Genomic DNA, 72,089 nt, shown 5'->3' with positions numbered 1-72,089 from the left:
TGACCTGGTCCGTGCCCAGGGTGGTCAAATCAGAGGCAGGGTTATTGGTATGATGATGGTCCGACTACACCACCCGTGGAATGCGGTCAGTGCGAACCGCCGCTGCAAGGCAGACCGCTGGGGCAGATGGTGTATGCAGCTTAGGTAGTGTGACTCCCCGCGGGAAGAGTACAGCCCCAGGGCAGTGTCGTGGATGGTGGGGGTGATAGTGCAGATAGCCCCAATACCAATAGTGCCGGAGGAGCAAGAAGTCACAGACAACGTGTTGCAATCCAATGTCCTTTACTCACAGTTTGTATTCTCCAGGTCACTCTCGCGAAGCAGTGACCACCCAAGCCGTGCTGCGTCCACCAGGCAGGGGACTCGGTCAACTCCCAGGTCTTTCTGGAGTACGTCTCAAAGCTCCCTTCCGTCCTTTCTCTGGCTCGTGCCCCACCAGTGACCAAGCTTATGTCCAGCTCCCGCGGGCCTTCTCTTGGGAGGGCTATGTGCCCACGTCCCTGACCCTCTATGCTATGCCTTCCTAGCAAGGTGTAGCGAGGGGTCGCACCAAGGGCTGGTCACGACCTCCGGTTCTTGGCTGAAGATGATTCGCTTCCACCAATTTGGGATCCGGTACCCTGTTCTGCCAACCCGTCACCCGCAGTCTCCTGGGTCCTTAGGGTTCTCTCTTCCTTCTCGTTCCTGAGCCTTTCTGTTTCACTTGTTACTTCTGTTCTGGTCTTGTTCCCTTTTCCTTTCTGTTCCTTCTCCTCTTTCTCTCTCTCTCTCTGGCCCCGGCCTCTGTGCTAGGCCTGCCCAGGGAGCAGAGCCCATGCAGCAGCCCTGCTCCCTGCCTTCTCCACACAGACTGAACTTCTTCTTCTTTCTCCCAGAGCTAAGATGGTGCCCACCTTTTATACCTCCCTCTGACCATGAGCCCAGGTGACTAGCAACCAATGGGCTCCTACCTTTGCCCAGAGTCCCTCCCCTATCTGCTCCTACACCACTGGGTTTTCCTCCCCCTCTCCACTCCAGCCAGGAACAGAAGCTGTCGTGCCTGCACTTCTGTCTAGTGGGAGCACCGTTGAGCTGTACCTCTGAAATGGGGTGTGTGTGGTGCATGCAGCCTACCGAGTCCTGGTCCACAATCCATCCTTACCCGGGAGTGGGATATCACACCTCTGGATGAGGTGCAATACCTCTGTAGCGACCAAGTCCTCTGGGCGCTACATTTGCCTCTTGCAATTTCTCCGTGATGCAGATGTTGCAGCTCTGAGCTTGTAGGTGTTGCAGTCAGATGTTGCAGAACTGAGGTTGTCAGATGTTTCGCTGTTAAACTTGTCAGAAGTTGCAGAGCTGTGTTTGTGAGATGCAGAATAACTGAGTTTGTTAGTTGCAGCAGTGCTGAGTTATCTGGTAAGTTGCACTTAGATATTGGAGAGCTGAGTTTGTCACATGTTCCACTCTGTTGATGTAGAACTGAGTTTTCAGGTGTTGCAGAAATATGTCAGATACTACAGTGCTAAATTTGTTACATGCTGCAAAGCTGTGTTTGCCAGATGAAGCGCAGCTGTGTTTGCCAGATGAAGCGCAGCTGAATTTGTCATGTGCAGCAGAGCTGAGTTTGCAAGACGCGGCAGAGCCGAGTTTGCAAGACGCGGCAGAGCCGAGTTTGCAAGACGCGGCAGAGCCGAGTTTGCAAGGCGCGGCAGAGCCGAGTTTGCAAGGCGCGGCAGAGCCGCGTTATCCTAATGAAGCATATCTAAGTTTGTTACATGCAGCATAGCTGAGTTTGCCAGGCGAAGTAAAGCTGAGTTTGCTACGTGCAGCAGAGCTGTTTGTCAACGTGCAGGGCTGGATTTGCCAGATATGGCCAACTTTGTCATTTTGAGCAATCTAGGAGCGGACACAGATAAGATGGCCCCTGTGCAAGAACAATGTATGGGCCCCCTGCAGTCTAATAGCTCATCATAATGCACAATTCCACCTGCTGTGGAGGTGGTAGTGGCCCCCTGACCTCTTGGGCCCCTATCCCGCTTCTGGCACAATTTATAGATTTACAAGATTGCAGATAAACTTACTGCACATCCTAACCTAACAATTCCCCCTCTGCTACATCTGTACTTTTTTATACTGATTTCACAATTGACAATTCCAAATTGAAGCTGTGCCGTCACCAGAACTAAGCAACGAAGGCTCAGACGCAATGTGAACAGACCCCTAAAGTGTCTCCTGAAGGGTTAAACGGCGGTTATCCTAGTGCGCTGGGCAGCGGTGGAATTAGCCGGCTCTTTAATCAACAGAATTTCACTTAGTATCCGTCCCGCTTCCACAGAACAGCTGTTTCCCAGTTCGGCTGTCCGTGGACAGTCCTCGTCTCTGGAGCTCACCAAAAGCTGCTCTTTCCATCGCCGCATTCAGGATCTGCTCACAGGGGAATAAAGGACTTGGTCGTGTGACCCCCTTCATACACTCGGCCGCTATAGCTTAAGGCTAGGAACCTGAGACTGCTGCCAATCCAAGCCTCTCAGATGACAGCACAAAATGTGCAATTGCAGCTCCATTAGGCACACGACTCTCAGGACACAGACTGCGCTCTCCGGGAAAGGCTGACATTTTATGTTACTGCTGACACCTTTTTTCTTCCGTACTACGGGGGAGCGAGTTTTGCTTATTTATTACCCTTTTGAAGTTGTCATTTTCTTAAATCATTCGTCGTGGAAAAAAAATTAACGTTTCTACAGGATTTTACATGCTTATGAATAAGTTACAAACTCGGCTCTGCTGCGTCTGTTCAAAGGGTAAAAAACACACCATCATGCCCGTCTGGTCCCTATCTAGGGCCCACCTCTGTTATCCAGAATCAGTGACATGACATAGTTGGTGCAAGTAGTATATCAATTATGCCTCTCCAAGGGCAAAAGCTTACAAATTTAAAGGGAATCTGTCAACAGGTTTTTGCTATGTAATCTGAGAGCAATATGGGGTAGGGGCTGAGATCCTGATTCCAGCGATGTGTCACTTACTGGGCTGCTTATTGCAGTTTCCATATAAGCAGTGTTTTCTCAGCAGGAGATTATCACTACAGGACTACATGTCTGGTGCCTCCTAGTCCTCCTGCTCTGTGTAACCCCGCCCACACTACTAGCAGCTTTCTGCCAATCAGCAGTGTGGGCGGGGTTACACACAGCTCAGTATTCTGAGCTTTGCTAGATCTGCAGCAGAGAAAACAGGGATTGTTTTTCAAAATGATAGCAAGCAGCCCAGTAAGTGACACATCACTGGAATCAGGGTCTGATCCCCTACGTGATGCTGCTCTCAGAATCTGGTGAAAAGTTTTCAACAGATTAATTAAGGTCCAAATTTTATTAAAAATAACCTTAGGCTATATTAAAAAAAAAAAAAAAAAAAACAATAAACTTATCAGCATCACCTAACAGAATAAGACAAGGGGGAACAGGTGAATGCTGCTATGACTGCATAATATACAAAACAAAGAATACAGCAGCCTCTACGACATATGCAAAGACTGAATTTATGAAGTCTGGACTATATTACAGCTATATAGAATATACTTATAAGATGAAGGTACAAATTGGCCAATTTGTGTGAGCCCACCAGCCATGACTAAGCAAATGTTACTTTTGAAGGGATCTGAACCATTTCTACCAGATATGAATCTCTTGGCAAAATCTAACAAATGTAAAGGGCAGGTCAGATTCAATGCTAAACTACAAAGAAACAAAAACTGTCATGGCTGGTGGGCTCACACAAATTGGCCATTTTGTATCTTTATTTGATAGGTATAGCCTATATAGCAGTAATGCAGTTCACATTTCATATATTCCATGTTTGCCTATATCTGAGCTCACACAGTGACTGCTGTATTCTTTAGTTAGGTTGTGTATAATGCAGTCATAGGAGATTGCACCTGTTCACACTCGCTTCCCTCTGTTAGAAATACAGATAAGCGGATCGATCTGCTGAAAATCGATTTTGATTTGATGTTCTTGAAATTCGCAGGTCACCACAAATTTCAGTTTGTGAGGATCGCAAAAAAATATGCCCGAAGCCATTTCAAACACTGATGAAGATTGCTGTAACCAGACAGTGGGCTCATGACATTAGGCATCGCCTCAAGGATTTCTCCATAATGTGTTGCACTTATCACATCACATGGTCTAGAGCAGCCAATCAAGGAGGATATCACAGCCACTATAAAAGATAAGAGCAAGGCAAGCAGCGGCCATTATAGAATTTTACAGTGTAGAGATAGGAGGTCAGAGCACCCAGCTCATTACAGCTAGAGATAAAAAAAAGGCCTAAATCTGATTGTCGTACACTACTGCAGATTGAAAATGGGAGTGGTAGTCTTAGTCTGTGAAGGCTAATCCAAAAATTCAAGTGATATAGGGAGGTGCTGAACCTGCAGAGTCTGTGTGACTGTGAATTGAATGATGTGAGCTATACTGCAGTAACAAAATCCTAATAACAGCATTTTCTTTATTCTCTACCCACTGTAAATAAGGAGGGAAGATTAATACTCCTCTGTCCTAATTCTATACTAAAGAAAAATCCTGAAACTAAGGCTTGTGTGTCACAGAATGTGTGCTCCCTTCTTTGTGAGACAGGCAAGCCATATATGTGTGCGTGTGTAAATAAATATAAATAAATATATATATATATATATATATATATATATATATATATATATATATATATATATATATATATATATTATTTTTTTTAAGACAAAAGATTTGCTGTTGGTAGACTTCACAGTGCCTGAAAGATCCAGTAAATCTCATGCTGGTTGGATCCCCATCAACTGCTGCTGAGTATTACGATCGGTCAAGAGCAGCTAACATCTTGGATTGAATTGTACAACATTTCTTTCAGAAATCTACCCGCTTGATCAAGGTGGTGGCTATGTCTTATTTTAACAGTTGCAAAGCTCACCCTTCTGGCTTTGCAAAAACACAAGGATCTGCTAAAGCCCTGACCTGATTTGCGACATTACAACTCACTGGAATTCGACACTGAATATGTTGGAGCATTTTTACGAGCGGTGTAAAGCAGCGATGGACTCTATCTTTCAGAAGCCAAACTGAAGCGTGGGTTATTTTGAGATCCGCCATTGGCGGGGGACACGTGTCCTCTACTGAAGCCCTTCGAAGAGGTGACAAAGCTACAGTATGTTTGACATGATGGACCAGATGTATATAGATGGAATGAGAAGGGGACAGCATTTTGTCTATCTATCTATCTGTCTTCATAGCTGCCATTCATATTCTGCACTCCACATTCTGCTGCTCCTGGAAACCTCGGTGGTGATTGCAGTAGAGATGAAACGCATGCCCTCATAAATTGTCAATCATTAATGACATCATTCAATGTGATATTTGGAAGATTAGCAACATCTGCTTTTATTAAATATGGTTCCTGGCTAGGCCTCCAGGTTACCGCTGCCATATGCTTAACTTGCAAAGCAAAGTGCCATTAAAACAAATCGCACATCTAGAAGAGCTCAGCGCAGACTACAACCTATCGAAGCAACACCGAGGATTTTGTTTCAATTTTATGAACATGAAAACCTATATAGAAAAGGAGCAAACAAATATATATATAGATGGAGATAAACAGGGATTGAGAGGTATGAGATAAGGTGATAGATATCATACATAAGGAACACATTTGTGAAAAAGCAGGTTTCCACTCATCTTTACTGATTTAGTATCACACTTTTAGATATCAGAATGTTAAAATGATGGTATATACCTTCTTTGTTTGTTAGTGAGCAAATGTAACAATTGTATACAATGTATGTGAAAGATAGATGAATAGATGTAGATGCATAGATGAGAAGTTCGTGCTCTGTGCGGCCGTAATGTCCCCCCCATGTCTGTATGGAGCTTGTGCACTGGGCACAGTCATAGGGAACAGAAAATGGTCTTCCCCAAACTGTTCCCAACAAAACTGGAAGCTACAATTGTCCACAATGTCTTGAGCATGTTCAATGGAACTAAGGGCCCAATGCCGACCCCTGATAAAGAGCCAATGGCATTATCCTCCTCCACCATCTGTACAGCGGCACAATGCAAACCGGGGGTGAAGTTCTCCTGAAATCACCAAACCCAGACTCCTCTATCAGACGCAGATAGAGAAGTGCGATCTGTCACTGCACAGAACACTTCTCCTCCAGAGACCAGTGGTGACGGCTTTACACCACTCCATCCGACGCTCGGCATTGTGCTTGGTTATGTACGGCTGCATGCAGCTGCTTGGCCATGAAGCTCCTGGCGGGGGCGCAGTGTTTGTGCCGATACCAGAGGAGGTCTGGACTCTGCAGTTATGGGGTCAGCAGAGCAGTGGTGGCTTTTCTGCTCCTCAGCAACCACCCCTCAGCTCTGTAACATTACGGGGTCTCCGCTTCGTGGCTGCGGTTCCTTCCACTCCTCAATAATATCCCTCACAGGTGATGGGGAAGATTCAGGAGGAAGAAAGGTTATGACCGGACTTGTTACCTCGGTGGCTCCTATTATAGGACTGCGCTGGTATCAGTGAGCTCTGCACCACCGGCCGCTCTGTCACATGGTAGTAAAGGCAGACGGCATGGTGGGGGGTGAAGGCTATACACCGGGGGGATTAAGGGCCAGATGTAATACACCTGGGGGATGAGGGGCTGGATGTTATACACCGGGGGGATGAGGGGCTGGATGTTATACACTGGGGGGATGAGGGGCCGAATGTTATACACCGGGGGGATGAGGGGCCGAATGTTATACACCGGGGGTGAAGAGGGGCAGAATGTTATACACCGGGGGGATGAGGGGCCGAATGTTATACACCGGGGGGATGAGGGGCCGAATGTTATACACTGGGGGGATGAGGGGCCGGATGTTATACACCGGGGGGATGAGGGGCCGAATGTTATACACCAGGGGTGAAGAGGGGCCGAATGTTATACACAGGGTGAGATGAGGGGCCGAATGTTATACACCAGGGGTGAAAAGGGGCCGAATGTTATACACCAGGGGTGAAGAGGGGCCGAATGTTATACACCAGGGGTGAAGAGGGGCCGAATGTTATACACCAGGGGTGAAGAGGGTCCGGATGTTATACACCGGGGGGATGAGGGTCCGGATGTTATACACCAGGGGGATGAGGGGCCGAATGTTATACACCAGGGGTGAAGAGGGGCCGAATGTTATACACCAGGGGTGAAGAGGGGCCGAATGTTATACACCGGGGGGATGAGGGGCCGAATGTTATACACCGGGGGGATGAGGGGCCGAATGTTATACACTGGGGGGATGAGGGGCCGGATGTTATACACCGGGGGGATGAGGGGCCGAATGTTATACACCAGGGGTGAAGAGGGGCCGAATGTTATACACAGGGTGAGATGAGGGGCCGAATGTTATACACCGGGGGGATGAGGGGCCGAATGTTATACACCAGGGGTGAAGAGGGGCCGAATGTTATACACCAGGGGTGAAGAGGGGCCGAATGTTATACACCAGGGGTGAAGAGGGGCCGAATGTTATACACCGGGGGGATGAGGGTCCGGATGTTATACACCGGGGGGATGAGGGTCCGGATGTTATACACCGGGGGGATGAGACTGAATGAAAAACCTGAATTCAATGATTAAGAGGTGCAGCCCAATACTGTTCTCCATATAGTGTCCATAGGAGAAAGATAACAGTAGAAAATCGATCCAGTGCTTGTTCAGCTATGTCGGACCCAGGCTTCCACACAATTACTGGGTGTTTTCCCAAAAGAAAGCCCCACTCCAGATATTTCTTGTGAAAAAAAAACGACTGTTTATTTGTAATGTGAGATACTGTGGGGAAAAGATCCAGTGTCTTATAACTGAGCAAAAAAATCGTCATTGTCCCTGCAGTTTCTTGTAGATATAACTGGACAAATACTTTTTGGGAAATCTGGAGGAACAAGGGTTACATTTTTAGAGAGCGCGATGAACGGCGAGGGCTGGGTGAACTTGGTATAATGGGATTCTCCTCTTAATGAATTATCTTGGAGACTCGCCGCACCGTGTTATGATCCTAGGGGATAGGGTGAATAAAATGACGCTCTCGGAGTCAGCCTCCCCATTCTGCAGTCTTATATGGCCATAAAAAGTGTACTTGGGAATGAAATGTGAGCCCTCCGCACGACGGCCGCCATCAAGCCCAATCATTTCACTTCTTTTCATTATAACAATCATTTCAATGACTCCGCTTCTCGTTTGAGTGGCAGAACATGCATATATGGAACAGTTTCATCACCCGCACGGGTTCAAAAGGCACTTTAGTCATAATGATTTAGGAATGGGTGCACGGAAGACTGATTGCAGAGCCAAGGCGTTGTGAGCGGCCATTGCCTGGCACATGCTGCTCTTGGAATAATGCCGCCAAGGAAAAATTCCAAAGAAATATCGCCTTACCTGTGCACAGGTCGGATCTGCTTCTGCAGCTTGGCCACATTCACTTTTATAGAGCTGCAATACCAAAAACAGCCTATGGACAAGTTGTGGCGCCGTTTATTTCCGGTTAATAATGATAATAAAAATTCTGTGCAACTCTTTGCAAGTAGAGAATCGATAAGGTGCCGAGGATGCAATATATTCCCCTAAACAGCTCTTGACATGCCAATGAGGAGCAGTAAAGGTCTGCTCGCTGGGTACAGATGAACGAGGCACCTTCCGGTATCTTGATATTGTACCCAAGGATGAGCCAGACTTGTGCAAGTCCACAATTCTCTTCCTGATATCTTGGCTGATTTCTTTAGACTTTCCCACAATGCTACACAAAGAAGCAGTGTGTTTCAGGTGTGCATTAAAATTCATCCACAGGTGTGTCTCTAATTAACTCAGATGTTGCCAAAAAAACTATCAGAAGCTTCCAAACACATGACATAATCATATGGGCAGTCCAGAATTGTTTAAAGGCATAGCAATCTTAGAGTATGTAAACGTTTGACTTTGCAGTAAGTAATAAAAATGCCTTAAACCATTCTCTCTCTCATTATTCTGGCATTTGGGAAATAATAAAAAATTATGGTAATCCTAACTGACCTAAAACGATTTCATGTCAGATATTGAGGAAAACGTGAATGTGTCTTTTTATATAGTGTATGTAAACTTCTGGTATCAACTGTATATAGCGGCCGCTATGCTGTTTGCAGGGCTATGTGGGGGGCATTATACTGTTTGCAGGGCTATGTGGGGGGGGTACTATTCTGCTTGCAGGGCTATGTAAGGGCCATTATACGGTTTGCAGGTCTATGTGGGGGGCACTATACTGTTTGCAGGGCTATGTGGGGGGCACTATACTGTTTGCAGGGCTATGTGGGGGCCATTATACTGTTTGCAGGGCTATGTGGGGGCCATTATACTGTTTGCAGGGCTATGTGGGGGGGGCATTAAACTGTTTGCAGGTATATGTGGGGGGCACTATTCTTCTTGCAGGGCTATGTAGGGGCCATTATACTCTTTTCAGGGTTATGTGGGAGCCATAATATTGTTTGGCTATGTGGGGGCCATTATTCTGTATGCAAGCAATTGTACAGTGTGAAAGTTTTTGTGGGGTCCAGCATACTGTATAGAGGGCTGTGTAGGGGCCAGTATGCCATTTGGAGGGCTGGGTGTGGGCCATTATACAGTGTGTATGGTAGTGTTGGGGCCATCACGCTGAGTAGATGGGTGTGGGGGCCATTATACTGTATGGAGGGCTGTTTTGGGGTCACAGTTGGGACATCGTTCTGTGTTGGTGTGGCACCCCAGGGGTCTGGTTTCCACAGTAATAGCTATATTACGTCTGTGAGCAGGTGGGAGGTCTCCTGGACAGGAATCCTAAGCATACCACACCTCCTGCCCAGTCCTGGGAGGGGAAGAACTTCCCCTATATAAAGCTGGGGCTGAGGCAGGGTTAGTGTGTAGAGAAGAAGAGGAGTCCCAGACAGAGACACAGTCTGGTCTGGAGTGTAGCAAAAGCAAGGAAAGAAAGATCAGGAGCTCAGTGGGAGCAGTGCTAAAAGGAGTCAGGGGCTGGAAGCTGTAGAGCTCGCCCTGATTGAAGAGTTCTCACCGGACCCGGAGTCCGAGGCTGTGGGGACTAATCCTTACCCAGCAGCAGAAACCGACCGGCAGGGGATTTCAGGTCCTCTGGCCCAGAAACCCGAAGGCACGGTCACACGCGTGGGACCAGCACCGCCGTCGTGGAGCGGAAGCTACCAGAAGGCCCCGAGTCACCGGCCATACGGGTGAGCACCACACGGTACACTCAGGGACGTGGGCTACTTTTACCCGCCTCTAGCAAGGTAGCCAGAAGAGTACAATTAGTTGGGGAGGCCTACAACTCCGCCTGGCCAGGGGAGATCCTATCTGCTCACAGACTGACCAGGCCCCGATCGCTAGCCAGTACTCCGGGAGGGTCTACCGTTGCCACCAGTAAAGACCCTGAACTACACCGCACCGTCTCTGAGTGGTTCCTGGTGCCTGCGTGCAACTCTGCTAACCCCATCATTCACGTCGGCTGCCCTGAGGCCATACCCCTCCCGTTGGGGGTTATACCATCCACGCTGCACATCAGTACCACCGGCCTCAGTGGTCTGCCCTGCAGCGGCGGCTTCATAGCCGCATTCAACGGGTGGCGTAGTCGAACACTCTAACATCTACTGCTAAAGACTGCCACTCAGCTTGACTCCCTGGGCACGGACCGGGTAACCGCCACGAGACTACTACCCCTATCAGATCCGGCTCCGGGTAGGCTCCCGTGTGCGCAACGCTGCGCGACTCAGGCCCAGGGGCGCGTCATTGGGGTCCCCATACTTTGCCGGGGAGGGTTGATTGGGAGGGGGGTAGAGTAGGGTCATCATACTGTATGTGTGGAGGTATCATACTGCGTTTCGGCGGGGGGACACTATAGTTGTCATCATACTTTATGGGTGCAATGAAAGGGCAATCTAGGGGCTTCAATAGGAGGAAAATTACTTTGTAAGGACTGCAAAATCGTGAGATATGCTCTTCTGTGACCCCACTGAATATTACATTTTGTTTTAGTTCTGGTGGGGGGGTGGCAATTAGAACTTCTGCTATGGGGCCCCATGATTTCTATGTGTTCCTGTATAACTGGTGACTCATTGTTACAATACTGGCGTAGTACTGCTGGAAACCAGTGACCGAAGGAGTATGAACAGGAACAGCAAGCGGTAGTAAAAGTTCTTGGAGTTAGCAAAGGAGTTGTAGGAAATAATCCGTAGATAGGTGAGAACAGTCTGGGTAAAAATGTTCAGGAGCTGGAGACTGGAACTAGGCTAACAGCTAGACACAATACTCAAGCAATGAGTGAGAGGTCCATGTGGCTTTAAGTAGGCCTAAACAGGAAAGAAGATGGATCCCACAGGTTCAGGATCTGCCATCTTAGTAAAGGGCAACTGCAAAACACAACAGCAGCCTCCAGTGGTAAGGAGTGGGATTGCAGCTCAATTATTAAGGTGAACAATAGCAGCCACTAGTGGTCAAACTGTAGAAGGACAATAGGAATTCTGACACTCATACAGGGAAAATTTACCTCCTGTTTCTACATAGAGCTTAGAAGGATTCAGCTAGTCAGTTTTTAATTATGTGATCTCATAAACTTAATGAAAAAGAGAATAATTATCTGGGTAGAAAGGTAAAATGAGCAATTGTAAGTACACAGTGCCATATATTATGATTGCAATATTTTAAGAGGATGCAAATTTTGATGGGGGGAGGAGGAGGATGAGGGCTTCTTTAATTATTTACAGGGGACAACCCACACTTCCAGTATAGGAACATGCAAATCCCAACCACAACAATGGGGAGCCCCTTTAAACCTGATCTCAACTTGGCAATTTTGCCATTTGGCAATTCTGAATAATTTTGCAGCTCCTTCACATGAATTACTTATTTATTCTCAGGTCGTAAAGTGTCAGATGTTAGGAAAAGGCAAAAATGTAACTAAATTTCAAAAAGTTCTTTGTAGCACTTAGTGAAAAAATCTTTTTTTTTTTTTCCTCCGCTGCCTTCCTTTGTCACACTGGTCCGGGGCTTCAGAATTCACAGTCACATTGTAAATTGCTAGTTAAAGCTGAATATGGCTGAAAAGCACTTACAGTTTCATTTGACAAATCGCAGGAAACTTGCGGACTCATCAGATCCGGGGTACTTGGCCGTGCGCTGTAACGCAAGCCTCAGCCATTGCTCAAAATAAGAACATCAACAAACAATGAAAGATCAGCGCTGTTTAATTTTGCAGCACTAACACGGGGAGATTTTCATCTTTGGGTGGTGCCATGCCGAACGATGAACGAGACAGATGATGAGGCAGAAGCCAGCACTCACCAATCCCACTGTTTTGCAATAGGTGGAGGTCAATACGCGACATGTTTGGTGTGAATGTTGAGTTATTCGTCTTACAGGGAAAACACGTCGGATCCTAAATATCGAGATGCATTTTGTGAACAAAACTGTTGGGAGAAGACTTCATCATTCAATACAGGTTTTTCCTTTGGCCCCCGCCATGTATAACCTCCGCACCCCCAGTGTATAACCTCCATCCCCCCCAGTGTATAACCTCCGCACCCCCAGTGTATAGCCTCCACCCCCCCAGTGTATAACCTCCGCACCCCCAGTGTATAACCTCCATCCCCCCCAGTGTATAACCTCCGCACCCCCAGTGTATAGCCTCCACCCCCCCAGTGTATAACCTCCGCACCCCCAGTGTATAACCTCCATCCCCCCCAGTGTATAACCTCCGCACCCCCAGTGTATAGCCTCCACCCCCCCAGTGTATAACCTCCGCACCCCCAGTGTATAACCTCCATCCCCCCCAGTGTATAACCTCCGCACCCCCAGTGTATAGCCTCCACCCCCCCAGTGTATAACCTCCGCACCCCCAGTGTATAACCTCCACCCCCCCAGTGTATAACCTCCGCACCCCCAGTGTATAACCTCCATCCCCCCCAGTGTATAACCTCCGCACCCCCAGTGTATAACCTCCATCCCCCCCATTGTATAACCTCCACCCCCCCAGTGTATAACCTCCGCACCCCCAGTGTATAACCTCCATCCCCCCATTGTATAACCTCCGCACCCCCAGTGTATAACTTCCGCACCCCCAGTGTATAACCTCCACCCCCCCAGTGTATAACCTCCACCCCCCCAGTGTATAACCTCCACCCCCCCAGTGTATAACCTCTGCCCCCCGCCATGTCATCTGCCTTTACTAGCATGTGACAGACTGGCCGGTGGTGCGGATCTCACTGATACCAGCGCGGTCCTGTAATAGGAGCCACCGGGGTAACAAGTCAGTCCATGACATTTATTCTAAATATTCCTCTATCACCTGTGAGTGATATTATTGAGAAGTGGAAGAAACCGCAGCCATGAAGTGGAGACCCCGTAATGTTATAGAGCGGCGGGCTGAGTGCTGAGGACAGAAAAGTCACCACCGCTCTGCTGACTCCATAACTGCAGAGTCCAGACCTCCTCTGGTATAACATCAGCACAAACACTGCGCCCCCGCCAGGAGCTTCATGGCCTATCAGCTGCATGCAGCCGTACATCACCAAGCACAATGCCGAAAGTCGGATGGAGTGGTGTAAAGCCGTCACCACTGGACTCTGGAGGAGAGGTATTCTGTGCAGTAATGGATCACACTTCTCTATCTGCGTCTGATGCAGGAGTCTGGGTTTGGCGATTCCAGGGGCATGTTACCCCTTGACTGCATTGTGCCCCCTATACAGATGGTGGAGGAGGATAATGGGCTGTTATCAGGGATCGGCCTCGGGTCCTTATCTCCAGGTAAGGGTAATCTGAATCTTCAGCACAAAACATTGTGGACAATTGTAGCTTCAGCTTTGTGGGAACAGTTTGGGGAAGACCCTTTTCTGTGCCCCATGACTGTGCCCAGTGCACAAGATCCATACAGACATGGAGGGGAGAAGATGAGCTTCTGCACAGAGCCTGGGCCTCAGCCAAGAATGGAGATTGTGAGCCCGGACCCCCAACATCAGGGTTTGATCCCAAAATTGCTCTTTTGGATATAAGCAAAAATTCCCACAGACGCCTCCAAAATCTAGTAGAAATCCTTTGCATAAGGCCACGGCTCCACTATCAGTATTCGGTCAGTATTTTTTCTCAGGAGTGGGAGCCAAAACCAGGAGTGGGTGATAAATGCAGAATTGGGGACTTGTTTCTATTATACTTTTTCTCTGATTGTTCCACTCCTGGTTTTGGCTCCCACTCCTGAGAAAAAATACTGATCAAATACTGACCAAATACTGATAGTGGGGCCGTGGCCTTAGAGTGAGAGCCGTTATTTCTGCAGAGGGGCGGCTCCATATTAAAGTGTTTGGAATTAGAATGGGAGATCATAAAAGCTTCTGTCGGTGAAAGTTGGGGGGGCACATAGTTTTGTTGATAGAGTATAGATGAAGGTCCCATTTGGAGTCTCCCCTGCATTACACTTGGATGAAATTTTAAGGATTTTTTTTTTTTTTTTTTCTATTTTCTTCTATTGTCTATGTCCTTCCAGAGACTATTATTACTGAAAAAAAATCTAGTATTCCGGATATCACACTATCGCATTTCTATATGGCATGTGGTATTGCAACTTAACTCTATGCACTTCAATAGAGCGGAGCTGCAGTACTAGACGCAACCTATTGAAAGCTACGGTGCTTTTCTAATTCTGTACAACCCCTTTAAGAAACTTGGACTCCATTACATTGATGATTGATGATGTCAACTCTTATCCTTTCCCCATCAGTGGGTATGTAACATCACAAATAAATGGCTGCTTGTGCATTAATGTGGGGGTCTGTCAATGTGTTATTTGCTCTTAGTCCATTGAGGGGATTTCGCAGAGAAGACCCCAACTTTATAAAGTCCATAAGTTTAAAAGAGGTTTTCCTTCAAACAACATCTATCACTAATCCATAGGATAGGTAATAAATATGTCATTGGTGGTTGCCCGACCATTGGGATCTCAACGGATTCTGAGAACGAAGCCGTAATGCACAGGCATGATCACTGCTCCATTCACTTCTATGGGAGCGGTAGTGCGCATGCTCAATCATAACTCCCATAGATAGTCAATGGATTGGTGGTAATGCATGCGCACTACCGCCTCATTATCCCTGGGGTCACAGGACCCCCCCAATTTCTAGATATTAGGATATCCTAATGCTAGACCCTTCTTTACTGATCATACAATAACCACTGATTCTGTGCCGATAATCAGAAATTTTTTTTTTTAGTTCTTTTAAAAAGAAAAATAGAATTTAATTTTATTAATATATTTCCCCAAAAAATCCTTGAATAAGTCCATATAGCATTGTCTACAAAATCACTTCCATGTAGAAAATAATTAAAAAAAAAACGTAATAAATAAACCTAATATATATTCTTAATTAAAACAGAAAAATTATAAAAAAAATTAGTTGCTAAAAAAAAAGTTGCTGAATATTTGAAATACTTGAGATCATTCCCGCTGACAATGTAATTTTTGTTCTTTTTTTTTTTTTTCTTTTTTTTACCACTTAATCAGCTCAGAGATAAAAGAATTGGTGCAGGCTGTAAGAGAAAGCAAAAAAAGAATAATAAAAAAATTTTGGAATATATACATTTTGTTTGAGAAATTGTTCACGGCGAGACAGAAAAAAGAAAAAGGCTGATGGGAAACAATGTTTTTTTTTTATTTTTTATCTCGATGTCAAATAATCATCAATTTTTAATAAGGTTTTGAGGAAAAAAAATGAGAATATTGTGCAGTTTCATTTTGTTATTGTGTTTGTCCAGTGCGTTAAGTAAAATAACTTATCAGGAGTAAGATCTCTCTTCCCGTACAGTGATCTCCTCCTCGCAGGTTATCGCCCAGGCAATTCAAATATCCCGAGCCTCTATGTTTTATTAATCAAAAGAGTTAAAAAGCCAATCCAATCTGGCGATATACTTCTTGAGGTTTTCAAATCCATACATAATTAATGATGTCATCACTTCCCGGTGGATGACAAGCGAGTTGAATGTCTAAAACTGGAATTGTATTAGATGAGGAGAAAAATAAAATAAAATGAAAAGTCGTCGTTTTTTTAATGACAGGAAGTAGAACCCCTTTTAGCAATTTTTATTTTTTTTTTTTGCACCCTCCAGGGAACTGAAAGAACTATTTTAGGAACGTCACCGACTGGAAGAAGAGAAAAAAAAAGGCTGAAGTTTCACGCTCAATTATTGAAACTTTTTTTTTGATTGTTTAACTTTATTCTTATGGAAAATACATCATAAAAACGAATCAATACAATGTTTAGAGAAATACAAAAGGATCAAAAGGATCGTCAAAATAAATATAAAGAGATAAATAAATTGAATAAAACTTAAGAATTAATTACAATGACAGCTTTTAGTGGGGCATGAAATGGGGACTTATAGGGTCAAAATAAACATTAAGATATTTTTACTGATGACTTCATCTTCAATAACGAACTAAATGAATTGATGCAAGGGTTGACCCGATCTTGAACCAAGATCATAGAGGGGGTCTCTGCACGGAGCATCATTACACTATGGGGTCCATATGCTCTAAAACAGGGGTCTCAAACTCAGCTGGGCATATGGGCCGCACACAGAAAAACATTTAATTTGGGGGGCCGCATTATTTGCATGACAAAGTGACATTTTTAGTGATACCATTTTATTTTCTATACACCTTTTGAACTTGTACTCATCTTGAAGACATGGTCTCCCCTCCAGGTCCCCCATATTGCAGACATGGTCTCCCCTCCAGGTCCCCCATATTGTAGACATGGTCTCCCCTCCAGGTCCCCCATATTGCAGACATGGTCTCCCATCCAGGTCCCCCATATTTGCAGACATGGTCTCCCATCCAGGTCCCCCATATTTGCAGACATGGTCTCCCATTCAGGTCCCCTATATTTGCAGACATGGTCTCCCATCCAGGTCCCCCATATTTGCAGACATGGTCTCCCCTCCAGGTCCCCCATATTGCAGACATGGTCTCCACTCCAGGTCCCCCATATTGCAGACATGTCCCCCATCCAGGTCCCCCATATTGCAGACATGGTCTCCCCTCCAGGTCCCCCATATTGCAGACATGGTCTCCCCTCCAGGTCCCCCATATTACAGACATGTCCCCCATCCAGGTCCCGCATATTGCAGACATGGTCTCCCCTCCAGGTCCCCCATATTGCAGACATGGTCTCCCCTCCAAGTCCCCCATATTGTAGACATGGTCTCCCCTCCAGGTCCCCCATATTGCAGACATGGTCTCCCATTCAGGTCCCCTATATTTGCAGACATGGTCTCCCATCCAGGTCCCCCATATTTGCAGACATGGTCCTGACGCGCCCCCTGGGCCTGTGCTGTGCAGGGGGATACCCGGAGCCGGATCGCTGGGGGTTGTAGTCTCCGTGTGGCGGTGACCCGGTCCGTGCCCAGGGTGGTCAAACCAGTGGCAGTCTTAATGTATAGCAAATGTCCGACTACGCCACCCGTGGATTGCGGTCAGTGGGGACCGCCGCCGCGCTGCAGACCTCTGAGGCTGATGTTGTTTGCGCAGCTGAGTATGGGATAACTCCCCACGGGAGAAGTATTGCCTCAGGGCAGCTAATGTGAGAGATGATGGGAGTGATGGTGTGAGCGTCCCAGTGCTAATGGTGCTGGTGCGGCGAGGAACCACAGAGACATGCGGTTGCAGTTTTCAATGCTTTACTCACAGTTGCTGTTCATGTCAATGCTGCAGGCGATGACTGCCCGAGCCGTGCTGCGTCCACCAGGCAAGGGACTCGGTCAACTCCCAGGTAATTCCAGAGTGTGGTTCAGAGCTCCCTTCTCTACCTTTCTCTGGCCGTCCCCACCAGTGACCCACCTTTGTCCAGCTTCCTCGGGCCTTCTGTTGGCGAAACCTCTCCCGGTTTCCCTGACCCTATACGGTATGCCTTTCTGGTGGATGTAGTGAGGGGTCGCACCAAGATGTGGTAACAACCTCCGGTCTTTGGCTGAGGAATCTGTTGCCTCCACCAATTTGGGTTCCGGTACCCTGTTCTGCCAACCCTTCACCCTGTATCTCCTCTGGGCATATGGGTTTCCTTTGGTCCTCGTGTCTCTGGGCCTTTCTCTGTGTTCCTTGCTTCCTTTCTCCTCTGTTCCAGTTCCTTTCTTACTTTCCTTTCCGCTCCTTCTCCTCTCTCTTTCTGCTGTTTCTGGCCTCCACTCCAGGCCTGCCTCTGGAGCTGGGCCCAGACTGAGCCACAGCTCCCTATCAGCCCTCTCTGGCTGAACTCCTGTTTTCTTCTCCTCCTCTCTGAACTGGCTGGACTGAACTCTCTCCTAAGACGGTGCCCACCTTATATACCTCCTTCTAACACCCGAACCCAGGTGACTTGCAACCAATGGGCTCCTACCTATGCCCAGAAACCCACCCCTATCTGCTCCTACACCACTGGGTATTCCACCCCCTCCCCACTCCAGCCAGAAACAGATGCTGTCGTGCCTGCACTTCTGTCTAGTGGGAGCACCGTTGAGCTGTCCCTCGGAAATGGGGTGTGTGTGGTGCATGCAGCTTACTGAGCCCTAGTCCACACTCCATCCTTACCCGGGAGTGGAATATCACACCTCTGGTTTGAGGTGCAATACCCCTGTAGCAGCCGAGCCCTCGGGGTGCTACATTCCCCCCTGGTAAATCACAGCACGTCCTTGGGCTGGAAAAGAATAAAACTATTTAAAACATATAAATTTTAAAGTGCACTCACATATAAGATATTAACCAGAAACTCATCCCTTTATGGGAGGTACTCTTTTCTTTTTAACATTACTGGTACTCCTTTCCATAAAACATCTTGCTAATGCCACTGGAACTCTTTTAGTATATAAAACATCACATAAAACATTTGCAGTATTATTCTAGCAGCATATAAAACTTTCCAATATAAGACATTTTCAAATAAAACATTTTCTTCAAAAACACATTCTGGAGCTCTGGCCGCTGTGCAACTTGTGACCAGGTAAAGGTGCAACAGTCCATTTAATTCTGAGGTAGACGTTGCAGTTCTTTTATAAAACCAGTAGGGGGCGCTTTAAGAAGCGCAACTATTTACAAGGGATTGGCCGCTCTCAGTCCTCGACCAGTGGGGATAGGGGAATGGCTGCTCACAGTCCTCAGCCTGGTTAGGGATTGAGGGGGTTAACTTGCACACGGGTAACAGTCCTTTAACTATTCCACACTAGTCCCAACGGGGACCACACTTCAATCAGCAGCAGTTCTCATAACAGTTCTTGTAACAGTTCTGGTACCCTGACGGGTAACTATATACAGTTCCACTTTACTGTTTACTGGTAACGGTGTCCTCCTGATGCTCCTTGCTCTTCCGGGTAATTTTCTGGTCCGTCCGGACCCTCAGTGTACTCCGTGTCTGGGCGGTACTGCAGTTCCTCCTCCGTGAGCCGGTGAACGTGGAGGGCATACAGTCCCTTTGCGCCCTTGTGCCGGGTGTAGGTGACCACGTCACCGGGGTACAGGTCACGGCCGTGATGTCCATCTGGCAGGTGGCTTTCAACGTCCCTTCTAGTGACGAAGACGTCGGTGTCAGCCTCCGGGTCTCTGATGAAGCCCCAGCCATGCTCTAGCTGGAACTTGACTACGGTCCCGGTGGCTCTGGGACCGCGGATGGCGTGGGTGTCTTGTCGGGCCCTCCTCTTCTGTTCCGCGCTCCTGGCCTGGAGTCGCTCCTCCCTGATGCGCCTCTGCCGCCGCTCTCTTTCATAGGTGGCCAGCAACTGACGGCAGCAATCCAGGCGCTGGGCTGCTTCTGCCCGGGTCTCCTGGGTGAACCCCATGAGACTCTCGCCGGTGGGGTTTCATGCAAACTGGGCATCCTCCAGCGGGGGTGGAGCGATGTTGGCGGGCTCCGGGGCCGGGATCAGAGGCTCGCTCAGGGGTTGTTCTCCCCGGAGACGGGGGTTGTCAAACTCTGGTGGCCATTCAAAGGGCAGCCCGTCCGGGCTGGTATGTTGGGCGTACAGGTCCGCACCCAGGGGCGGCACCGCGGGCTTCGGACGTGTGGCAGCACCCGGGGGCACTCGGCCTTGCGACCAGGCCGGTGGTCGCTTGTTGGTCGCGCCCGGGGGTGACACCGCCAAGGTAGGGGGCGCTGGTGAGGCAGCGGCGCCCCGGTGTGCTGGGCCTTGCGTCCTGGCCTGTGACTTCTCCCGCATTACGGCGCCGGGGTTCAGAGGGCACAGCGCGGGGCGGGGCGTGATGACGGTTCTCGCTGCCTGAGGCCTAGCTGGCGGCGGTGGAGACGTGGTGTCAGGTACGGTCCCCGGGGCTTTGGGTCCCACAACGGAGGGTGAGGGCAGGCTGGTGTTCCCAGGGCTTGGGGTGGTGGCGTCCCCATTACCTGCCTCAGTCTCCATGGCCTCCTCCGCGGCGTCGTCTGCAGCTGCCGGTCCCGGTGGGGTCCTCCGCTGGCTGCCTTCGTGCTGCCGGGTCATCTCCTCCTTCCACCCGGCAAACACATCCCGCTGCACCCGGACCATTCTTCTGTTTAGGTCTTCCAGCGCTGCGCGCGCACTGCCCGGGTCTCTAGGCAGCTGGGCCAGCAACTCTGTCAGGCTGCAGGGTGGCTCAGCTTGCAGCAGGCTGCGGGCCAGGGTGCTGGTGGAGTTCTCTGCTCCTTCCATCTCCGGGTGCAGCAGGTCCAGACTCATCAAGGCCGCACCCAGCCCCTCAGTTTTCTTTCACGTTGATGGACATCTCCACTGCTGCACTCATGGCTGGTGGGGGCGGGCTCCTTCTTTGGCGCCATTCTGGGACCTGACCCACGATGGGAGGTGGCTTCCTGCTGTCCTTTGGTGCGCACATAATGGCGTCCGCTCTGCCAGGGCGGGAAAAACGGATGAAGATGGCGGGAAACGGTCCAAGATGGCGTCCGATGGTGGGAAAGGACTCCGGACGGCGGGAAACTTCTGGAAATGGCGGGAGACTTCTTTTTAAGGTACATGTGCAGTTTTCTCCAGGCACGCAATACCCGCTTGTGGCGGGTTGGTAATGATCCTGCCGACTACGCCAAAGTTGACGCGCCCCCTGGGCCTGTGCTGTGCAGGGGGATACCCGGAGCCGGATCGCTGGGGGTTGTAGTCTCCGTGTGGCGGTGACCCGGTCCGTGCCCAGGGTGGTCAAACCAGTGGCAGTCTTAATGTATAGCAAATGTCCGACTACGCCACCCGTGGATTGCGGTCAGTGGGGACCGCCGCCGCGCTGCACACCGCTGAGGCTGATGTTGTTTGCGCAGCTGAGTATGGGATAACTCCCCACGGGAGAAGTATTGCCTCAGGGCAGCTAATGTGAGAGATGATGGGAGTGATGGTGTGAGCGTCCCAGTGCTAATGGTGCTGGTGCGGCGAGGAACCACAGAGACGTGCGGTTGCAGTTTTCAATGCTTTACTCACAGTTGCTGTTCATGTCAATGCTGCAGGCGATGACTGCCCGAGCCGTGCTGCGTCCACCAGGTGAGGGACTCGGTCAACTCCCAGGTAATTCCAGAGTGTGGTTCAGAGCTCCCTTCTCTACCTTTCTCTGGCCGTCCCCACCAGTGACCCACCTTTGTCCAGCTTCCTCGGGCCTTCTGTTGGCGAAACCTCTCCCGGTTTCCCTGACCCTATACGGTATGCCTTTCTGGTGGATGTAGTGAGGGGTCGCACCAAGATGTGGTAACAACCTCCGGTCTTTGACTGAGGAATCTGTTGCCTCCACCAATTTGGGTTCCGGTACCCTATTCTGCCAACCCTTCACCCAGTATCTCCTCTGGGCATATGGGTTTCCTTCGGTCCTCGTGTCTCTGGGCCTTTCTCTGTGTTCCTTGCTTCCTTTCTCCTCTGTTCCAGTTCCTTTCTTACTTTCCTTTCCGCTCCTTCTCCTCTCTCTTTCTGCTGTTTCTGGCCTCCACTCCAGGCCTGCCTCTGGAGCTGGGCCCAGACTGAGCCACAGTTCCCTGTCAGCCCTCTCTGGCTGAACACCTGTCTTCTTCTCCTCCTCTCTGAACTGGCTGGACTGAACTCTCTCCTAAGGTGGTGCCCACCTTATATACCTCCTTCTAACACCCGAGCCCAGGTGACTTGCAACCAATGGGCTCCTACCTATGCCCAGAAACCCACCGCTATCTGCTCCTACACCACTGGGTATTCCACCCCCTCCCCACTCCAGCCAGGAACAGATGCTGTCGTGCCTGCACTTCTGTCTAGTGGGAGCACCGTTGAGCTGTCCCTTGGAAATGGGGTGTGTGTGGTGCATGCAGCTTACTGAGCCCTAGTCCACACTCCATCCTTACCCGGGAGTGGAATATCACACCTCTGGTTTGAGGTGCAATACCCCTGTAGCAGCCGAGCCCTCGGAGTGCTACAGTCCCCCATCCAGGTCCCCCATATTGCAGACATGGTCCCCCATCCAGGTCCCCATATTGCAGACATTGTCTCCCATCCAGGTCCCCCATATTGCAGACATGGTCCCCATATTGCAGACATGGTCCCCATATTGCAGACATGGTCTCCCATCCAGGTCCCCCATATTGCAAACATGGTCCCCCATATTGTAGACATGGTCCCCCATCTTGGTCCTTATCTTGCAGACATGTCCCCCATCCAGGTTCCCATGTTGCAGACATGTCCCCCATCCAGGTCCCCATCCCCCGCATACTGCGCACAGAGTCCCCATCCCCCCCATACTGCGCTCAGGGTTCCCGTCCCCTCCCATACAGCGCTCAGGGTTCCCGTCCCCCCCATACAGCGCTCAGGGTCCCCGTCCCCCCATACAGCGCTTAGGGTCCCCGTCCCCCACACAGCGCACAGCCCCCCCTCCCCCCCCATACTGCACACAATGCCCCCTGTGCTGTATTTCACATGGCAGAGAAAAAAAAAAGATTCTCACCTGTCCTCCGTTCCCTCAGCGTCCTTTATGCACCTGTGGCCCGCAGGCACAGACCCCGTAACGATCGTGGCTCTCTCCAGCAGCCGCCGACATTAGAGCTGTAATGCAGAGTATTGCCGCGCAGAGACCGGCTCTCTGCACAGCAATACCAGTGCCAGCCGCCAACGATCTCCTGCAATAAAAGTAAAATAATAAAGCAACCTCATCCTTACCTTTCCATGGTTCCCAGGACAGCTTCAGCTCTGCTACATTCACATGACAGGCTGGATCGCAGCAGAACGCTGCCATCCAGCCTGTCATCCCACAGACACTGAGAAGCTCCTCAGTGAAGTTCCTCAGTCTCTGGCTGTGACGGCATCCAGATGAGCCGAGGTCATGTCCAATGAACTCAGCTCACCTCATGCACGTCACTGACAGTGTGGGAGAATTCTCCTGCGCATACGGTGCCGGCAAATGACGTCACCGCTTGAGCAGGAGAATTCTCCTACGCTGGGATGGCATTGAGATGGCAGGCTGGCTGGTAGAAGAACGCTGCCATCCAGCATGCCATCCTTCAGAGACATTGCCTGCGCTCCGCAGTGTCTCTGAAGGATGGCATGCTGGATGGGTTGCACAAATTTTCTTGCTCAACTATCTTTGGTGATAAAAGTATGCTCGGTGGAGGTCCAATCACTAGGACCCTCATCAATTCCAAGAATGGAGTCCCAAAGTTCCATGTAAATGGAGCGATAGTGTGCAGGTTATGACCACTGCCCTATACACTTCTATAGGTCTATGGGAGCTGTAGTGCGCATGTGTGACCATCGGTCCCATAGACAGGGAATAGAAAGGTAACTGCGCATTCGCACTACTGATCCATGCTCACAGGACCTTGTTCTTATGAGGCGCGAGAGTCCCAGCAATTAGATCCCCACTGATCATACATGTGTCACCTATCCTGTGCAAACATCTGGAATTATTGTTTTCAGGTTTTTTATTTGAAAAAAAAAAATTGTTAAAAAAATAAACCAATGCATTCTTTCAGAAACAGAATGTATTATAAAATTACAGTCCAAAAAAGTCCTCGAATAAATAAATGTAACAATGTCTGCAAAATCCACTGGGATGCAATTTATTACTTTTGAGTACTTTGTCTATTTTTTAAAGCTGTTTTCTAAACTGAGATTCTGGCTAAACATACCTTCTAAATAAATTCCAAAAAAAGAGAGAAATTGTAAAAAAAAAAAAAAAAATTCAGTTGGTAATAAAAATCCCTGAATATCGAAGATTATTACCGTTGTAGATGTAATTTTCATTTTTTTCCACGTAATCAGCCCAAAGATAAAAAAAAAGAAAAAAAAAAAGAACAAGTGTAGGCTATAAGAGCAACCTTTAAAAAAATGTTTTAGGAAAAAAGGCTGAGGAGAAAGAATAAGAAATGAATATTTAGAGATTCAAGCTGCAATACCAGACACAGCCTATAGACAAGAGTGGCGCCATATCTGAAGAAAAAGACAAATTCTGGAAAGCCCCCTCACACTAAAATTTCCCTTTTTCTTTGACTTGGTTTACGTTAACAAATTCAGTGACAAACGTCAAAAACTTCATAGATTGATAATATCTTTTGCTGTGTACGTTATTTTGTTTCACTGGTTTGTGATAGGTTTTATAATGAGTAACTGAGAGTCTGATGAGGCTGTTGTGGGATCGCGTAATAATGTGAGTAATGCATGCAGCATCAATGTGTAGCATCAGTACCGTGCATGTACTATGTCTACTATATATGTGATATGTGGGTGTATACAGCAGGCAGATTGTGTAGAGTACACCTACATTACATAAACACGTGGTCAAAATTGTTGGTACCCCTCGTTTAATGAAAGAAAAACCCACAATGGTCACAGAAATAACTTCAATCTGACAAAAGTAATAATAAATTAAAAATCTATGAAAATGAACAGATGAAAGTCAGACATTGCTTTTCTGCTTCCACAGAGTTTTTAAAAATATTAAACTCATGAAATCGGCCTGGACAGAAATGATGGTTCTTCTTAACTTAATATTTTGTTGAAGAACCTTTTGAGGCAATCACTGCAATCAAAGGATTCCTGTAACGGTCAATGAGACTTCTACACCTCTCGACAGGTATTTTGGTTCACTCCTCATGAACAAACTGCTCCAGTTGTCTCGTGTTTGAAGGTTGCCTTTTCCATGTTTCAGCTCTTTCCAAAGATGCTCCATAGGAATTAGGTCAGGGTTCAGAATAGTCCAATGTTTTCCTCTTAGCCATTCTTGGGTGTTCTTAGCTGTGTGTTTTGGGTCATTATCCTGTTGCAAGACCCATGACCTGCGACTGAGACCAAGCTTTCTGACACTGGGCAGCACATTTCTCTCTAGAATCCCTTTATAGTCTTGAGATTTCATTGTACCCTGCACAGATTCAAGACACCCTGTGCCAGATGCAGCAAAGCAGCCGCAGAACATAACAGAGCCGCCTCCATGTTTCACAGTAGGGACTGTGTTCTTTTCTTGATATGCTTCATTTTTCCATCTGTGAACATAGAGCTGATGTGCCTTGCCAAAAACTTCCATTTTTTGTCTCACCTGTCCATAGGACATTCTCCCAGAAGCTTTATGACTTGTCAACATGAAGTTTGGCAAATTCCAATCTGGCTTTTTTATGATTTTTTTTCAACAATGGTGTTCTCCTTGGTCGTCTCCCATGAAGTCCACTTTGGATCCACTTTGGATCAGATCGGATGGTGTGATCTGACACTGATGTTCCTTGAGCTTGAAGTTCACCTTTAATCTCTTTAGAAGTTTTCCTGGGCTCTTTTGTTACCATTCGTATTATCCGTCTCTTTGATTTGTCATCAATTTTCCTCCTGCGGCCACGTCCAGGGAGGTTGGCTACAGTCCCATGGATCTTAAATTTCTCAATAATATGTGCAACTGTAGTCACAGGAACATCAAGCTGCTTGGAGATGGTCTTATAACCTTTACCTTAAACATCCTTGTCTCAGGAGATTAGAAAGAAAATTATAGACAACTCTTTCCTTTGCTTCCTCTGGTCCATGTTGAGTGTGGTACACACCATGTCCCCAAACAGCACAGTGAGTATCTGTAGCCCTATATACAGGCCCACTGACTGATTACAAGATTGTAGACACCTGTGATGCTAATTAGTGGAAGCAACTTGATTTAACATGTCCCTTTAGGCTATGTGCCCACGATGCAGAAATGCTCCGGATTTTTCCTGAGCGTTTCTGCATCTCCCTGGCAGAAAAAAACGCATGCGGATTGTACATGCGGATTGTACATGCGGATTGTACATGCGTTTTCCTGGCAGGGACATGCGGATGTGAAGCGTTCTTCACTTGCATTTCCGCATGTGAGTTGACAAGCGATTTTAGCATCACTTGGAAAGTGCTTGTCAACTTCACACTATATAAATCCATGCAGCCGGCATGGATTTATATAGTGTGACCCCAAAGAATGTCAAAAAATAAAAAAATAAATCTATACTTACCTTCCGATGGCCCCCGCAGACTTGCTTCGCTCGGTCCCGGCTGCCGGCAGATCGCGGTACAGTCCACCGCGATCTGCCGGCATGGGAGGACGAGCGCATCGGGGGCCATCAGAAGGTAAATATAATATTTATTTTTTATTTTATTCTTTTTTTACAGGTTCTATGGTACCCGGGTCTGGAGGAGAGTCTCCTGTCCTTCACACCTGGGTACCATCCGCACATTGAAACGCATGGATTCCGCATCTACATATACTGTGATGTGGATTCCATGTGGTCCAATGAAAGTGAATGGCGGCGAAAACGCAGCGTTTCCGCAAAATAATTGGTAGTGCTGCGTTTTTTTCCGCATTGATAATCCGCAGCGGAAATATCCGCAGCATGTGCACAGCACATGTGGATTATCATTGGGGAACATGGCAGGTCTTCTACCGTGCGTTTAAGCGTTTCTGCAGCGTTTTTGCCGCAAAAGGAAAAGCTTAAAAAAACGCATCGTGGGCACACAGCCTGAGTCCCATTATTTTCAGGTGCACCATCATTTCTGTCCAGGCCTATTTCATGGTTTGGTCTCACACTTGGGGACTGCCCTTGTAAGAGCGGGAGCACTGCAGGGGCACGACAGGGGAGAGTAATTAAATGAAAATACCCCCTTACTTTGACTTGCTTATTGGATGATGTTCCTAGCTCTGGAGGTTTTAGACTCCTTGGTTCCCCGGCCTATTGAATTACGTTGGCGTGGTGAGACCAAACCATTTTGTAATTGAGCACTGGTCACCTTGTTGAGCACAAGTATTTTTATTCATATGTTCTGTCTGGGTACGGTATTTTAATGCATTTGACTCGCCCCCTGGGCTGTGGGGCACTCGGATCCGGGCAATAGGGGAACGATGGGGGTAGTAGTGGCAACCCGGTTCCGTGGCTCAGGGTGGTCAGGCCAGTGGTAGTCTGCTATGTGCTGTTGTTAACGTCCGACTACGCCACCCATGGATTTGCGGTCATTAGGAACCGCCGCTGCAGGGCAGACTGCTGGGGCTGATTGTGTATGCAGCTGAGGTGGTGTGACTCCCCACGGGAAGAGTGCAGCCCCAGGGCAGTGTAATGGATGGTGGGAGTGATGGTGGTGAGAGTCCCAGTGCTGATAGTGCTGGAGGAGCAAGGAGCACACAGACAACAGGTTGTAGTCCAGGGTCTTTACTAAAACAGATGAACTGACCCAAAAACAGTCCCGGCTAGGAGGGGACCTGGATGTCTGAGAGCAAATGGGAAGTTGGTCCTGGTCAGGGTGAGGGTGTAGGCCTACCGTGCTTTCTGCGCTCCTTCTGGCTATCTCCTCCTGATAGGGTAACAGCCCACGGTCCCGAGCTCACCGTGTATTCTGTATGGCCTGCGACGTGGGTCCCTTTCTGCTCCCGGCCTGGTACGGCTTTACTGGTCCCTTCTGTTGTGGCAGAGCCTCCAGGTTTCTTAGGCCAAGGAACATAGAGTCCCCTGCGGACTGGTTATCTGCTGTGGGATGTGGAATCCTCCCAGCCTCAGACACCAAAGTCTGGTAAATTGTGTTCTTTGTCTGCCAAGACAGGCTCACTTTGCCTCTTGTCTCTGGCTTGTGGCTCTCCTACCGCCACACGTCCTCTTAGGGTGCAATACAACTTTCTGTCCCTCTCTGCTCTGGGACACTTCTCAGTGCTGAGACAGGTCGTCCAGTTCTCTCTAACCCTGCCCCCAGTTCCAGCTTTTATAGGGGCAGCCTGCTCCCCCTACTGGCCTGTGACAGGAGGTATTGCATGCTAATCTTCCCCTGACTAGAGAACCTCCCCCTTGCTCTCAGACACAACTTTATTATACTTGTGGCATCCAGACCAGGGTGACACACATTTATTAAAGGTTATGTTTTAGTTTAATGTTAGAATTATTCTCATTAAACGAGGGGTACCAACAATTTTGACCACGTGTATAATACACATATTACACATAGCGTATGAGCAGTATATCTGATATGTGGTTAAATATGACAAGTAGTTTGTGATTTATCTAATTATCTCATGTACCACAGTGATGTCACAGTACAGAGATAATACACACAGCGATGTCACAGAACAGAGATAATGCACACAGTGATGTCACAGTACAGAGATAATACACACAGCGATGTCACAGTACAGAGATAATACACACAGTGATGTCACAGTACAGGGATAATACACACAGTGATGTCACAGTACAGGGATAATACACACAGTGATGTCACAGTACAGGGATAATACACACAGTGATGTCACAGTACAGAGATAATACACACAGCGATGTCACAGTACAGGGATAATACACACAGTGATGTCACAGTACAAGGATAATACACACAGTGATGTCACAGTACAGGGATAATACACACAGTGATTCCCCTGCTCTAGCGTCACAGCAACACCAAAAGTGAGTGCTGCAGACAATCACTGGGCTCAGCGGCTTTGCCAGCAGAGAAGGGACGAGCTACTGAGCAAGTGATTGGCAGCAGTGGTCATGTGCATCATAATCATGAAAAACACTTAACTCAATGGCTTTGTCGATGTAGAAGTGCCAAGCCGCTGACCCAAGTGACTGGTTGCAGTAGTCACATGCACTGCAATCATGACAAGCATGACTGCTGCAGACAATCATTAAGCTCAATGGCTTTGCCGATATAAGAGGAATGAGCTACTGAGCCAAGTGATTGGCTGCAGTGGTCATGTGCACCGTAATGATGACAAACATGACTTCTGCAAACAATCATTAAGCTCAGCAGCTTTTCCTATGTAGAAGGGATAAGCTACTGAGCCAAGTGATTGGCTGCAGTGGTCATGTGCACCGTAATGATGACAAACATGACTTCTGCAGACAATCATTAAGCTCAGCAGCTTTTCCTATGTAGAAGGGACAAGCTACTGAGCCAAGTGATTGGCTGCAGTGGTCAGATGCACCATAGTCATGATTTCACCCCTAAAGACAGCCAAAAGGCAATGAATGGAAACACAAGGCACGTCCAATACACAGGAGGTGGAAAGAGCCCCGGGCAGAGAGAAGGATTTTATATTTTTTACTATTTTTGTTGCTTTCAAACGAATTGTCATTAAAAGTGAAGAAAATCTCTATATATACTGTATATAGGTCTGCCGTCATGTAGGTGAGCCACAGCAGGGCAATCAAGACGCTGCTGCGCGGTTGACATCTGCTGCCAGACCGGTGCCGCTCCTCGGAGTCTATCTATAGTCTCAATCCTTCCGAGAGATAAACATCGTAGGAGAGAGACGAGCAGGAGGAAGCACCTCGCTGAGAAAGTAGTGATCACACCGCGGCCTTGTGGCCCCTGTGGTCTGGCACTGGCAACGAGGACGGGGGTGAGGCAGACTCACAGGTGAAAGGAGTGTCGGGGCCCGGGTCCCACGTGAATACGTAGAGATCTGCTGCTCGAAGTAAACAGATTTAGAGAGATAAACCCCCGGTCTGAACGCTGCCGTGACAAGTGACGGGGGGTTATGTCACTGGGACACATCAGAAAAGAACTTTTTTTATTCCTTCCTTTACTTTTTTTGTAGATTGTTTTATAGTTATTTTCAGATGTTTTTTTCCGCCATGGTTTATCATTTACCCACCCTGGGCAATTTCTATACACCGCACACTCTCCTGGCCCTTAGAAATCAAGTGTTAAAGGGGTCCGGGCTAAAAGAAAACTTTTACAGGGGGTGCATGGATGTAGTGAAAATTACACCAGCATCAGAAGTGATCATACCATCATTCTTCTGTTTTCATGTGATTGACCACAGCGGTCAGCTGTATCCATCCATTGGATGCTTCTTTGATGGTGTACCATACTTTTTCACCCGACAGCTGCAGTCAATCATAAGCCTCAGTAGTCCTGCGGCATCATCACTTAAAGTACTGATTGGAGCGGCCTGCACTGGATCTAGAGGGTTGACAAATGATAGATATGGCTTAGGTTTTATTTTCACTCCATCCTCATCTCCGGTAAAGTTTTTATTTAGGCAAAACAACCCTTTTAAAGGGGCAATTCCCATCTTCATAGATGGATATTTTCAGATAGAGCTCATAAAAACAAGCACTTTTGCAATTTACTGCTTATTAAAATTTGCAGCCGTTCTTGAGATATTAACTCTTTTTTTTTTTTGTTTACAACTTGTTGCCTAGGAAACCGACCACCGCTGCTGTCTAGCTTGTAAGCACTGGCCAGGATTACGAGGTAACAGCTCGCTCCAGCGATCCCAGTCTGCTTCAAAACAGTGCTTAAAAGCGCAACAGGAAAGCACTTGTAAGTGCTGTGCATGTTCTGCTGTCTATCAGCAGTGGTCGGTCTCCAAAGCAACAAGCCGTTAACAAAAGAAAAGTGCTAATATCTCAAGAACGGCTGAAAATTTTAATAAGCAGTAAATTGCAAAATTGCTTGTATTTACAAGCTCTATCCAACGATACCATTTTCTGAAAATGGGATTAACCCCTTTAAGACTCAATTTGTAGTTTCAAACATTTTACCCAAATTTTACTTCTCCTATTAACCCTTTAAGTATTCTTTTTCTGACACACCCCTCCAAATCCAGTGCATATAGATAAACATACAGTATAAATGCCAAAGTAACCATCATCATGGCACTTTAACATTTTAGCACATGGTACTGTGCTCCATATGTAGCTTGTCTGCAAATAGCATAGGCACGGCAAGCTTCCGCCCAGTGTGAGTCACCGATTAGCTTGGTGTTGGCTACATTTATAAATCTAAAGGGGCACTCCCATCTATTACTTATCCATAAGATAGGACGATCCTGAGAATGGGGTTCCAAAATGTTCAGTTAGAATGGTGGTCTTGCATGCGCGCCATTGGCTTGTATATTGGTGGCAAGGAATGGAAAGGAGTGCGCACTTGCGGCTAATGCTCCATTGTAATTTTTGTTATTTCAGAGACCCATTCTCTAGTTGTGACAACCCCTTTATAAGATAGTGCTTTGCCTGCCTGACGTCAACCACTTGGGAGAATTTGGTATAATAACTGTTAGGCTGCGTGCCCACTATGCATTTTTCAAGCGGTTTTGCCACTAAATTTCCGCAGCGAAAACGCTTAAAAACCCTTGGTAATACGTGCCCCATGGTCCCCAATGATAATCCACATGTGCTGGGCAAATGCTGCCGAAATTTCCACTGCGGATTATCATTGCGGAAAAATCCGCAGCAGGTCCATTAATTTTGCGGACACGCGTCGTAATCGCCGCCATTGACTTGCATTGGCATCCGCATCACTGCATCTACACATGCGGATATCACACGGTTCAATGTGCGGATGGTACCCGGGTTTGGAGAAGAGGAGACTCTCCTCCGGAAACCATAGAACCTGTTAAAAAAAGAAATTAAAATAAAAATTATACTTACCTTCCGATGTCCCCCGGTCTCCTCAGCGATGCGTCCGGTCTGTTGTGTGGGTTGCGGTGGTGAGGACCTGCCATGACGTCCTTTAGTCATGTGACAGGTCACGCGACAGCTGACGTCGGCGGTCGCGTGACCTGTCACATGACTAAATGACGTCATGGCAGGTCCTCACCACCGCAACCCACACAACAGACCGGACGCATCGCTGAGGAGACCGGGGGACATCGGAAGGTAAGTATAATCTTTATTTTTTACCATTCTTAATCTTTTTTTTCTTTTAACTATTACTTGGTCACACTATATAAATCCATGCCGGTTGCATGGATTTATATAGTGTGACCAAGTTGTCAAGCACTTTCCAAGTAATGCTAAAATCGCTTGGAAAAGCGCTTGATAACCCGCATGCAGAAATGCATGCAAAAACGCTTGACAAATGCTTCTACCTGGCAGGAAAAACGCATGTAAAATCCGCATGCATTTTTCCTGCCAGGAAGAAGCGGAAAAAATCTGCAGCATTTCTGCATAGTGGGAACTTAGCCTTAAAGGGGTTGTCTGAGATTTAAAAGTGTATTTCAATGGTAACAACAATATATATAACCAATACTTTAGTGCAGATTCTCCGATAGTCCTAGATGGTCTACATGTCCTTCCCTGCATTGATGACATTACCTATGTGGCACCCCAGGGGTCTGGTTGCCACAGTAATAGAAATATTACGTCTGAGAGCAAGTGGGAGGTTTCTCTGGTCAGGAGCCCTTAAGCATGCAACACTTCCTGCCCAGACCTGGGAGGGGAGGAATCTGCCCTTATAAACTGGGTCTGGGGCGGGATTAGTGAGTTAAGTCAGAGCCTGGAGACAGTTCCAGACACAGGGAGAGTTACAGCAGGAGCTCTGTAGGAGCTAGGAGCAGAAGACCAGGGGCTGGAAGCTAAGCAGAGATATAGCTCGCCCTGGCTGAAGAATCTGATAACCGGACACCGGAGTCCGAGGCTGTGGGGACTGATATCCACCCAGCAGCAGAAACCAGCCAGCAGGGGATTCCAGGTCCTCTGGCCATAGAAGCCCGGAGGCCCAGTCACAAGGAAGGGACCAGCACCGCCATCCAGGAGCGGAGGCTAACAGAAGGCCCCAAGTCACCAGCCATACGGGTGAGCACCACACGGTATACTCAGGGACGTGGGCTACTTGTACCCGCTTACAGCAAGGTAGCCAGAAAGAGTGCAGATAGACGGGGAGGCCTACAACTCCACCTGGCCAGGGGAACTCCTGTTTGCTCGCAGACTGACCAGGCCCCTTATGTTAGCCAGTACTCCCGGGAGGGTCTGCCTTAATACCACCAGTAAAAACCCTGAACTGCACTGCAAAGACTCTGAGTCGTTCCTGCTTCATCGCCGCACCAGCACTACTAGTGCCGAGACTCCCGTGCACTATCACCCTCACCATCAACTACACTGCCCTGGGGCTCCACTCTTCCCGTGGGGAGTCACACTACCTCAGCTGCACACACCATCAGCCCCAGCGGTCTGCCTTGCAGCAGCGGTCCACGCTGACCGCAATCCACGGGTGGCGTAGTCGGACAATTAACCTAAAACCCCCACAAAATACCGCCATAGGTCTAACCACCCTGAGCCACAGGACCGGGTCACAGCCACAGATTCTACAATCCCCAGAGACCCGGCTCCGGGTATCCCACACACGTCCACACTAGGCCCAGGGGGCGCGTCAGCTACATCCAGTGAATGATCTGCTAAAGCCAATGATTGGCTGCAGTGGTCATGTGGATGTATGTGACATCATGAAGAGTTAGATGAAATGATAGACATCCGGAACACTTTTATGCACTTTATGGGCCACAGTATTGCCCCTCTACATGGCACCACATTACAGTAACTACACCGCTTTGCTCTATGCACGCTGGAAGTTTATAGTAGTCTTGATGGTGATTGCTTCCCGCCATGTCTACCCCTCAAGACTAGCTCTATTTTTGCTTATTCTATATTTTTAACGTTTCAGCGAAAAACCTGGACTACAGAAACTAACGCACCTCGCAATAAACCGAAGCATCGCACCAGCTTGTGTCTATTTATGGGCAAACACAATGCTGAGGAATAAAAGCCAAAATGACCCCGTGCTCTCAGCAGCATCTTAAGTTATTTTAGGTTCTTGCATGTGTTTCCATTTTACTTTTGTAAGTTGGATAGCGACTTCCAGGAAAACGAACAGACATACAAAGACGCAGCTCGGAAGACTGGAGGGAGGACGGAACAATAACTCTTTCATATTTGTTATATTTAACATTTAATACTTTGATTTCCAACTGCAAATATTGTATGTTTTTGCTTCATTGTTGTCTCACATTCTTTATTTGGGAATAATGAGAAAAAAGTGAAGATATTCCAAATATCTGGGTTACTCTTTGGAATATATTTGGGTCCATGTGTAAATGGAATTTACAAAGATCCATTAAAATTCAGACTATAACCCTGAAGAATTGGGCTACTAATACATAGTAGATGGAAGTCCATTGGACTGCTGATTAATGAGTAAAGGGTCGGCAGGTGAAAGATAGATTGGGACATATTCAACATGCCCAATCCCTTGTTCCATTAGAAGAGAACTCTAGTGGAGTCTATTTTATGGTGTCCATTTCATGGGACCATCAGGGAAAAAATAGCTGCTGACTCTTTATAAAATGTATTGGCATTTTAAAGGGTTAGTCCTAACTGAGAGTCTGAACACTGGGATCTCCACCAATCTTTAGACTGGGGCTCTGAAATGCCCCATCAGAATGCAATGGTTGCTGAATTATTTTTTTTATGGAAAACTTCTTGGCAATTTCCGTCTGTCTTGAAGACAATCAATAGAGCGCTGACGCGCGTGTACAGTCACCACTCTATTTTATCATTTTTAGGGATCAGTAAAGACTTGGACTTCAGTAATCTATGACCAGCCCTGTGGATAGGGGATAACTTGCTGAGTTGAGAATAACCCTTTAAGAAATCTGGTAAACGGCAACATTGAACAAAAATTGTTGGACTCTTGACCTCCATACATCAACTAAAAAGTTCAATGTCTATGACGTGCCCCCGGGGCAATGGGGTACTCGGCAGCTGGGCCTATGGATGCTGGAGGGGGATATGTCACAGTGACTGGTCCGGTCCGTGGCCCAGGGCGGTCAACCAAAAAAAGGATTGGAACTTGGATAAAATAAATAAACAGTTTGTGACGCCACCTGTGGTACCTGGTAATGATTACCAGCGCTGCTTCAGACCTCTGGGGGTGTTGGGATGGCAGCTGAGGTGTTTCTGCTCCCCACAGGTGGAGTGGGCCCCCAGGGCAGGGATGGTGTGAAGGGATGCAGGAGAGAGGGGACCCGGCCGGGTCAGAGGAAGAATACACACACACACCGGGGCTAGTTTCAGTACCTTTACTGCAGATCGTAGTCAGGTACGGTCCGGGGTACTTGTAGGTGGTGTGCACTTCTGGTCTTGCTCCCCAGTGAGTGGGTGTAAGGCCTCCTTTCTGTATCTTCCTGACTCTCTCCCTGGAGCTTCTGACCTGCCTGGAACAGGGTCTAGCTCCCTCGATGTTTCTCTCACCCGTCTTGCTTGGCGACGAGGGCTTTCCCACTGGTTACCACGATCCCTGGACGCTGGTTCCTTCGTGGTACCTAGTCATCTGAATGTGCGGTATTCACGGGTGGACTGAGGGATATGAAATCCTCCTCAGTATGCCGGATTCCCTACTGGGCATAGAGATCCCAATAGGCTCGGGCCCGGTGCCCAGCTTGCATCAAGGGATGAACCCTCTGTGGTTACTCTGTCCCTCATGGCTCTTCTCTTCTCCTTGCCTTCTAGCCCACTCTAGGCTCTAACTGGCCAGGCTAGCCCGCAGCTTGGGCCTAGCCTGGCTTTCAGCCACACAGACTTCAGCTTGTCTGGTGCTGCAGCATCGTGTCACACTCACTGCTTCCCACTGACTGACTACCTGAACTCCACCCCCCAGTATATATATACCTAACAGGGCTCCATCTAGTGGACTTGGGTGGAGGTGTCTGCATGTATTGAGGCCACTGGGGAGAATCCGTCTGTGCAACACCCAGGAGTTCTGTGACAGCCTGCAGCCGCAGGGTGTCACATCTACCTATGAAGAGCACATCATTTTTAAGAGAAGCTCGGCCCCATTCACAGCTGTCAGCATGACCTCTTCCCTCCAGTGAATCCCAAGATTTTGACCACCACCAATCAACATTGTCAATTAATCTGTAGCATCGGCGTCTCTGCCCCGTACTAGGCAGAGACGCCGTCCCTCTCACCTCCCCGCTCCTGGCGCGGCGTCCTCCAGCGCTTCTCTCCCCGCTGCCGTCCTAAGGAGTCCCCGGCCAATTGCCAGAGGACCTCCCATATTTAAGGCACTTCCTCCAAAATGGAGGTGCCCGAGCAATGTTGTTGCAAAGCCTTCACTCTGCTTCAGCCCTCAGGTCCCGTTACCAGTTACCTGCCAGTCACCTGCCAGATTCCTGCCTGTTTCCTGCCAGTCACCTGCCAGATTCCTGCTTGATACCCGCCTGATATCCGTTTACCTGCTTGCAAGCCTGCGGTCCGACGGTCTGCCTTCCGACACCTGTCAGTCTGTCTATGGAACAGCCTCCCCGCTCACCTGGGAGCGCTTATCTGCTACCTGCCTGCTAGCCTACCTGGAGGCTCCGCCGTCACTTACCGTGACCACCTGCCTGTCCAGAGACTCTTGCCCGCTCACCTGGGAGTGCTCACCTGCTACCTGCCTGCTAGCCTACCTGGAGGCTCCGCCGTCGCTTGCCGTGATCACCTGCCTGTCCAGAGACTCTTGCCTGCTCACCTGGGAGCGCTCACCTGCTACCTGTCTGCTAGCCTACCTGGAGGCTCTACCGTTACTTGCTGTGACCACCTGCCTGTCCAGAGACTCTTGCCCGCTCACCTGGGAGCGCTCACCTGCTACCTGCCTGCTAGCCTACCTGGAGGCTCTACCGTCACTTGCCGTGACCACCTGCCTGTCCAAAGACTCTCGCCCGCTCACCTGGGAGCGCTCACCAGCCACCTGCCTGCTGTCCTTCTACCCAGAGACTGTCCCTGTCACTTGCCGTGACTACCTGCCCTTCTACCCAGAGACTGTCCCTGTCACTTGCCGTGACTCCCTGCCCGTTTTCCCTGGGAGTCACCCGCTTCCTTACAAGGACCGCCCCCTTGTATAGTTGCTCAGAGGTTCCGCCTCCCAGACCCGTTATAGTTTGCTCGGGCCATGGAACCCGATGGCCCCCAGATCTCCGATCTGCACCAGGAAGTCTTACGTCAGAAAACTCAGCAGGAGGTGGTACTGTCCTATCTACGGTCCGTTGACTCTCGTCTAGGCGCATTGTGTGACTTGTCTATGTCTACCTCTGGTCCAGCCGTGCCCATTCCTGCGGTACCGCAATCCAGTCCCTTCATGGTACCCGACTATGGACCTCGGCTTCTGGCACCTCCACACTTTGCCGGCGAACCTACTTTAGCTCGGGGTTTCATAAACCAGTGCACCCTGCACTTTGAGCTATTGGCATACCAGTTCATCTCCGACCGGGCCAAGGTGGTCTTCATCATGTCCCATCTTACTGGGGAGGCACTGGCATGGCTAAATCCCCTGTGGGAGAGAGAGAATCCCCTGGTGTCCGACCTGCCGTCTTTCCTCGCTGCTTTCCGGAAAGTCTTCGATGAACCTGGACGGAAAACCTCTTCTGCCTCCTCTCTGCTACGTCTCCGCCAAGGGAGTCTCACGATGGGCCAATATGCCATACGGTTCCGCACCCTCGCTTCTGAGCTTGCCTGGGAAAATGAGGCTCTGGTGTCCGTCTTCTGGGAGGGTCTTTCCGGTCGGATTAAGGACGAGTTGGCTGGTCGGGACATTCCTACCACTCTGGATGACCTGGTGTCACTAGCTACCCGGATTGGAATCCGGTTCCAAGAACGTGCCAAAGAGACTACCTGGGAGAAAGACTTTTCTTGCTCTGCTCCTACTTCCCTGAGACCTGCCTCTCAATCAGTCACTCCGCGGGCGCTCTCGCCTGAACCTATGCAGATCGACCAGACCAAGATGGTCAGATCTCGCCAAGAATCTCGCCGAGCCGAGGGAAGCTGTTTCTATTGTGGCAGTATGGAGCACTTCATCCGTTCCTGCCCGGAGAAGCCGGGAAACGCCAGTGTCTAGGACCACTCGGAGAGGTCGTCCTAGACAAAAGTAAGCCCTCTCCGTCTCTGACTTTACCGGTCTGTATTGCTTGAGGAGAAAACCGTCACTTTGAACTCGCCCACCTGGATTCTGGAGCTGCTGGAAACCTCATCTCCCAGTCTCTGGTAGAGAGATACCGTATTCCCACCAAATCCCTGGCTGAACCATTATCAGTCACCTCCGTGGATGGAAGACTTCTCTCGGAGACCATCCTGCTCGTCACTGAACCCATAACCCTGCAGGTGGGAATGCTGCACTCTGAGGAAATCTCATTCCATGTGTTGTCTGGACTTTCTCACTCCCTGTTGCTAGGTCTACCTTGGCTCCAGACACACGAACCCGTATTGAACTGGCGATCCGGTGAAGTACTCCGATGGGGTCCAGACTGCCATAGGACCTGCCTGGTTCCAGTCCGCCCAGCTCGCCCTCCGCCTACTCCAGCTAATTTACCAGGTCTCCCGGCTCCTTACTGGCCCTATGCGGACGTCTTCGGTAAGAAGGAAGCAGAGACGTTGCCACCCCATAGGCCATATGACTGCCCGATTGACCTGGTACCTGGCACCACTCCTCCCCGTGGGCGTATCTACCCGTTGTCTGCAGCCGAGACCCGGGCCATGTCTGAGTACATTGAAGAGAATCTGGCTAGGGGATTTATCCGGAAATCTACCTCCCCGGCTGGAGCCGGATTCTTCTTTGTCAAAAAGAAAGACGGCTCGCTACACCCCTGTATTGACTATAGAGGACTCAATCAGATCACGGTTAAAAATAAATACCCCCTTCCGCTCATCTCTAAGTTATTTGATCGTCTTAAAGGCGCCAGGATCTTCTCCAAGCTGGATCTGCGTGGAGCGTATAACCTGGTCCGTATCCGTCAGGGAGACGAGTAGAAAACAGCATTTAATACCCGGGACGGACACTATGAGTACCGTGTGATGCCCTTCGGTCTCTGCAATGCTCCCGCCTTCTTCCAAGAACTGGTCAACGACATCTTCCGTGACCTTCTTTACTCCTGCGTGGTGGTATACCTGGACGACATCTTGGTCTTCTCTCCGGATCTTCCCACACACCGGAGGGATGTTCGTCAGGTCCTGCTTAGGCTCAGGCAGAACCACCTCTATGCTAAATACGAGAAGTGCCTTTTTGAGCAGACCTCTCTTCCTTTCCTGGGCTATGTTATCTCCCAGACAGGCTTGCGAATGGATCCCGAGAAGCTCTCTGCTGTCCTAAAGTGGCCCCGTCCGGAGGGCTTGAAGGCGATACAGCGATTCCTGGGCTTCGCTAATTACTATCGTCTCTTCATTCCTCACTTCTCGTCACGGACTGCGCCCATATCTGCGCTCACCCGTAAGGGAGCAAATCCCAAGGTATGGTCATCCGAAGCTGAGGAGGCCTTCCTTTCCCTGAAACAAGCCTTCTCCTCTGCCCCTGCGCTTCACCGTCCGGACTGCAACAAACAGTTCTACCTGGAGGTTGATGCCTCCTCCTCTGGAGCCGGAGCGGTGCTCACCCAGAAGTCTTCCTCCGGGAGAATGGTAACCTGCGGCTTTTTCTCTAAAATCTTCTCCTCCTCTGAGCGCAATTACTTCATAGGAGACCGAGAACTGCTTGCCGTTAAATTGGCGCTGGAGGAGTGGTGTTACCTGCTTGAAGGGGCTCTATACCCGGTGATCATCTATACGGATCACAAGAACCTGGCATATCTCCAAAATGCCTAGAGACTTAATCCACGTCAAGCCCGGTGGTCTTTGTTCTTTGCCCGCTTCGATTTCATCCTTCATTTCCGCCCGGCGGACAAAAATGTCAAAGCTGATGCCTTGTCCCGATCCTTCCTGTCCTCCGACCAAGAGGAGGAACCTATGCACATTATCGACCCCTCCAAGGTGATGAATGTGGCCCCCTTGGATTTGACTCGTCTTCCACCCGGCAAGACGTTCGTGGCGCCTCCAGACCGTCAGAGGGTTCTTCGCTGGGGTCATTCTTCTAAACTAGCTGGCCATGCCGGCCAAAAGAAGACCTTCCTACTCATTTCCCGGCATTACTGGTGGTCTACCCTGCGTAAGGATGTAGTAGACTTCGTCTCTGCCTGTTCATCTTGTGGCCGCAACAAAATTCCCAGACACTTACCAGCGGGTCATCTCCTGCCGCTTCCCATACCTGTTGCCCCGTGGCAACACATCGCTATGGACTTCATTACCGATCTTCCTGTCTCTGCCGGGTGTACTGTCATTTGGGTGGTCGCGGACCGCTTCTCTAAAATGGCCCACTTCATTCCCCTGCCTGGTCTTCCGTCTGCACCTGAGCTGGCTAAGGACTTTATTCGCCATATCTTCCGTCTCCATGGCCTACCCCTCCACATCGTGTCGGATCGAGGGGTTCAGTTTACCTCACGCTTCTGGAGAGCCACATGTAAACTGCTGGACGTCACCCTGGACTTCTCCTCCGCTTACCACCCTCAGTCCAATGGTCAAGTGGAGCGGATCAATCAGATCCTGACCAGCTATCTCCAGCACTTTGTTAATGCCCACCATTCTGATTGGGTGGACCTCCTTCCTTGGGCCGAGTTCTCTTATAATAACCACGAGAGCGAATCCTCTTCCAAGTCCCCGTTCTTTATTGTCTATGGCCAGCACCTCCGGATTCCGCTCCCTGTCTCCGTTTCTGTGGACAACCCTGCTGCGGAGTCTCTTGTCAGCGAATTTTCTACTATTTGGGAGAGTACCAGGTCCGCTCTTCTTCTGTCCTCTGAGCGGATGAAGAGATATGCTGATAAGAGATGTCTGGATCCGCCTCAATTCCGTCCGGGAGACAAGGTTTGGCTCTCGTCCAAACATGTGCGGCTCAAAGTAGCCTCCTTCAAGTTGGGCCCTCGATTCATCAGTCCCTTCGAAGTCCTCAGGCAAATTAACCCTGTGGCCTACAAATTAAAACTCCTATGGATTCCCAACTCCTTCCACGTATCTCTCCTAAAACCCGTTGTCTTTAACTCTTTTTCCAATAATCCAGGTGCTCCTCCTGCTCCGGTTTCCGCTGATGACGTCTTTGAGGTAGAGAGTATTCTGGCCTCCAAGAGGGTAAGAGGAAAGACCTTTTTTCTGGTAGATTGGAGGGGGTTTGGTTCTGAGGAGAGAACTTGGGAACCCAGGGAGAACATCAATGCCCCGCTTCTACTTGAAAAATTTCTTTCTGGCCAAAAAAAGAGGGGGCCTAAAGGGGGGGGTACTGTAGCATCGGCGTCTCTGCCCGGTACTAGGCAGAGACGCCGTCCCTCTCACCTCCCCGCTCCTGGCGCGGCGTCTTCCAGCGCTTCTCTCCCCGCTGCTTCCGGCACGTGCTCCTTCCCCGGCAGTGTGCTTAGGGCGCGCGCGCGCGCTCCCCCTCTCTTAAAGGGACCGCGCGCGCCGTCCTAAGGAGTCCCCGGCCAATTGCCGGAGGACCTCCCATATTTAAGGCACCTCCTCCAAAGTGGAGGTGCCCGAGCAATGTTGTTGCAAAGCCTTCACTCTGCTTCAGCCCTCAGGTCCCGTTACCACTTACCTGCCAGTCACCTGCCAGATTCCTGCCTGTTTCCTGCCAGTCACCTGCCAGATTCCTGCTTGATACCCGCCTGATATCCGTTTACCTGCTTGCAAGCCTGCGGTCCGACGGTCTGCCTTCCGACACCTGTCAGTCTGTCTATGGACCAGCCTGCCCGCTCACCTGGGAGCGCTCATCTGCTACCTGCCTGCTAGCCTACCTGGAGGCTCCGCCGTCACTTGCCGTGACCACCTGCCTGTCCAGAGACTCTTGCCCGCTCACCTGGGAGCGCTCACCTGCTACCTGCCTGCTAGCCTACCTGGAGGCTCTACCGTCACTTGCCGTGACCACCTGCCTGTCCAAAGACTCTCGCCCGCTCACCTAGGAGCGCTCACCAGCCACCTGCCTGCTGTCCTTCTACCCAGAGACTGTCCCTGTCACTTGCCGTGAGTACCCGTCCTTCTACCCAGAGACTGTCCCTGTCACTTGCCGTGACTACCTGCCCGTCTTCCCTGGGAGTCACCCGCTTCCTTACAAGGACCGCCCCCTTGTATAGTTGCTCAGAGGTTCCGCCTCCCAGACCCGTTACACAATCATTGGGTTTTACTCTCAATGTTTTCATCTAAAAAAATCCCTTGAATTTTTTTCTTTAATTTTCACCACCCAACAAGATACATTTTTATTTCATTTCCTTTTGGCCGCTGAAATATTGGAAATAAGCAAGAATTATTATGAGCCATACGCCAGTCGAGGACTCATTGGAAGCAATTTTGGAATCTCATCACTCAACTTTTTCTAAAAACTTTTTGGAATCCCAAAAAGATTCTGGTTGTGTTTGGTTTCTCAAGTTAGCATCTAGATACTCTGAAAATGCCCTAAAATGGTTTCCCAGAAGGACAACTCCAGTCTATATGCCTTTGTGGGGCAGATGGATATAATAGAAGTGGGTTTTCCCAGTTTGGACACTACTCCATTGGCAAGAGTAGAATGTCATTATAATGGAGTTTTCCAGATCCTGAAAACTTCACTTGGCCAATTATGTAAATAATAGGGTGTTTGCGACGGATGTTTCCCTGGGGATAGTCTTCTTTATCAAATACTTCTGCTATGTTTCTTATAAACTCATCTAGCCACGGAACGGTCAACATATTAATTTTTCATCTGAGCCTAAACCAACCGTCTACGAAGACCCGAAGACTGAAGAGTGTTGTTAACCCAGCCTTACTATGGGGCCACTAGGGACGACCATATCATCTCTTCTATAATAGCACATTTATCTAATAACTCATTACTATGACTATAGAAATGAGTAATAATGATCTTCCACCAAAAAAAATGTAAATGAGTGTAGAAGACAGCAGAAACCTGGAGAGGATTCCCGGGGTCTGCAGGCCACCTAACATCTGAATCCTCCGCCAGATTTGTGAGCTTCCACCTTGGAAATGACACAGCCCTTGTCTTTCCGAGGTAGTTTGTGGTGAGGTGCTCAGCAGATGTGTCAAATTACCGGACTTTAATTCTGTGTAATTGGTGAACACGATGACTATTGAGTTGATATCCTGGACTCTGAAACTAATGGGGCTTTTCCCTGGTGGATTTAACATGAAGTGGATATGACTGACTGCGGTTACTTTAAACTTTCCCTTGGGAAGTTTCCTATGACGAACATTTAGCCAAAAGAAAATTTGACGCTTGTGTTATTTTTTTTTCCAGGAACTGGGAAAATCTCTTCCTCCGATACCTTGTTTTCAACCTACCAGTACAATACCTTGGTGTGAAATTTGACTCAAGGAAGAAAAATTTGTATTTTTTTCCTTAACGTTTATGCAAAATGCTATTTGTTCATGTTTGACCATGGGCCATCATTTCAATTATAAGCCACCATCATCATTGGGCTCCATTCCATCTAGAAATAATTCCTTAAGACACTCATTATGCGAAGATACTATTATATGGAGTCTATTCTATGTTTCTTTTTTGTTTTTTGTTTATTAAGTTTGTTTTGCTTCTGTTCATGCACAGCCATCATGCACTGGAGCTGTAGGGTGGCACACGGATTCTCTACGGTTCTGCATTATGGACTCGTAGTCAGTCTGTTTGAAACTTTGAGGCATCCTATACTACCAGGGAAGAATACGACATGTACTGGAACATGAAAAATAGACCGGAAAATTTGGTCTGAGCAGACAAATTTAATTCATAAATTGTCAGGAAGAAAGACGTCATGTAACACTTCCAATAATAGACAATAAAAAATACATGAATGCATAAATTTAGACTTTTTACGGTTGGAAAGGGGTTAAAAAAAAAATAAAAAAAAAATATATATATATATATATATATATATATATATATATATATATATATATATATATATATATATATATATATATATATATATATATATATATATATATATATATATATATATATATATATATACACACACAGTGGCATAACTAGAGTCCGATGGGCCCCCATGCAATATTTGGACGTGGGCCCCAACACCCACCGCATGTTGGTCAAGTGTTTGGGGCTTTGTAGCATTCTAAATCCTATAAGGACATAACGTTGCACCTCCTCCCCATTACGTAGTAATATCCACCATCTTAGGCTCCTTCCTGGTACATATGTCCCTTATACTTGGCCCCATTCTGGTGTATATATATTCCTCATTCTGGTATATGCTTCTGTTATCCTGGAATATATGTCCCTTATCCTGGGCCCCGTATACAGTGGGGAAAATAAGTATTTGATACACTGACAATTTTGCAAGTTTTTTCACCTACAAAGAATGGAAAGGTCTGTAATTTTTATCGTAGGTACAATTCAACTGTGAGAGGTAGAATCTTAAAAATATATACAGAAAATCACATTCATTTTATGATTTTTACATAATTAATTTGCATTTTATTGCATGAAATAAGTATTTGATAAAATAAAAAGACAGAATTTAATATTTGGTGCAGAAACCTTTGTTTGCAATTACAGAGGTCAGACGTTTCCTGTAGTTCTTGACCAGGTTTGCATACACTGCAGCAGGGGTTTTGGCCCACTCCTCCATACAGATCTTCTCCAGATCTTTCAGGTTTCGGGGCTGTCGCTGGGCAACATTCAGTTTCAGCTCCTTCCAAAGATTTTCTATTGGGTTCAGGTCCGGAGACTGGCTAGGCCACTCCAGGACCTTGAAATGTTTCTTACCGAGCCACTCCTTAGTTGCCCTGGCTGTGTGTTTTTGGTCATTGTCATTCTGGGTCAGCCACGACCCATATTCAATGCTCTTACTGAGGGAAGGAGGTTGTTGGCCAAAATCTCGCGATCCATCCTCCCTTCAATATAGTGCAGTCGTTCTGTCCCCTTTGAAGAAAAGCACCTCCATAGTGTAATGTCTCTCCTACCATGCTTCATGGTTGGAATGGTGTTCTTGGGGTTGTACTCATCCTTCTTCCTCCTCCAAACACGGCGAGTGGAGTTGATACCAAAAGTTATATTTTGGTCTCATCTGACCTCATGACTTTCTCCCATGCATCAACTGGATCATCCTGATGGTCATTGGCGAACTTAAAATGGGCCTGGACATGTGCTGGAGTGAGCTAGGGGACCTTGCGCATCCTGCAGGAATTTTTATCCATGATAGCGTAGTGTGTTATTAATGGTAATGTTTGAGATTGTGGTGAACCCAGCTCTCTTCAGGTCATTTTCCAGGTCCTCCCATGTAGTTCTGGGCCCCATCCTTGTATATATATCCCCCATACTGGTATATATGTTCTTTATGCTTGGCCCCATCATGGTATATATGTCCCTCCATCCTGGTATATATGTTCCCCATCCTGGTATATTTGTTCCTTATCCTGGGCCCCATCCTGGTATATATATCCTCCATTCTACCGTGTGCGTCGGAGGATGCACATCCAGTTGAGGTTTGCACTGGCGTCGGCGGGCCCCTCACCCACATAGGCCCGGTCACGATCCTGACCTCTACGAGTGAGATCGTTACACCCCTGTGTGTGTATATGTGTGCATATATATACAGTATATATGTGTGTGTGTGTGTATATATACAGTACAGACCAAAAGTTTGGACACACCTTCTCATTTAAAGATTTTTCTGTATTTTCATGACTATGAAAATTGTACATTCACACTGAAGGCATCAAAACTATGAATTAACACATGTGGAATTATATACTTAACAAAAAAGTGTGAAACAACTGAAAATATGTCTTATATTCTAGGTTCTTCAAAGTAGCCACCTTTTGCTTTGATGACTGCTTTGCACACTCTTGGCATTCTCTTGATGAGCTTCAAGAGGTAGTCACCGGAAATGGTTTTCACTTCACAGGTGTGTCCTGTCAGGTTTAATAAGTGGGATTTCTTGCCTTATAAATGGGGTTGGGACCATCAGTTGTGTTGTGCAGAAGTCTTGTGGATACACAGCTGATAGTCCTACTGAATAGACGGTTAGCAGCTTTTTTCTTGCCATAATACAAATTCTAAGTAAAGAAAAACGAGTGGCCATCATTACTTTAAGAAATGAAGGTCAGTCAGTCTGAAAAATTGGGAAAACTTTGAAAGTGTCCCCAAGTGCAGTTGCAAAAACCATCAAGCTCTACAAAGAAAGTGTCTCACATGAGGACCGCCCCAGGAAAGGAAGACCAAGAGTCACCTCTGCTTCTGATAAGTTTATCCGAGTCACCAGCCTCAGAAATCGCAGGTTAACAGCAGCTCAGATTAGAGACCAGGTCAATGCCACACAGAGTTCTAGCAGCAGACACCTCTCTTCAACAACTGTTAAGAGGAGACTTTGTGCAGCAGGCCTTCATGGTCAAATAGCTGCTAGGAAACCACTGCTAAGGACAGGCAACAAGCAGAAGAGACTTGTTTGGGCTAAAGAACACAAGGAATGGACATTAGACCAGTTGAAATCTGTGCTTTGGTCTGATGAGTCCAAATTTGAGATCTTTTGTTCCAACCACCGTGTCTTTGTGCGACGCAGAAAAGGTGAACGGATGGACTCTACATGCCTGGTTCCCACCGTGAAGCATGGAGGAGGAGGTGTGAGGTGTGGGGGTGCTTTGCTGGTGACACTGTTGGGGATTTATTCAAAATTGAAGGCATACTGAACCAGCATGGCTACCACAGCATCTTGCAGCGGCATACTATTCCATCCGGTTTGCGTTTAGTTGGACAATCATTTATTTTTCAACAGGACAATGACCTCAAACACACCTCCAGGCTGTGTAAGGGCTATTTGACCAAGAAGGAGAGTGATGGGGTGCTACGCCAGATGACCTGGCCTCCACAGTCACCAGACCTGAACCCAATCGAGATGGTTTGGGGTGAGCTGGACCGCAGAGTGAAGGCAAAAGAGCCAACAAGTGCTAAGCATCTCTGGGAACTCCTTCAAGATTGTTGGAAGACCATTTCCGGTGACTACCTCTTGAAGCTCATCAAGAGAATGCCAAGAGTGTGCAAAGCAGTCATCAAAGCAAAAGGTGGCTACTTTGAAGAACCTAGAATATAAGACATATTTTCAGTTGTTTCACACTTTTTTGTTAAGTATATAATTCCACATGTGTTAATTCATAGTTTTGATGCCTTCAGTGTGAATGTACAATTTTCAAAGTCATGAAAATACAGAAAAATCTTTAAATGAGAAGGTGTGTCCAAACTTTTGGTCTGTACTGTATATATATATATATATATATATATATATATATATATATATATATATATATATATATATATATATATATATATATATATATATACATTATATATAATATTATACACTCATCCCTCGCCTGTCCGAGCTCCGCGGCTCTCTGCCTGGACCCCTTTTTTCACTTCCTTCCTCAGGCTTTAGTCTCATTTTTCGCTGAGCCAGTGGCGGACGATGCTGGGAGCTGCAGTGCCAGGGTGAAGGGAGGATGTTTTTATTTTTTAACCCCTCTTTTTATTACTCTTTATTCTCAACTGAATTTGAGCGAATCGATTTTGTCATATTTTTTTTTATTTATACACACACTTATAAAAATGAAAAAAATAAATAAAACAGAAAGGAAAGGGAAAAATTGAAATCTTTAAACACTTTCGTATTTTTTAAGCTTTTTTAACACTTATACATACATTTCAAGTGTTTTTGATAAAAAAAAATAAATTTCTTTTAGACTATTTTAGAGAATTTTTATTTTATGTTTCTACCATGCTTTTTTCTGTCATCCCTCAACTTCTATAGAGAAGTCTGTAGGAAAAACACCCAGGCATGATACGAATGCAAAAAAAAACATCACTGGCCTCAAAAATGCCATGCCCTGTATGTATTGTGTTTTATGTATAACTATAGACATCTGGTTGCCGTGTTTTCCGGCATATAAGGGCCACACAAAAATGCCATAAAGGCAATAAAATCAGCCCAATTGTACCTATTAATAAAAAAGTGAGGTATAATTTAGCAAAACTATGGTATTAAATATAATAACAGAAATATAAATAAATAGTTAAAAAAAAGCAACAAACAGACAAAAAAAAGTTGTTGGTTGAAATACATAAAAGTTGAATTCTTAATTTAATTTCAGATTATTTTTCCTCAATGACCTTATGTTTCCAAAACCGATGCACCATACAACAAAACTATAATGTAAAAAAAAAAAAAAAAAGGTATAATAAAATGCAAAAAATATAAAGTCATAAAAAATAAAATATTTTTTAGAGATTCCGTTTAAAATGAATATGAATTATTAGAGTAATATATACATCCATACCTTAATAAAAAAAATTAAAAAGTGAAAAAAGGGATGAAAAAACAACACCCCTGGGTGGTCAGCATATCTGCAGAGTATTTCCGTTTTTCTCACTCGGTGACCTGGAGTTTGAGGGAGCGAGGCATCATGTAACAATACTTCTGCCAATTACATCATTCTTTTCCCACAAGTATTGTGGTGACTGAAACAGACTGTGCAAGACAGTTTAACTGAACAGCATAAGCCGCCTCTCCTCTGAGCCACCTGTTATGCACGACCCACCTTGAGGGACATAATTAAACTGTTTTCTGACCACATGCTAACCACCGCTTTCAAGGGAAGAGATGCCTGCATGCTCTGCTCACACAAACATAATGTGACTCTGCAATTTTAAATTCTCAGGTCTAATCTGTTAAATTAGTGGGGTTTGGAGGCATCAAAACTGGGATTTTAACTGTCAAAACATTTTGGGTGTTGGGGAGTTTACAAAGTGGACACTTGCTGCAGGCAGTGCCCAAAAATCCAAGAATACAAGCCTGGGAAAGCCTAAAAGATTGCGCAATGTCAGCATTTTCCTGACAGCTTTGGCTGAAGTTACAATGAGATGCATTATACAATTTCTCAAGAATGGGTCTAAGTACCTTAAGTACCCTAACTTCCCTTGGAAGCTTAGGTCTATCATAAAAATGAATGAATATATCATAATACTCCATACATGTTCTGAGAAGATACATAGGTCTTGAACAGGCCTAATTGGACTCAAATGGAGGCATATGGAGGCCCAATCACTTATTTATATAGTGGAGAATGGTAGTAGAGGCCGTCCACTTTGCACAGCCCAGCTAGTTGTAAGATTCCATCAACTTGGATCTTCTATGATGAGCTGCTTTGTGAAAATAATGTCAGGGCCTCAATACAATGGTAATTTTAATGTGTTAAATAAGTGGGGTTTGCAGGCATTAAAACTGGGATTGTAACTGTCATAACATTTTTTTTTATATTGGAGTTTACAAAGTGGACACTTTGCTGAAGACTGAGCCCCAAAATCAGAGAATAGAAGCCTGGGAAAGCTTAAGAGATTTCATAATGTCAGAATTTTGTAGAGAGATTTGGATGAAGCTACAATGAGATGCATTATATAATTTCTCAAGAATGGGTCTAAGTACCCTAAGTACCCTTGGAAGACTAGGTCTATCTTAAAATGTATACAAGAAGACCGATTATAGCATAAGACTCCATACATGTTCTAAGAAGATACAAATGTCTCTATTTGGACACCCATAGTCTCAAATGGAGACCTATGGAGGCCCAATCACTAATTTATATAGTGGAGAATGGTAGTAGAGGTTGTTCACTTCGCACTGGCCAGCTGGTTGTAAGGCTCCATCTATTAGGATCTTCCATGATGAGCTGTTATGTGAAAATAATGTTAGGCCCTCAATTCAATGATCCTTTTGATCAGATACATTAGTGGGGTTCACAGGCGTCAAAACTGATTTTTAATTGTAATAACATTTTGGGGTTTCAAGTCTATAAAGTGAAGACTTGCAGGAGGCAAGGGCCAACAAGTTAACAATACCAGCCTAGGAAAGCCTTAGAGATTGCATAGTGTCAGCATTATCCAAACTACTTTGATTGAAGCTACAGTGAGATACATTATGTAATTTCTCAGAAATGGGTCTAAGTACCCTAAGTACTCTAACTACCCTTGACTTTCTAGGATTAACATAAAAATGTATATATGAAATAATATAGCATAAGGCTCCGTACACATTTTGAGAAGATCTATGGGGCCATATTGGACTTTCTTGGGCACTACGGAGACACACAAGGAATCCCTCTATAACACAGTGATTTTTGGAGTCCATCTACTGGCATCTTCCATAATGAGTTGCTATATGAAAATTAAAGTAGGGCGTCCAATCAAATCAAGGACCTTTTGTGGTTTTCAGTTGACTCGTTAGACTCCACAGCGTTGGGCTTAGGAGGTGTATTTATTGCAGAAACCTTCTCTTTATTAGTCAAATATCCCCATCAAATATATAAAATATCTGGTACATTTCTTTCAGGGTGTTGAAGTTTAGAACCATGATGGTTTAGGGTAAGGAAAAACGGTCAAATACATCCTTGTTGGGGCTGCCATCTACCCTTGGAGCTTAAAGCAGCCCATGTTTTAATTTTTTGCATCTAAAAAGGGCAGAGAAATTTAGCAAAGTTGATGGAGCTTGGAAGGAAGATTTTCATGTTATTTATTTTTAGGGAGCCTGAAACGCCACCTTTTAGTATACTAATGTAGTGGGACCCAAAGAGTTAGATAACTATGGGTTAACTATTGTTAGGTGTCAGCATGTCACAGACCGAAACCCCAAGCCAAGCCCCAAGAAGCTGTCCAAGACCCCAAGTACCAGTAGCCCGTTGCTATGGACTAATAGTTCCAGGAGGCTATAGATCATTGACCTTCAGTGGCTATCTGACATTGGGACCTTCATCTGACATGCCAGTTAGATAGTTGATATTGGGATAGATGAGATTATTGTGAGTAATTCATTCTAGGAACAGTCGTTTACGAATTGCTTGTTCGTCGGGTGAAATGATCTTTTGTGCTGCAAGAAAGATCATGGTTCTCGGCAGCACATTGACCTGTGTGATCAGTTCCTGTGCTTCCGAGAACAATGGCAGCCTATGGGCACAGAACAGATTGCTCAGTGCACATCTGAAGCACGATGTAAACAGGACATTAGCCAAGTGCCGATCAGCAAACAAGTAGCTGATCGCGGGCATCTAGTGCCGCCCGTCTAAAGAGAAGAGATCTTATACCCTGGGATCGGATTCGACCTCAACATTCATTGTGTTTAGACTAAAGTGTGTGATCTGCCCAAACACATCTTACTTCCAGGAAGCTGATACAGAAGCGGATGCTGCTTTTTTGCTGCTTATCTTTTGTCTATGCCAGTTAACTGTTTGATGACTGCAAGTTATGAGACTCCTTACCTCCCCCTCACTTCCATCTCGGAGACATCCATTATGAGGCACCAGGACTGACTGCAGATGTGCAAAAGTTCTTTAAGTTGTCAAAAGTTCCATATAGTCCAGAGATCTGCTCCTACGTGACAACTCATAACTTTTACATTTATGTCTTTTATCAAAGGCAATTAGGATTTAATATCTGTAATGTGAATAATTATCATCACTGGTAATGACTGAGAGGATCTAATGGAAGTGCAGCGAGCGCGTCACCGAGAGGAGGCGAGAGGGAAAGAAGGGGAAAGAGCGAGGAATGGGGAACTGAGGCCAAATAATTATAGCACTGAGATAAATATTCTCCTGTATGTTCTCTATATATTGTTATATAATGCTATAGTCAGAAACATGTGCAACATCTATCTATAAATCTATCTCTCATATCTATCTATATTATCTATATCATATGTATGCCATATATAGCAATCTATCTATTTATATATCTATCTATTATCTATCATCTATCATCTATCTATCTATTATCTATTTACAGTATCTATCATCTATCTATCTATCATCTATCTATCTATCTATAAATCAATCATCTATCTATTTGTCTATTATATATCTATCTATCATCTATTTATCTATCATCTATCTATTATCTATCATCTATCTATCAATCATCTATATATCTATCATCTATTATCTATCTATTTATCTATCTATCTATCATCTATCTATTATCTATCTATTATCTATCTATCTATATATCTATTATCTATCTATCTATTATCTATCTATCATCTATCTATTATTTATCTATTATCTATCTATTATCTATCATCTATCTGACGCGCCCCCTGGGCCATATTCTTTTAGGGGGAATATCCGGAGCCGGATCAGATGGGGGTTGTAGTCTTCCGAGTGGCTGTGACCCGGTCCGTGCCCAGGGTGTCAAACTGAGTTGTATGTGGCAGTCATACAGATGTTATAAGTTCTTTATTGTCGACTACGCTACCCGTTGTGTTGCGGTCACTGTGGCCGCCGCTGCAGCAGGGTCCGCTGAGGCTGGTGGTGTAGGTGCAGCTTTGGTGATATAACCCCCAACGGGTGGGGTATAGCCTCAGGGGGATCAGGTGCAGAGGATGGGAGTTGTGGTGATGCAGTGTAGACGGCAATCAGAGACAGAGTCGGGTTATGCAGTTTAGGATGTTTACTCACTGCTGATGTTCTGGTCACTCCAGCTTCGAGTGACCTCCCGAGCCGTGCTGCGTCCACCAGGTTCTGGATCCAGCCAACTCCCAAATAAGTCCGGAGCGTGACCCTGAGCTCTCCTTCTGTCCTTTCTCTGGCCGTCCCCACTATTGATCCACCCAGGTCCAGCTCCCTCGGGCCTTCTGTTGGGAGACCCTTGGCCTTGGGTTCCCTGACCCTCCTCGTGGTGTGCCTTCGTGGTGGATGTGGTGGGTGACCGTGGCAAACGCTGCCCACGGTCTCCGGTCTCTGGCTGGGGAGTGTTTTTGCCCCCACCAGCTTGGGTTCCGGTACCCTGTGCCGACTCTTCACCCGGGGATTTAATTTGGGGTCTTAGAGTCCTTTCTTCTGGTTCCCCCTCTGGGTCTCTCTTTCTCCTCTCTCACTCTGGGTCTCTCTTCTCCTCCGCTCGCTGACTTTCTCTCTGCAACTGACCCTGTTCTTAGTTGGTGCCCACCTTATATACACCCTCTATGTGTGAGCTCAGGTGACCAGCACCCAATGAGCTCCTATCTTTACCCAGGCTGCTCCCCCTATCTGCCCCTACACTACTTGGGATGTTCCACCCCCCTCCCACTCCAGCCAGGAACAGACTCGGTCGTACCTGCACATTTCTAAGTGGGAGTACCGTCGGTCTGCTCCTCGGAAATGGGATGTGTGTAGTGCATGCAGCCTACCGAGCTCAGATCCACACTCCATCCTTACCCGGGAGTGGAATATCACACCTCTGGGTTGAGGTGCAATACCCCTGTAGCAGCCGAATCCTCAGGGTGCTACATTCCCCCCTGGTAAATCACAGCACGTCCTCGGGCTGTAAGACATAAAACAACACCAAAACATACAAATTTTTTTCATAAACATATAAAACATATAAAACATATAAAACAACATATATTAGCATATAAAACATTCTCGTCGCCTCTGGCTCCTCCTCCGGTCACTGTGCAACGTGTGACCGGGTAAAGTGCGACAGTCTCTCTGGAAAACTGGTTTTCCTGTAAAACCGGTAGGGGGCGCTTTAGGACGCGCAACTATATACAGGGATATGGCCGCTCTCAGTCCTCGGCCAGTTAGGGAGGGAAAGGGAATGGCTGCTCACAGTCCTCAGCCTGTGGGATTAAGGGTAAACGGGTAAACAGTTCACTCAGCTGGTCCCAACGTGGACTATATTTGCAGTAACAGTTTCTTTATACCCCGATCGGGTAACTATTTACAGCACCTACTCCGCTGTACTCAACAACGTCTTCCTCCTGCTCCTTCTTTGGGGATCTCAGCTTCAGACCCGTCCGGATCCTCTTGCTCTTCCTCCTCACATCGCAGCTCCTCCTCTGTCAGGCGATGCACATGGAGGGCGTAAGGTCCTTTGGCACACTTGTGCCGGGTAATGGTGACCTCGTCCCCGATATAAAGGTCACGACCTCTGTGCCCCTCCGGCAGATGGGACTCCACATCTCTGCGCGTGACAAAGACGTCGCCGGGGGTGTTGTGGTCTCTGATGAAGCTCCACCCATGCTGCATGTTGAACTTAATTACAGTCCCGGTGGTGCGGGGACTGTGCGCTGCACGGGGGTCCCTCCTGGTTCGGCTCTTCTGCTCGGCGCTCCTTATTTGGGCCTGTTGTTCCCGGACCCGCCTCTCTCTCCGCTCCCTCGTAAACTCCTCGAGCTGCTGTCGGCAGCACTCAGCACGCTCCGCTGCAGCTGCCCTGGTTTCTTGAGTGAACCCCATTAGGTCTTCTCCGGTGGGGTCCCACTCAAATTGGGTCTCTTCAAGCGGGGGCGAGATCCTTATCACGGGCTTTGGAGCCGGAATCAGGGGTGCACACATGGCCCCAACTCTCCTCTGGTGCTCCAGTTCATAATATCTCTGGGGCCAGATGAAAGGCTGCCCGTCCGGCCACGTGTGCTGGGCAAACAAGTCCTCTCCCAGACGCGGCACCCTTGGTTTTACGGGTGCGGGCGCGGTGGTGGTGGCGCCCGGGTTGCCCAGGCCTTGCGGCCAGGCCTGGGGCACCTGGAAGGTGAAGGGCACCGTCAGGACGGCGGCGCCCTGGGCTACCTGGCCTTGCGGCCAGGCCCGAGGCTCCGCGGCGGTAGGGGGCGCTGTTGGTGATGCGACGCCCGGGAATTCTAGGCCCTGCGACCAGGCTGGTGTTACTTCCTGTTTTGCCACGCTCGGGGTCGGTGCGCATGGCGTCACAGGGGTCGCGGCGGCGGCTTCCGGTTGGGGCCTAGTCTGCGTCGGTGACATGGCGTTTTCGGGCACAGCAGGGGGACTTTCGGGCTCTGCGACGGGGAGCTGGGGCAGGTGCGCGGTTTCCCGGTTTGGGGTATAGACGTCCCCTTTACCTGCCTCCATGCGTTCGGCTCCCTTCTCGGCGCCGTCTCCGGCCTTGGGTCCTCCCGCGCCATCCTCAGAGGCGGTCTGTCTCCTCATCTTGGCTGGCGTGCTCCGGGTCTTGGTTTGCTGGGCCATCTCTCGGCTCCACTCCGCCAATGTCTCTCGCTGTACCCGGGCCATCCTCCGTGCGAGGCCCTCCAGGGCAGTCTGTGCACACTCCCGGTCTCGGGGGAGCTGTGCGAGGACCTCCACTAGGCCTAGTGGGGTCGTGGTTTCCAGCAGGCTCCTGACCAACGGGTCGGTGCTGCTCTGCTCTTCTTCCAGCAGGCTCCTGGCCAGCGGGCCGGTGCTGCTCTGCTCTCTGGCCATCTCCGGGTGAGCTTCTCTGCTACTCCTCTCCAGGCTTCTTGCCTCCGGGTGCGCTCGCTCCAGACTGCTCCAGGCGGCACCCATCTTTTTCCTCTCCTTTCGTCTCCTCCCACTTCGAGGGCGGTCCCGAGGCCATTTGGTGACTGTCAGCTCCAGGGGCTGTTCTTTCACGCTGACAGACACCTCTAGCATCACAGTCTCTGTTGGTGGGGGCGGTTTCCACTTTTGGCGCCATTTTCGGTCCTGGCCCACGATGGGAGGTGGCCTCTCGCCACCCTCTGGCACGCCCATAATGGCGTCCGCTCTTCCAAGGCGGGAAACCTTTGGAAATGGCGGGAATCGCTTCCCAGTGGCGGGAAACTCTGCAGATGGCGGGAAAAAGCTGTTAATGGCGGACAACCGGCTGGAATCGATCTGTGATGGAGTCCGATGGCGGGGACCCTCCGGAACCGGCAGGAGACTTCTTTTTGAGGTAAACTCGTTCTTTTCTTCAGGCACGCAGTACCCGGGTGTTGCGGGCACGTAATCCTGCCGACTACGCCAAAGTTGACGCGCCCCCTGGGCCATATTCTTTTAGGGGGAATATCCGGAGCCGGATCAGATGGGGGTTGTAGTCTTCCGAGTGGCTGTGACCCGGTCCGTGCCCAGGGTGTCAAACTGAGTTGTATGTGGCAGTCATACAGATGTTATAAGTTCTTTATTGTCGACTACGCTACCCGTTGTGTTGCGGTCACTGTGGCCGCCGCTGCAGCAGGGTCCGCTGAGGCTGGTGGTGTAGGTGCAGCTTTGGTGATATAACCCCCAACGGGTGGGGTATAGCCTCAGGGGGATCAGGTGCAGAGGATGGGAGTTGTGGTGATGCAGTGTAGACGGCAATCAGAGACAGAGTCGGGTTATGCAGTTTAGGATGTTTACTCACTGCTGATGTTCTGGTCACTCCAGCTTCGAGTGACCTCCCGAGCCGTGCTGCGTCCACCAGGTTCTGGATCCAGCCAACTCCCAAATAAGTCCGGAGCGTGACCCTGAGCTCTCCTTCTGTCCTTTCTCTGGCCGTCCCCACTATTGATCCACCCAGGTCCAGCTCCCTCGGGCCTTCTGTTGGGAGACCCTTGGCCTTGGGTTCCCTGACCCTCCTCGTGGTGTGCCTTCGTGGTGGATGTGGTGGGTGACCGTGGCAAACGCTGCCCACGGTCTCCGGTCTCTGGCTGGGGAGTGTTTTTGCCCCCACCAGCTTGGGTTCCGGTACCCTGTGCCGACTCTTCACCCGGGGATTTAATTTGGGGTCTTAGAGTCCTTTCTTCTGGTTCCCCCTCTGGGTCTCTCTTTCTCCTCTCTCACTCTGGGTCTCTCTTCTCCTCCGCTCGCTGACTTTCTCTCTGCAACTGACCCTGTTCTTAGTTGGTGCCCACCTTATATACACCCTCTATGTGTGAGCTCAGGTGACCAGCACCCAATGAGCTCCTATCTTTACCCAGGCTGCTCCCCCTATCTGCCCCTACACTACTTGGGATGTTCCACCCCCCTCCCACTCCAGCCAGGAACAGACTCGGTCGTACCTGCACATTTCTAAGTGGGAGTACCGTCGGTCTGCTCCTCGGAAATGGGATGTGTGTAGTGCATGCAGCCTACCGAGCTCAGATCCACACTCCATCCTTACCCGGGAGTGGAATATCACACCTCTGGGTTGAGGTGCAATACCCCTGTAGCAGCCGAATCCTCAGGGTGCTACATATCTATTTATCTATCTATTTATCTATCTATCATCTATTATCTATCTATCTACAGTATCTATCTATTATCTATCTATTATCTATTATCTATCTATCATCTATCTATCTATCTATCCTTTATTTCCAGCCCATGTAATCACTATCGTTTTGCACATGAAGGTACAATACCTTGCGGCCCCCTCCAGTCTCTTCCAGTGCATTCCTTACTGGGCAGACATTGGGGGTGGGGGGCATTACACCCGGCATTATAATATTGTCCCATCCATTAAATGTAGATATATGTGGAACAATCCGTGTGAATGAGTAACAGGCTGACTGCAGAGTTGTATATATCCCATCTACCTGGTAAAAGCGGCCTCTGCAGTGACTCCGGAGCCCCCACATCACAGCCCACATCGGCATCCCCTCCATCATAGATCCCTCAGGGAGGGTCACTCAGATTTTTTCAGATTGGCAGATTTGCCTCTTAATGCGGCAATAAAGATGACAGATGGGTAACAGGACATGTTTATCATTCAGGAGACCGGGAAAGCTGGGTGACAACCCCCGTTGCACCTTTTATTGCTGCTACTTAGTTGTCACCCAGCTTTTTTAGAATCTGTAATGATGAACCTCCCTCTTTACGCAGCAATATAGGCCTAGCTGACGAGTTTTCTAGTAAGATTTATCATGAAAGAAATTGGGAAAGTTGGGTGACAGATAATAATGAAGTTTTTAAGGCAGCCATATTATCTGTCATTCACCCAACTTTCCAAGAACCCAGAATGGCAACACGTCACACTCTATTTAGATTATTTATAATTAAAAATACCATTCAGGAGTTTGGAAAAGTTGGATATAAATAATCACTGATGCTCCAAAGGCAGCTATATTAGCTGTCACTCAGCTTTCTTAGAACCCAGAATGGTAAATGTGTTTCATGATGCAAGATTTGAGGACCAGCAGATATTAAACAAGACACTTTTGGAATCTAGCAAAGCTGGGTGACTATCTGCATGATCATCATCATAGCTGCCATGGGGGGTCTCAGCTTACTTACACCAGAAAACAGCACATCTGTTGCAGAATCAGGTGAAGAACCAGACCTGTTCATTCATCAGAAGACTGGGAAAGTTGGATGACAACCCCTGTTGGAGCTTTTAAGACAGCCATATTAGCGGTCACTCGGCTTTCTTAAAACCCAGGGTAACAAATCTGCCTATTTATGCAGCAAATATAGACCTAGGTGATGAATTACTAGACACATTTACTATTCTGGAGACTGAGAAAGCTGGGTGACAACGCAGTCAGATCATTCAAGGAATTTGTATGAGCTGTCACACAGCTTTCTTAGAACCCAGAATGGCAAATCAGCCTATTTATGGCTATATCATAAAAAACTAGACCATTTTTTCATCATGAAACAGAGAAAAGTAGGTAACAACCATTCCTAAGACTGGGAAAGCTGGGTATCAACTATTGTAAAGCTCTAAAGGCAGCTATTTGAGCTGTCACCCAACTTTCTATGAACCCAGAATGGCAAATGTGCTTCATTATTCAGTTATACAGGGATAGGTGAGGAATCACTAGACAGCTATATGGTTCATGAGACTGGGAAAGCTGGGTGATGACTTCTGTATGAGCTTTCAAGGCATCCATGTAAGCGGTCACTCAGCTTTTTTGGAACCCAGAATTACAAATCTGCTCCTTCATCCAGTCATGGTTTGCTTTATAATTAACTAGACTGATTTATCATTATGAGACTGGAATGGTGACAACCGTTATTAGCACCAGCAAAGCTGGGTGACAACCTCTCTTGGGTTCAAAAGTATTAGCTGTCACACAACTTTCTAAGAGCCCAGAATAACAAATATGTCTCATTGTTCAGCAATACTAAGGGCATAGGTGTTGACTTACTTGACAGATTCATTGTTCATGAGTCTGGGAAAGCTGCTGTGTCAGTTCGCACCACCACTGTTTCTGATTCCGTCACCGGGTCATAGCTTGACCCTATCGAGGTGGTGCTGTGTGATTATGGGACTTGTAGTACCATCTTTGCTGGGAGATTGAGAATTAACTTTTGTCTTGGATTCCAGTAGTTAACCCTGGGTAGGGCAGCTGGCTATTTAAGCTCCTGAATGCCTGTTCCCCAGTGCCAGTTATAAAGTTCAGCTTACCTGGTCCACCTCTCTGCTCTCTGCTTTTTGCTCCTCTAGTGCTATTTTGATCATTCTGTTTCTAGTATTTGGCTCGTATTCTGGCCACCTGCTTGGTTTCCGATTGTGTGCCAGCTTGCTCCACCAGTCAACAGTCTACTTTGTAGCCCCAACCCAGGGGTCCCTGTGTAAGTCCAGATGCCTGTATAGAAGTTAAAGGGTGAAGGCCAGGGAACAAACCTGTCTGTGGAAGCTTTTAAGGGTGCATATTAGCTGTCACACAGCTTTTTTGGAACCCAGAATGACATATCTGTATTTTTATGCAGCAATATAGAGTTAGATGATGAATAACTAGATTGGGTTATCATCATGAAATTGGGAAAGCTGGGTGACATTATTGAGACTGGAAAAGTTGTATAATAGCTACTAGTCATCTCAAAATGCAGTTATATTTACACCCAAAACTTTATAAAGTGGCCATACGAGTTGTCACCCAGCTTTCTAAGCACCCAGAATGACAAATGCGTCAAATTATTCAGGAATACAGGACTAGATGAGAAATATCTATACAGATTTATTGCTCACGAAACTCGGAAAGCTGAGTAACATATCCTGTTGGAGCTGATAAAACAGCCATATTGGCCTCATAGGAGGCCAGAAAGAATTTTTCATGTAGCTTTCTAAGAGCCCAGAATGTCAACTATGTCTCAATATTTAGCAATTTTGTGCTAGGATAATAAATAACTAGACAGATGTATGGTTGATGATACTGGGAAAGCTGGGTGACAACCCCTCTGAGAGCTTTATAGTGGTAATAATATTGCCAAAGGCAGCCGTATGAGCTGTCTCCCAACTTTCTAAGAACCAAGAAAGTCAAATGTGACTCATTATTTAGTAATATTAGACTTATGTGAGGAATAACGATAAGTTTATCATTCATGAGACTGGGAAAGCTGGGTGATGACTACTGTATGAGCTTTCAAGGCATCCACAAAAGCTGTCACTCAGCTTTATTTGGAGTCCAGAATGACAAATCTGCCTATTTAGTCATCTTTTTGGAAATTTAATGTAATCGTATCAGCCTCAAAGGAGGCTATATTTGCTGTCAAACAGCTTTCTAAGAACCCAGAATTACAAATGTATGTAATTATTTGGTAATACAGAGTTAGACTAGACATATTTATCAGGGAAAGGTGATTGACAACCCCTGTTGGAGCTCTACAACCCCTGCTGGAACTATAAAACCCCTGCTAGAGCTTTACAACCCCTTCTGGAGCTTTACAACCCCTGCTGGAGCTTTATAACCCCTGCAGGAGCTCTAGAGCCCCTGCTGGAGCTTTATAACCCCCTGCTGGAGCTCTAGAGCCCCTGCTGGAGCTCTAGAGCCCCTGCTGGAGCTCTACATCCCCTGCAGGAGCTCTACCACCTCTGCTGGAATTCTACATCCCCTACTGGAGCTCTACATCCCCTGCTGGAGCTCTACATCCCCTGCAGGAGCTCTACCACCTCTGCTGGAATTCTACATCCCCTGCTGGAGCTCTACATCCCCTGCTGGAGCTCTACAACCCCTGCTGGAGCTCTACAATCCCTGCTGGAGCTTTACATCCCCTGCTGGAGCTTTTAAGGTGATCATATTAGCTGGTGATATATGCTGTACTTCGACTGATTTTTCATTCAAGTCTCATTATTTCAATAGATTTTTTTTTTAGGACGGTGTCCCTTTAAGACATTAACATTAATAATATCCTTATTCTTCTAGCTGCAACATTGTATAAATCCTCCATATTAAAGATTTATTTCGACATCCTCCACATCAAGAAGTGGTGTCATTGTATGGAGATTGGCAGAAGGCAGAACACAAAGCCTTTCCAGGAATCATCTGCTTTGTTCAAAAGACACAATCGCTCCCTGACCTTTTCTCGTGCCCTAATTTTTTTTCCGCTAGTAACAACATGATTTAAATTTTCATGAGCAAATAAGCTGTTTCACACAAAGGAGAATACATGAATATCGCTAATATAACAGCGGGGGAACTGTGACCAGCTTGGGACCTCCGGAGGACCCCTCTGGACCTGCCAATAAGATGCCCTTTCCATTTTAGGGAGAGCGCCAACGCTGGACTAATTATCTTTTTAAATTTGTCTCTGGATCCGTAGGTTGTCTTGTGGGATTAAGCGCGGTACGGTCTGTAAATTGAAAACAAGATAGCTGTTAGGGACATATACATGTCTGTCTGATTACTGTACAAAACAATGGGAAACATTCATTTACAGATCCGTTGTGACAGAAGAGAGACGGCCGTACCCAATCCCGGATAGAATCGGATACACTTCATTAGACTGCGCCAGTCTATATATAAAATATCTGTAAATGATCAGCAGTTCGGAGGATTATAGGACTGGCTCATCTCATTCAGATTAATAGATGAAGTCAAAGTGAGTCTTGAAGGGTTATTTTTCCCATCTTCAAAAAAAAAATAGGAATTTTCAGATAGTTTTTGTAAATACAAGCAATTTTGCAATTTACTGCATATTAAAATTTTAAACTGTTCTTGAGTTCTTAAAACTTTTCTTTTGTTTATAGCTCGTTGCCTCGGAGACCGACCACCGCTGTTACACAGCAGAACGTGCTCAGTATTTACAAGACCTTTTCTGTTGAACTTGATTTGGTTAGGATCAGAGGAGCTCGCTGCTATGTCCTTCAGCACAGCGCTTACAGGCTAGACAGCAGTGGTGGTCGGTCTCCTAGACAACGAGCTGAAAACAAAAGTGTTAATATCTTGAGAAGAGTTGCAAATTTTAATAAGCTGTAAAATACAAAAGGGTTTATTTTTATAAGTTCTATCTGACAATATCCATCTGGACCCCTGTGCCGTACAATAAACTCACCTGATTCTACCGAACTTCTAATGTCTATAGAGACCTCCTGACTCTCCCCTTAGAATATAACGACCAGGCAGTTCATTGCTGCGAGATGGTAGTGATTCACCCTGCTCTCCCCATAGAAAACACATGCGTGTTTGGCTGAGCTGAGAGTTCATATGTATATGGTCATAAAAAACAGTTCTAATATGAACCAACGATTCGCCCACATCTACCTATGATATGGGCAGAAATGCAAAACAATCTATGCTTCTGGGTTCAGTGTTTACCTCCCTAATGCTGGATTCACAGCTAGACTGTACAGTACCACTGTATAATGTCCTATATGCTGCTGTTACTTTTGACAAATGTGTATCTCACTTTAGAGCTGGATTCACAGCTACACTGCTCAGTACTCCTCTATAATGTGCTCCATGTTCCTGCTTTCTAGTAAGTGTGTATCTCATCCTAGTGCCGGATACAGCTGTACAATTATCTATATGTAGTTGCTGCTTTTAGAAAGCATTTATCTCACCACAGTGCTGGATTCACAGCTACAGGGCTCAGTACTGTTGTATAATACCGTTCATGCTGCAGCTTCTGAACATGTTATTCATAGAGACAGGAGAGTAGGTAGGAATCCCTCATGTCAGTGTGTGCTGTCTACATCAACATCATAGCATCTAGTTTTCACTCACTAGCTCAGACACAACCTAAAATTAGGGATAAAGGCGGTGAGTGCTCCCCTTTCACAGTAGTGGATACCACTCAAGCAGTGTTCCCTTATCCAGGAGACTGGTGAAGGTCAAATTGTAGACCGAAACCTCTCTTCCTTTTGTCTGGATAATACTACACGTAAAATGTCACCGTTATTTATCACACTCAAGTGCCAGGTTTTCATATATCAAAATTTACCTTCAGGCATCTTTAAAGACTATATAGAACATAGTGTTGAGCGAGCATGCTCGACACTGCTCGGTACTCGCCCGAGCATCACGCTACTCAGGATGTTCGGCGAGCACCGAGCATTTCCGGGTTACTCGGGCGGGAGCTCGGGTCTCCGCCCTGCATGTTTGGCGCTCTTTACAGAGCCAATGAACATGCAGGGATTGCCAGCCAGTCACTGTAATGCTGCAGCCATGTTGTTTGCGGGCATTACATTGATTGGCTGGCCGCACAGCGTCACCTCGAGTATTTAAAACCGGGCGCCGCCATCTTGGACACAGTCGCTCCGGATCAGAAAGTGTAGGGACAGCGCTGCTGAGCTAGAGAGAGATTTATACTGCGAAATAGGTAGTGTAGAGTCTCTAAACTCTGCAAAATCAAACAAACAGTCCTTCTCAGGACTAATATCCATCCCAGATATCAGGCAGGCAGGCAGGCAGGCTGTATAGGAGACGCAGTGGTTATACCAACAAACACTGCATTACAGTCCTGTGTGCTGCTGCTGATCAAATTGCTAGACTTAACCATAGGTCTCAGGGGCCAGGAAAATCCATTTTTTTTCATCTAAATTCTCTTTTTTTCCTCAATCAGACTGTACAAATACCCGTCTTATTAACCTTTTGGTATTCCCCCCCCCCCCCAAAAAAAAAAAAAAATTGAGTGTGTCTGTGAGTGTTCAGACACAAATATATCTGTTTAAAAGAGTCTGGTTTCGGCCAGATAACTAGAACTGTGGTTTTGCAGTTCCACGGTTCAAATCTCTGTATTATCCACTTTTTTGCCTTTTTTCCATAAAAAAAAAACAGTTTGATAGTCTCGCTGACTGTTCAGACACAGATATATCTGTTTAAAAGATTCTGGTGTAGGCCAGATAACTAGAACTGTAGTTTTCCTCTTCCACGGTTCTAATCTCCTTTTTATTACCCTTTTTCCATTGATAGTGTGAGTGTAAGCAATTTTACTTAATTTACAATGGGCAAGGCGTGTGGCAAGGGACATGGAGCTGGACGTTCTGGTGATGGTGCGTGCAGAGGACGGGGCCGTGGCCAAGGTGAAAATGTGCCACAACCAACAGTCACATCTTCTCGCTCCCAGTTCTTGACCGAATTACTAGTTAAGCACACTACAACAGCAGTATTGCGAACTGATCAGTGTGAACAGGCTATTAATTGGATAGCTGATAATACTTCCAGTCACCTGGGCACCACCACCTCCGGTCTGTCTTCCACACGGTCAAGTCTTAGTAGCCGTGAGTCTCGACCGCATACTCCTCCTCACCCAGATGCTCCTTCCTCCCACCATGCCGAATGTCATCAGACAGCAACTGATCCCACAGTTGGACACTCTGAAGAGCTGTTCACTGGTCCATTTCCATATTTGGGCCCCTCGCCTGCTCCGCTTGAAGTGGTGGAAGAGGAGATCCCATGTAGTGATGACCAAATATTTGAACAGCCACGACCACAGGAAGGTGACGCTGGCAATATGTCACAAGAGGTGAACGATGACTAGACACAACTGCCACGAAGTGAAGAGGAGGACCGTGGTGCGGAAGTGGAAGAGGAGGAGGTGGTGGATGATCTAGTAACTGACCCAACGTGGCAGGAGGACACGCAGAGCGAGGCCAGCAGCACACAGGGTGAGGGAGGCAGAGTACCCTAACAGGCAGGAAGAAGCAGTGTGGTGGCCGCAGGCAGAAGGCGGGCAACTGTTCCCCGTAGCACCAACACGAGGGACGTTGCCATTGCAACCGGTAGGTCTTCCAGAGTCAGGAATTTTTTTTAAAGACTCTGCTGATAACCCCAAAAAGGCCATTTGTACCACCTGCCAGGCCAGCATCAGCAGGGGTGACAAAACTACCAGCCTGACCACCACCAGCATGATCAGGTGACTCGCCCAGGGGGATATATGGTGGAGACTCTGTACCCGGGCCTTTACCTTCTTTGTAGGATATCACGGCAGTCGGCTCCCGGGCCCGTCCTCTGAGTCACTCTTTAAAAGGGGTTTTGTTAACAGTTTGTCTCGTGACGCCACTTGTGGTTTCTGGTAATGGTTACCTGCGCTGCTGCAGACCTCCGGGGGATGATGGGATAGCAGCTGGCATGTTTCTGCTCCCCACAGGCGGAGTGGACCCCCGGGGCAGAGTTGATGAAAGGGATGCAGGTGAGAGATGGCCCGGTTGGGTCAGGGGGGGGAATGACGGACATGCACGCAGGGGATTCGCTTTCGCTTCAGTACCTTTACTGGTGTAACGGCAGGTATGGTCCAGGGTACTGGCTAGGAAGGGTGCACTTCAGGACTCACCCCAGTGAGTGGGTATAAGGCCTCCTGATCCGTGTCTTCCTCTCTCTAAGCTTCTAGCCAGCCTGGAACTTGGCCTAGCTTCTATGTTGTGTTGCTTTCTCAACTGACCGCTTGGTAGTAGGAATTTTCTTTGGCAACCACTATACCTGGAAGCCGGGGCCTTCGTGGTTCCTAGTCCTGTATTTTATGGTAGCTTCAGGATGACCAGGGGTTTGGAAGCCTCCTGGTATGCCGGTTGTCCCTACTGGGTGTAGAGAACTCTGTAGGCGCGGACCCGGTGTCCGGCTAGTACCTTGGGGTGAGCCTGAGATGCTCCTCTGCCCCCTCAACTACTCTCTCCTCTCTTCTTGCCTTGGCCACACTCGGGGCCCTCAACACACACAGCAGCTCACGTGCTGCTTCTTCACTGGTCTAAGTGCCAGCACACTGTCTCTCAGACTGAGACTCTGACTGCCTAACTCCACCCTCCAGTATATATATCCCTAACAGGGCTCCCACTGGTGGTATGAGGTGGAAGGGTGGAGGTGTCTGTTAGTAGTGAGGGCCTCTTGTGGAGAAGTCCATCCATGCACCCTTTTGGTTCCTGTTGTACCTGTAGTAGCAGTGTGCCACACAGGCACATGTCAGCAAAGCACCCGACTTTGTGGGGCGAACCCCAGGGTCTACGACCAGTGTCAGTGGGTGTCACCACTGCTTCTTCCGCTGTTGTGCGTGTAAGAGAACCCCCTGTTGTGCGTGCAAGGCAATCCCCTGTCCATACTGCATGCAAAGATGCCCCCTCCTCTCAGTCTTCACTTGTTACGGCAGTTTCTCAAGAAACAGCATCAACGTCCACGTCCCACCGCAGCGTTCAATTGTCCATATCCCAGACCTTTGAACGAAAGCGCAAATTCACAGCCAATGCCCCACAGGCCACAGTCCTAAATTCGCACATTTCACGACTGCTTGCGTTGGAAATGCTGCCTTTTAGGCTGGTGGAGACGGAATCCTTCCGCAACCTCATGGCTGTGGCCGTCCCCAGCCGACACTATTTTGCCCAGTGTGCCATCACCGCACTACACAAGCACATGTCCCAAAACATCTGCCGTGCCCTCAACACTGGGAGAGTCCACCTGACAACGGACACATCGACAAGTGCTTGTGGCCAGGGATGGTACATCTCCCTGACGGCACACTGGGTAAACATAGTGGAAGCCGGGACCCAGTCGGACCTTGGGACGGAACACATCCTCCCCACACCGAGGATTGCAGGCCCTATGTCAGTCAGAGTTGCCCCCACAGTGTACAGCTCCTGCGCATCATCCTCCTCCTCCTCCTCATGTTCAGCCTCCATCTCAGATATCACCACATCAGTTACAAGCTGGAAGCACTGCAGTACTGCCTCTGCCAAGCGGCAACAGGCTGTGCTGAAACTCATAAGCTTAGGTGAGAAACCTCACACTGCTTGTGAGTTGTGGACAGCTGTGAAAGAGAAGGCAGAACTGTGGCTGAGACCGCTGAACCTACATCCAGGCACACGTACCATGCCTGGCCCTTTTGCTTAACCTCGTGGTTCAGCGATTTCTTAAATTGTACCCCGAGTTGCCAGATCTGCTCGTCAAAGTACGCCGCCTGTCAGCTCATTTTCGGAAGTCGGCTACAGCTTCCGCCGCCCTTGCTGTGTTGCAGCAGCATTAGCAGCTTCTGGCAGACCGACTGGTGTGTGATGTCCCCACACGTTGGAACTCTACCCTCCACATGTTGCAAAGGATTTGTGAGCAGAAGAGAGCAGTTCTGGAGTACCAACATCAACAAGGCCGTCGATATTCAGGTCAGACTCCACACATAAGACCTCACTAGTGGACCTGGATGTCTGACATATGTACCATCCTGACAAACATTGAGGAGTCCACCAAGATGGTGAGTGGCGATGACGCCATCATTAGCGTCGGCATCCCACTTGTTTGTCTTTTGCAATGCTCTCTGCAGAAAATTAAAGAGGAGGTATTGCAGCCAGAGTATGATGAGATGGATCAAGAAGCCGTAGCGGGCGATTACACACAGCCCAGCCTCATCTCATCCCAATGTGCATTGGGGGACAATGAGGGAGAGGAGGAGGAGGAAGAACAGAAGTTGCTATCATGCGTTGTAGACGGTAGTACCTGTACAAGTGTCATACCGTCGGTTCAGCGTGGGTGGCCTGAGGACAGGGGGGAGGAGGAAGAGGAGGAGGAGGAGAGCATGGTCAGTCGTCATCTTGGTGAGGACACGGAAATCTTGCCCGTTACCAGTCTGGCACGCATGGCTGACTTTGTTACGCTGCCTTAACCATGACCCTCGCGTTGTCAAAATGTTGGGTGACAGTCATTACTAGTTGGTGACACTTGTAGACCCCCGCTACAAGGAGAACTTTCACTCTCTTATTCCTGAGGTGGAGAGGTCTACAAAAATGGGGCAGTACCAGAAGGCCCTTGCTGCAGAACTCTTAAAAAAATTCCCATCTGAACACGCTAGCGGCAGAGGTCACAGTTCGTTGCCCAACCAAGGCATACAGGCGAGAGAGACGCAACTCCAATCCAGCAGAGGCAGGGGAACACTGTCAATGTTCTGGGACAGTATTCTGAGACCCGCCCAGCTTACGGGCCCTGAGGCGCGGGGTACTCCCACAAGGAGTGGAAAGTTTCAAAAGATGGTGAGGGAGTACCTTGCTGACCGTACCAGTGTCCTCCGTGATTTCTCTGTGCCGTTTAATTATTGGGTATCCAAGCTGAACACTTGGAATGAACTTGCTCTGTACGCCTTGGAGGTCCTGGCCTGCCCTGCCGCTAGCGTGTTATCGGAGCGTGTTTAGTGCCGCTGGGGGAATTATAACTGATAAGCGCACTCACCTGTCAACTGACAATGCTGACAAGCTGACCCTTATCAAAATGAACAAGGGCTGGATTGGGCCAGACTTCTCATCACCACCAAATGACAGCAGAGTAACATAAAGTCAAATCCACTGTGTTATTTCGGGAGGTGTATTCCCATGCATCTCTTCACACCCACACATGGGTATACGCTTCCTCATTTTGGCTGTATTTTGTTCTTCTCCTTATGCTCTGCCTCCACCACCACTATACCACCAGGGTGACTGTGGTCCATGTTGCCAGCATTGCAAGTTCCTCCGTCATAATTTTCGGCAGCTTTTGCTTGGAAGGCATAGGCAAAGACTATGGGAGACCAACTCCCCAATAATGGGAATAATGTTTTTAATATGCTGTACTGCATGGCTCTTGCAAGGGGCATTAAAATCGTCTTGTTAAGATACTGTGACCTCCACGTCTCTTCCAAGGGGCATTAAAACCGTCTTGTTAAGCTACTGTGACCTCCACGTCTCTTCCAAGGGGCATTAAAACCATCTTGTTAAGCTACTGAGACCTCCACGTCTCTTCCAAGGGTCATTGATATTGTCTTTTTATTCCACTGGGACCTCCACGTCTCTTCCAAGGGGCATTAAAACCGTCTTGTTAAACCACTCTGAACTCCACGTATCTTCCAAGGGGCATTAAAACTGTCTTGTTAAGCTACTGTGACCTCCACGTCTCTTCCAAGGGGCATTAAAACCGTCTTGTTAAACCACTCTGAACTCCACGTCTCTTCCAAGGGGCATTACAACCATCTTGTTAAGCTACTGAGACCTCCACGTCTCTTCCAAGGGTCATTGATATTGTCTTTTTATTCCACTGGGACCTCCACGTCTCTTCCAAGGGGCATTAAAACCGTCTTGTTAAACCACTCTGAACTCCACGTATCTTCCAAGGGGCATTAAAACTGTCTTGTTAAGCTACTGTGACCTCCACGTCTCTTCCATGGGTCATTGATATTGTCTTTTTATTCCACTGGGACCTCCACCACTCTTCCAGGGGGCATTGATATTGTCTTTTTATTCCACTGGGACCTCCACCACTCTTCCAAGGGGCATTGATTTTGTCTTTTTATTCCACTGGGACCTCCACGTCTCTTCCAAGGGGCATTAAAACCGTCTTGTTAAGCTACTGTGACCTCCACGTCTCCTCCAAGGGGCATTAAAACCTTCTTGTTAAACCACTCTGAACTCCACAGCTCTTCCAAGGGGCATTGAAATGTTGTTTTTAATTACCTCTAACCTCCACGACTCTTCCAACGGGCATTGCATTTCCTCCTAATTTTAGTCAGCTTTTGCTTTTCAATGCATAGGCGAACACTAAGGAAGACCCCCTCCCCAATAATGGGTAGAAGATTTTTAGTACGCTGTAATCCACGTCTGTTTCAAGGGGCATTGCAGTTCCTCATAATTTTTGGAAAGCCTTCCATTCACTGCTTAGGCCAACAGTGTACAGGAGACCCATTTGCTATACATGGAAAAAACGGTTTAGTTAATGCCCTCTGACCTCCATGTCACTTCCAAGGGGCATTGGAGTGCCTCAAAATTTTTGGTTGGCATACAGTGAGTGTAACCGAACTGCTCCTTTTGGTACAGAAACATATCCTACCAGACATGTGTGGTTGACTGGCCTGATATTGATGTGAATGGTCCCTGTTCCTCCTGCTCTTTCTCCTTTGCCACCACCTCATCCATCATTCATCACCTGAAGCTTTGTTTTAATGGGAGTCATAGAACTGGGATAGTAGCAGGAAAACACCCAGCAATCCTCGGAGGAGGTAGTATATGCGCCAAAACGCTGACCACCTCAGGCCTAGCCGCTACTACATACATGCGCTGGCATTCCAAGGAACAGAAAGCTAAGGAGATGGATGGCCTCATGTTCATGAATAATTTACTCGTTGTGTAGGAGGCCGACCACTGTTGCTGTCTACCTTCTGAACTTTGTGTTGAAGCCTGATTGACCCAGGACCCGCACTCCTCTCTGTCTGGAGGACGTGTTGCATCCCAGTGTCCAACTGTGTCCTGGCTTCCACAATATTAACCCAGTGTGAAGGCGTCAGTGAGGTGGACCATCCCTGGCCACATTCACTTGTCCACGTGTTTGTGGTTAGGCTGTCCTTCCCACTAAATGCACTGGGGAGGGCACAGGTAATGTTTTGGTATGCGCGCTTGTGTATAAGGCGCACCGGGACCAATAGGGATGGTGGGGACCGTTTATGGACACCCGGCTGCCCCCAGATGGCTGGAGACCGAGTATGGACACCCGGCCTCCCCCTGGCGGCTGGGGACCAAGCATGGACACCGGGCGGCTGGGGACTGAGTACAGATACCCGACCGCCGACGCAGCCATGACGTGGTGGCTAGATTCCGCCTCCACATGCCAAAAAGGCCTAATTTCAAGTGCAAGCAAGCAAGCAGTATGGTATTGCAGCCTGGGCGTGGGTGGGTGGCAGGCTGCATACTTGCGCTTGCATTGCAAGGAATGGGGGAGGTACAACTGAACACTGCCCTGGGACAAGGACTTGAACGGGGATAGTTACAAGTCTGCAACAACAGGTGCAGGGCGGGAGGCATCTTCGCCATGAACACGGGGTTGGCGTGCACACACTACAGCGGAATAGGCTGTCCTTCCCACTAAATGCACTGGGGAGGGCACAGGTAATGTTTTGGTATGCGCGCTTGTGTGTAAGGCGCATCGGGACAAATAGGGGTGGCTGGGAGCCGAGTATGGACACCCGGCCGCCGCCTGGCGGCTGGGGACAGAGTGTGGACACCCGGCCGCCGGGTGGCTGGGGACTGAGTATGGATACCAGGCCGCCGACACAGCCTTGACATGGTGGCCGGCGTCTGCCTCCACAAGCCTAAAAGGTCTCATTTTAAGTGCTAGCAAACTAGCAGTATGGTATTGCAGCCTGGGGGTGGGTGGGTGGCAGGCTGCACACTTACGCTTGCATTCCAGGAAAACAAAGCAGATGCTAACTTCTATCATCATCATGCTCCTCACCTTGGCACTCTCGACTCCCCTGATGGAGAAGCCAGGGCCCACCGGAGGAGTCTGGTTGTCTGGTGGGCTCGTCCAATGCTGCCCTAAAGCAGGCCAGGCTAAAAAAAGTGTGGGGAAGGTTCCCGGGACAAATAGTGGCGGCTGGTGACTGAGTATGGAGACCTCGCTGCCGACGCAGCCATGAGGTAGTGGCCAGCTTTGGTCTCCTCCAAACTAAAAGGCCCCATTTCAAGTGCAAGCTAGCAGTATAGTATTGCAGCCTGGGGGTGGGTGGGTGGTTGGATGCATTGCAAGGAATGGGGGAGGTACAATTGAACACTTCCCTGGGACAAGGACTTGCATGGGGACAGTTGCAAGTCTGCATCTTCTGATGCGGCAAGGATCACTTCTGATGGGCACACTTTTATGCAGTGACCTGGGTGTCAGAGATGCTTCCAGGGATCTTCCCCATGCTGCTCCCATGTCTTTTCAGCACTGTATGCATGTGTCACACAGCACATGGCCAGATAAGGTTGTAAAATGTTAAAATGACATTTCCCGGTGAAGGCATTTGTCACGGTTGAAAGCAATACAAAAGTGCAAAAACGAATAAAAAATGCTACTTGTGAACATAGCCCAAGGTGTGGAGGAGTATTTTTGCTTTTGGTTATTTATTTTACCTTATACACAAGTCTTTACGCTGGAAAGGATGGTCCTTAACATATTTCACAGCAAAACAGTTTTGTTTCTTTTTTGAACGTTTTATTGTGAGCCCGTAAAAGTGGCTTAATACCTCTGACTACGTTGTTGACAGCAGTGACCTGGGGTCAGAAATGCTTCCTGGGGCGATCCCCATGCTGTCTCCATGTCATTTGAGCACTGTCACTATCGTTTTGGGCACTTTTTAGGCTTTCTACAGACTGCCGGGGGTGCCGCCGCAAAAATGCTCGGGTCTCCCATAGA

The sequence above is a fragment of the Phyllobates terribilis genome, unplaced genomic scaffold (genome assembly GCF_046119375.1).
Source record: "Phyllobates terribilis strain yellow unplaced genomic scaffold, ASM4611937v1 Scaffold_7__3_contigs__length_470593459, whole genome shotgun sequence".
In the NCBI taxonomy this organism is placed as follows: domain Eukaryota; kingdom Metazoa; phylum Chordata; class Amphibia; order Anura; family Dendrobatidae; genus Phyllobates; species Phyllobates terribilis.
The sequence above is the reverse complement of the archived record's forward strand: the minus strand, read 5'-3'. Positions refer to the sequence as shown.